The 62092-nt window shown below is 38.2% G+C and overlaps 2 protein-coding genes across 4 annotated transcripts; both read right to left on the bottom strand.

Moving 5' to 3' along the window:
- Positions 1 to 24742: 24742 nt before the first annotated feature.
- Positions 24743 to 39589, bottom strand: LOC110149044 (killer cell lectin-like receptor 2). Of its 3 annotated transcripts, XM_020911377.2 has the most exons (8): positions 39407 to 39589; positions 37800 to 37916; positions 35525 to 35614; positions 33863 to 34096; positions 30985 to 31127; positions 28878 to 28984; positions 25359 to 25506; positions 24743 to 25274 (listed from the first exon to the last, which is right to left on the bottom strand). In XM_020911377.2, exons 2-7 carry the CDS (start codon positions 37912 to 37914, stop codon positions 25368 to 25370), a joined length of 828 nt encoding a protein of 275 aa, XP_020767036.2. In that variant the 5' UTR covers positions 37915 to 37916; positions 39407 to 39589; the 3' UTR covers positions 24743 to 25274; positions 25359 to 25367. The 3 variants fall into 3 exon arrangements, with proteins under 3 accessions (XP_020767036.2, XP_070309727.1, XP_070309726.1); XM_070453626.1 differs by lacking the exon at positions 37800 to 37916; XM_070453625.1 differs by lacking the exon at positions 25359 to 25506.
- Positions 39590 to 48077: 8488 nt separating this feature from the next.
- On the bottom strand, positions 48078 to 58676 carry LOC110149043 (mago homolog B, exon junction complex subunit). The gene is made up of 5 exons (XM_020911375.2): positions 58521 to 58676; positions 52262 to 52320; positions 51496 to 51606; positions 49193 to 49275; positions 48078 to 48435 (listed from the first exon to the last, which is right to left on the bottom strand). The coding sequence occupies exons 1-5, from the start codon at positions 58612 to 58614 to the stop codon at positions 48336 to 48338; spliced, it is 447 nt and encodes a 148-aa protein (XP_020767034.1). The 5' UTR covers positions 58615 to 58676; the 3' UTR covers positions 48078 to 48335.
- Between the last annotated feature and the right edge of the window lie 3416 nt (positions 58677 to 62092).

The following is a 62092-nucleotide window of genomic DNA, read 5'->3' on the forward strand; positions in this document are numbered from 1 at the left end:
TCTGCACTTCTGAGAACTTGTATTTTCTCCATACTGAATCAAACCCAAGGCCACTATCAGGCATATTTAGAACAACATCCACCAGCTGCAGCATTAAGGTCTCAAGGTCCCCCCTGGTAACTATGCCACCATTTCAGGCCTCAACCATTCCTTGCTTAACAAGCCCCCTTACTTCTTGCCAACTCCAATTATAATTGGTGACAAACAGCTTATGTAACTAACTGTAGCCTTGGAGTTTTGCTTTTATAGGCTTCCTGCATTTGGTAGTCCATCAGAACACGATTCCAGTACCTCTTGAATCTGTTTCTCCCAGACTGCAGTTCTAACAAACCCCAAATAAAAGCCTCTTTTATTTCAATCAGGTCTCCATTTCTAAAATGTTGGTGAACAGTGTTAATTAAAGGCACACAGAACTCAATAAATGTCTGTTGCATAAAAAAAGAATATATGAACAAATTAATGTATATATATGAGGGAACATATAAATATAGAAACAGAGTTATAGGGCTATTACTTGGGTTGTTTTCTAGTCCTCCAAGCTTTCCCTCCCTTTCACTCACCCTGAGAAGCACTCTTTCTTGCCCAGCGTGGGACAAAGCTGACACTACTTTGCAAAGTCCCCTAGGACACTGAAGTGGAAGTACTTGTTGAGCTTGGTATTTTCCCCTAAGAACTGTGGAAGGAGAAAGCAGAAAAGCAGAGCACAAAATGAAATGGGAATGCAATTAGTAAGAGATCCTTTCAACATAATGGAACAGAAAGTAAGAAATGACCCAATTTTCCAAGATCATGCATTTCCTACCACCTACCTAATTTCTTTGGGCAACTTACAGTTCTGAACACTTTTAAGCTCTCCTCAAGAGAAGGTGGGAAACTTGGATACCTTGTGTGGGGTTGGAAACACAAAAGGATAGTTCTGACACCTGACCAAGATGGAAGTGAACTGAATTTCTTGTTTACAAGTTCCCTGGTGGCTCAGAGAGTAAAGAATCTGCCTTGCAGAAAATCTGGATTCAATCCCTGGGTTGGGAAGATCCCCTGGAGAAGAGAATGGCTACCCACTCTAATATTCTTGTCTGGAAAATTCCATGGACAAAGGAGCCTGGCCAGCTACAGTCCATGGGTCACAAAGAGTCAGACAGAACTGAGCAACTAACAATAGTTTTAACAATAATTCCCATGTGAACAAGAGAAGAAGGAAAATTCTACTACAGAATAAAAGAATGAACCTTAATAAGAGAAAAGATATAGAAACTTTCATTTTGAGAGCAGATTGTATCAGGGAAATAGCAATCAGAAAACATAGCTTTGAAATGGAAATGCTAGTTGGAACCTTGTCTGAAGAAATATACAGCAAATTCTCTTGTCAAAGAATGCAGTTCCAAGAAAGGAATTCTCAGACTGATGCACTCAAAGGGCATTGGTTAATGTAATCAATGAGTTGCAAATGAGTAGGACAGGATTTAGCAACTAGACAACAACAAAATCATAATACTTACACTGTGAAATAATTAAAAATAAACAAGAGCAGAGGTCCTTAAGCATGGTCCCTGGGACCAGAAGCATTGTATCACCTGAGAACTGTTAAAAATGCAAATTCCATGGCCACACCCCAGAATCACTGAATCAGAAACTCTTGAGATGGAGCTCAACATTCTGTATTTTCACAAATTCTCCAGATGATTCTGATGCAAGCTAAAGTTTGAAATCCACTGATACTAACATTGGAAGCAAATGAGTCACAGCTATTAACAGTCCCTCCCTTTAAGCCCATGTGTAGGAGAAACAAAACAATGAGAAACCAAAAGGCTGAATAACTCAGAAGTTAACCATAGTTCAAAAGTTAGGATGTACATAAAGATAAAAGTCTTTCTTAATCCAGATACAAAATGGGAGAGAATATGTTGAATCATTTATGCCACTTCCCATTATTTTTTTAAAGAATAACAACCAGGCTGAATTGCAACTCTATGTTTTTGCCTTCATCTCAAGTTTTGATACCTGAAAAAGGTAAACTCCAGGTCCAGGCTAATAAAGCATTATTCCTCACTTGATAGCAATACACCAAGATCAAGCATGATGCTAGAGAGATTCAATTCAGCCTAAATAGAGATGAAGCCCTGAATTCACCGTTCAGTCATACATCCTAGTGACTTCTCCTCTTAGTGAATTTACATTTGCAATTTTTCATGCTCACCTAGTTTCCTACCAGCACCTCACCCTTCTTAGCCCACTTTCTGTGGTTATGAATTAGTTAAAGCTCAGGGAATGTCATCGTTGGACATTGCTTTATCAAAGTGTATTTGAACCAATAGTAAAATTCAAATGATAATTAAATAACACATAAGTGAGTTTTAGATCACCTGTCATTTGTCTCAATCTGACCCTCCACCATCACAAGGACAATTAAAAGTACATTCTAAAAGACACAGCAAAATGCTCTATGAAAATGAAACATAAAAATAGACCCAGAGACTTCCTGAGAGGTTGTCAACATATCTAGCCCAGCAGAGAAAGAAAAGTAGCTGGAGGTACCTCACTATCTGAGCTAAAACCACACAGGAAGTCTCAAACTCAAGGAGCTCACAGAACTGCAAGGCTCAGGGTGATGTACATTTCACTGTACAAGGCAGGGTGACCCTGACAAGTACTTCTTCTCTTTCCTCACTTTCATGCAAGGTCTAGAAACAATGAAACAAAAGGTAAAACTTTTAAATATTACTGATTTGAGATCTACCTTTAAATCCCTGGCTCACTTTAAATTTGGCATCTCGAGAATGGATTCCAGTACAGTAACAGTAAGAAACATACACATGAGAATCTGATATTATATTAAAGCATTTGATGATTGCAAATGGAGTGTTTGATCCCAGAAGATGTTGTTTTGTGTGTACGTGCTCAGTCCTGTCTGACTCTTTGTGACCCTATGAACTGTAGACTACTAGGCTCCTCTCTCCATGGAATTCTCCAGGCAAGAATACTGCAGTGGGTTGCCATTTCCTTCTCCAGGGGATCTTCCCAACCCAGGGATCCAACCTGTGCCTCCTGCATCTCCTGCATTGGCAGGTGAATTCTTTAACACTGAGCCACCTGGGAAGCCCCTATTGTATTTTTAGAGTAGTTTTTTCCTTTGTTCAGAGATGAGTAAGTATGGGCCAATTCTTTTTGTTGTCACCTATCGTCTATTGTTTACTAAGTGATGCAAACTAGCATTTAGAAAATCCATGTGTCAAGCATAGTTTGGGGGGGTTGGGGGTATTTTTGTTATTGTTGCTATTCCATTTAAGCCACTTTATCTATTCCTCAACAAATTGGATAATAGATTATTTTCTTCATTTTATTGATGAAGAAACTCAGATGTAGGAGCATTAAGTGACTCACAAATGGGCACACAAATGCATATATGTGACTTTATGTAGAATATTTATATTTACTTTTAAAGAGCTCCCTTGTGGCTCAGATGGTAAAAGAATCTGCCTGCAATGCAATGGACCCAGGTTTCATCCCTGAGTTGGGAAGATCCCCTAGAGAAGGAAATGGCAACCCACTCCAGTATTCCTGTCTGAGAAATCCCATGGACAGGGGAGCCTGGTGGGCTACAGTCCATGGGGTCACAAAGAGTCAGTCATGAGTAAGTGACCTACACTTTCACTTCACTTTTGCTTTTACAGATAAAGAATAATGTGTACATTAAGGTAATGAGAATTATGTGCATTCTCATGCCACTTTTCTATTAACAACAGAAAATGTTTTGTGAACTTCCAAAAACCAAAACAAAAATACTGGACTTTCCACAGAATCATTTTGCTTTTTACATTCAAAAGCTAGCATGCACAAAATTTAATTATGAGAGACAGGAACAAACTGGGCAGACTAGATTTTTGCCTCCAGATGACCAGTATGAGCTCACAATGATATCGGGAAATGAATGAAGAGAGAGGAAGTGGCTAGTTCAGGGGTCTAAAAGTAGGCAGGCGGGGAGTTTCTAGAGAACAATGTGGGGTGAGGAGAGAACCACCAAGCTCGGGCACGGTTTGCAGCCTAAATTAGTCCCGGCTAAAAACTGTCGTTCACCATCTGGTTCTGACAAGGATGAAGTCACTGGCCCCTGCGGTCCTGACCTTGAACAGACTCTGAAAGGGGTCCAAGGTGGAGATCAGGAGTGAGCCCTCTGTGCTCTGAGAAAAATTGGCAGAATAGGCCTTCACATAGTTAGATATTTTTAGAAGAGTTTATGAGCCCAATTTTTTGCATCTTCTGATATCTAGAAGAGCACTAAAATCATTAAAGGAGATATTGCTCCTCATGAATAACAGCAACTTTCTTGTGGCTAGTAGCAAACCTCTGCCAAAACGTGTGCTTAACTACACAAATCCCCCCTTCACTAATATATATATACATATATAGACAGAGAGATAGATATGTATATATACCGATCTTACTCCCCACTTCTTTGGAGTAGTTTCTCAGAACTATCTGCCATGCTGTCTCTTAGGCTGTAGTGCTCATTTGGCCCAAATAAAACTCAACTCACAGCACTCATGTTGTGCATTTTTTTTCATTGACCATAAGGAAAGCTGTGCTTTGCTGAGAGCATTTGCATTCACTATTCTTCCTTCAAAACAATTGTCCAATATCTCCCTTATCAGTAGGGCATCTTAAATGTTTAGCAAGTGAAAGGCCATAAATCAGACCTTCTGTTATTCATAGGGAGAAAGATCCACCCCCCTCCACCCTCACCCCCACCCCCTCCCACCCCACCCCGCAATCTCCCTAACACACTCTCAGGCCCACAGTCCAGCAATACCTTAGTGGCCTGGGGGGCTCAGAACTTCACACCCCAGTGCTACTCCATACTCATTCAGTCACATCCCTCTAGAGAGAAGAAAAGCAACCCAGAATGCAGGGTTTTTGTTAAAGGGTAATGCCTCTCCAAAAAGAGCTGCCCACGTGTTTTCCTTCTTCACTCATACACTCTGTTGTGCTAAACCAGAGAAGAGGGAAAACCTTTTGAAAATCTGTTACTAAAACTCATCTCAGCCTCACAATCGAAATGCTGGTAACCTCAGACAAGCAAGTTTTTCATAGCAGTTGTTCTACATCATCCTCCACCTTAATCACAGCAGCAACAATCCATTTCTCACAGGTAGATAATATCTTTGCCAACAAAATGGTACTCATAACCACTGGATAGATAATGTAAATATTATTTACTTGTGTTTCATGGCTGTTCTTGGAAATTCTTAATGAAAAATATGTGTAAAGTTCAGTAAATCACAGTCACAAATCAAATATTGGAGATCAAAATGGAGAACTGAGGGAATTCCCTGGTCCATGGTTTAGGACTCTGCAGTTTCACTGAGAGGGTCTGGGTTCAATCCATCTTTGGATTGGGAACCAGGATCCTGCAAGCCCCGGGTGATGCAGGAAAAAAAAAAAAACCTGGGAGAATTGAGTCTAATGAAAGAGAAAAAGAAAATGTATCAGACCATTAATAGTCTTATTCATTGCACCTGTCATATTTTATATAGTATCTGTTTATATGTCTCTCTCTCCAAGTTGACTGCATGTTCAGTAAAGACAAAAATTGTGTCTTATTTTCTTTTGTATAACCATCACCCAGTGTGATGTCTGACATATAAAAAACACTAATCACTAGATAAATGAATATTTTTATGGTTTAACATAGAAGAGGACAGAATTTTTAAATTATGATTAGCACAAAAATTTTTATCCCCTTCTTTGTTCTCACACTTGATTTCTGCTTATTAAAAAATACGATGCTATTTCCAGCTACTCATTACTGAAAATTGGAACAACAAGGAAAATATAAAGAAAAAAACCTTAAAATCTCCTTATAAAATTATGCCAATATGTTTCCTTTACATATTTTCTGTGTATATTTTGTGCATTGGAGGAGTTACATGATTTTTCAACTAACATTATATCAGGAGAATTTCTTACATTATTGAATACTTCACAAAAATAATTTTTAAATTTTGTATTTTTCAATTGTAGGGTAATATCATATTTATTTAACTTTTCTCCTATTGTTGGATACAAGATTTTCCTAGTATTTGGCAAGTCAAATAATACTGAGATTTAAAAAAAAAATCTAATTGTATAGCATCTTGTTCATATGTATTATTTTTTGAAGACAGATCTGTTAAGTAGAATCATTAATTCAAAAGTGATAGCATTTTTAATACTACAGATATATTTTGCCAAATCTATTTGCAATACTAGTCTACTAACATTCCGAGTAGCAGCTTGTGAGAATGTATTTATTTCTTTATTCTTATGAGCAAGACATTTTCAAATTGAAGCAGCTTAATTTCAGAACTTGATCTGTGCGACGATGCCATCTGGTGGCCATAATGCAAAATTACAAAAGCAGAAGAGGAAGCGCCCCTTTGGAAACTGCAAAATTATGGTGACAAATATTATCGGTCTACAGGCTTTCAAAAAGTGCTCTTGCTATTTGAATTTCTAATTATCCTCAGCAACCATATAAAATAAAGCTTATAATCTGTTTCAAGTGATACTTATTAATTCATCTTGTTCGACCTGAATTTCTGGAACACTTCACAGTCTATTGCCTGCTGAAGACAGATATGAGTCACAAGGCATGACCTCAAGGTCATAGTTTAACAGGGATACACAAAAGCAAACTGATCACTGCAAACGTGACCAAAGGCTTTTGCAAATGGAAAATAAAATTTACTAATATTTGTGATTTGAATCATCCCTATTTTATAAAATGCATAAATGCATATCTCATAGTACAGGCAATTTCTACAGTGGCCCCCAATCACAATTCCCCACCCCTTAGTATCCATACCATTTTGCAATCCTCTTCCCAAGAGAGCGAATGCATTTCCATCTCTCTCTCTTTCTTCCTGTCTCCAGTCTCTCCCCCACCCCCATAGGAAGCAAACTGCTGTGATGTGAATGGCGGTGGTGATTTAGTCGATCAGTCGTGTCTGACTCTTCCAATCCCGTGGACTGTAACCTGCCAGGATCCTCTGTCCATGGAATTCTCCAGGCAAGAAGGGAGTGGGTTGCCATTTCCTTCTCCAAGGGATCTTTCCAAACCAAGAATCAAACCCGGGTCTCCTGTATTTAGACTCTTTACCAGCTGAGCTATGAGGGAAGCTCCTGTGATCTGAATCACCCTATGAAAAGGGCCACATGACAAAGAATTTGGGTCTCCAGTCAATAGCCAGTGATGACCTGAGACCAGCCATCACCCATGTGAGTGAGGAGTGAGCTTGGAGGTGGGAGCTCCCTAGTCAAGCCTTGGCCTGAGGCCCCACCCCTGACCCGCACCTTAAAGGCAGCTTCCTAAGAAACTGAGTCAGTCACCCAGCTTATCTGTGACTCACTGTTTGTTCACTAATAAAGGCAATTTGAAACCTACTGAAACATTTCAACATTAATTTCTACTTAAGTACTCAGGTCCTATAAAATTTTTAAATTTCAATTAAAGTATCTAACTCTTTTGAACACCTCAAGAAGCAAATACAAGTAAAATTATTACAAAACCTATTGCTATTCTTGTACTTAAATCTATTTTAAAATAAAACAGTAGTTTTTAAACTTCATTTCGTGTGTTATTCCTATAATTTTTATACTTCTCTAAGGTTATAATTGTACTTTCCAATAGTTGCATTATTAGGTCCTTGGATACTTTTCTAGTTTGCAGTAATCCCCATGGACCAAAAAGCAAAATACTTCAGGAAATGGTTTGCCAAACAACTGATTTTTAGATTGAGTTTCTTTGCTTTTCGCACCATCTTCACCTACAGCTGAACTCAAGCTGCAGGCCACTAAGTTGGCTCTTGTTTTAAACTTCATTTATTACAAAAATATAACATTTGGAATTCTCACCTTTCATATAGGTTTTGTATTTCTTAACCTAATATCTCCATTACAAATGATACGTTTTAAGTCTTAGTTTAGCTAACATTTAATTATGCATTATGCTATCCTTTTATTATATTGCTGTTATCTGTTAGCACTATTAAAAATTGTGTATCCATTCTTGTAGCATTTAAATTTTAGGGCCCTTTAGAAAGTCTAAGCCCTAGGAAAAGAGGAATCAAACTCTTGAAGTTAGTCCCTTTTTAAAACATGTGGTTAAATCATCATTGTAAAGCACGAAATTGAACTCTCTTTTCCTCTTTCTGCTTTCTTATTGTGTATGATCATCCTCCCTTGGATTCTGCATTTTCTGGGCTCACATAATTTCCAATATTTTCCAATCTTTACTTACACAGTTAAAACAAATACTTCTCTATACTTCATGAACATATATTATGATAAGCATATACAAAATCATTTAGCTATATTAACATATTTAATGAAATTATTAACTTGTTGAAATACATTTCTGAAACATAATCTGTTAGAGTTCTCATTTCAGATTACAACTCTCTATGCTGACAAACATTTCTTTTGATTATCATTATGAACACATGACCTTGTAAAACAATTTTATTAATTTATATATTTGTCTATTATAATATTACTATCATTAATGCTCAAAGTGTCACCAACTGTCCCCAAACAGTTCCTTCAAGCTGACCTCTATGTACATTATCTTTAAAAGGATTTTTTTAAGACTTTATTCTTTTAGACTTTTTGGATCACAGCAATCTTATTTTATTCTAAAACTTTTTTTAAAACTTAAAATTTATTTTTAATTGGAAGATAATTGCTTTACAATGTTGCATTGGTTTCTGCTATACAATGTGAATCAGCCATAAGTATACATATATCCCCTCCCTCTTAATCTTCCCTCTTGCTCTCCCCCACCTCTAGGTCATCACAGCACCAAGCTGAGCTCCCTGTATTATTCAGTAGGTTCCCACTAGTCATCTATTTTACATATGATAGTGTAGATATGCCAGTCCTACTCTCTCAGTTCTTCCCATCTTTTTGTTGCCTGGCTGTGGATCACAGCAATCTTGAGGGAGGAGTTACAGAGATTTCTCAAGGAATCCCTACCCTGACACATGCATAGATAACCTCCCCTATTATCAGCATCTCCTACCAGAGTTGTACACTTGCTATCACTTGCTATAATCAATTAATCTTCATTGACTCAGTCCATAGTTTACCTAAGAGTTAACTTTTGGTGTTATATTAATACATTCTATAGGTTTGGACAAATGTAAAGTAACATATATCCATCATAATATCATAAAGCGTGTTTTCAGTGCCCTAAAATCTTATGTGTTCTGTCTATTCATCTCTCCACTCCACATCCCTGATCTTTTTACCGTCATCATACTTTTGTCTTTTCCAGAATATTGATGAACTTTGTCTTAAATGCTTCCTTATTCACAGATAACAATTAGATATCCCTTCTCCAAACTTAATTTTTCCCTCTTCAAGCCATGAAATCAGCTAAATCCCAAAGAGCCCAGGTTGTTTCTCTTCTCCATTAAAACTTCTAATACTTCCTTTTGAACTTAGGATGCACATTCAAAATTACCTCATTACCTGATCACTTCCTCATTTTCATTTTCTGTCATTTTCCCCACTACTTGCAGTCTCCTTCCACACTGACCTCCTCTGAGGTTTCAAATGCTCTGCAATAGGTATTTGATCATAATTTCCATTCCTGAGGATTTATTTTAGTCTAGAGGGAGAAGGCTTTGTGATAAACAGCAACAAAAACACAGCATCCCCTTGGTATCGCTGGCACACAGCACAGCACCCAGAATGTGGCCGACCTGCAGTCAGAAGCTGTGATTAAATGAAAGTAAGAGGGAATTGGAACGATTAGCCTGATGAAAGCAATTAATGCATAAGTTAAAGGTGTTATTGCAACAGTGTTCAAACAAATCTAATATTATTATGTATCTAGGTCAAGGCAAGATTACAGAAGCATAAAATTATTGGAGAAAACTTCAGCATAATGGGGCATGCTGCCTGATAAAGATGTTAAAAAAAAAAGATAAATTTAAGAAAATCTTCCCAGATGGGACTGTTCTGGCAGTCCAGTGGTTGGGACTCTGGACTTCTACTCCAGAGGGCACAGGTTCAGTCCTTGGTTGGGGAACTGAGATTCCACACACTGCAATGCTGCCAATAAATAAATAAATATCCATTCTTTAAAAAAAGGAAAAGGAAAAAACCTTCATGGAAGCCTGCCATGCATGTGCTTCTGTCTCTGCATCAAGTTGCTTAATGGGCATATCTGCCCTTAATTTTTTTTCTAATTGGGTAACTGATCTTTCTATTGTTAAAGTGTAAGAGTTCATTATTTATTATGAATCCATATCACTTCAGATATATGACTTGCAAACATTTTCTCCCATTCTATAGGCTGTCTTTTCACTGTTTCAAAAGAAAATTTTGGGGCCATGTGGGATCTTAGTTCTCCAAGCAGGGATCAAACTTATGTTCCCTATATTGGCAGTGCACAGTCTTAACCACTGGACTGCCAGGGAAATCTCTCTTTATTTGTATATATGTAAATATATGTCAAAAAATAATGACTTCCTATAACATCTATGAATAAATGGCTAAAGTGTAGAAATTTAACATTTAATAAAGCATTACAGTAGAATGATAGAATTCATGTTTGTCCTAAGTCCTAAGCCCCCTTTCCTAATGTTACTCACAACAAATTACAGCATATGTTTTTCTTTTATTTATATATATATATATATATATATATATATATATATTTTGCAAGTGCTATAACTACAAGAGCAAAATAACTTAAAATTGCAGATTTTTAAATAAGGAGTTTGATGAAGCTATTTGAAGCCATAAGGACCAAGACATTTTCTTTCAGTTCTTCCACTGGTATGGCCACCTGTGGCAATCAGCCCAGCACAGAGTAGTCACTTGGATTACTGAGAAGGACAGTCAGAAGAGAACCATTAAAAAATGATGATAAGGAGACTTTCCTGGCGGTCCAGAATCCACCTACCAGTGCAGTGGACATTCCTGGTCCAGGAACTAAGATCCCACATGCCGTGGGGCAGCTAAGCCCATGGAGAGCCACAACTGCTGAATGAAGTCTGTGTGCGGCAGCAAACGAAGCCTGCAAGCCTAGAGCCCTGCTCTGCCACAAGAGAAGCCACCACAATGAGAAGTCCTCACAAGGCAACTAGCGAGTAGCCCCACTTGCTGCAACTAGAGAAAGCCTTTGTGCAGCAACGAAGACCCAGTGCAGCCAAAAATTAGTTAGTAAATTTTTTAAAAATAAAATTAAAAAATGATGATAAAGACCCAGTCATTACAGTATAGTGCCTATACACAATTCCATAGCATTAGCATTTATCATCTTTAAAAACAAAAAACTCTTAAACAACAAATATTCCTTGACTCTACACCTATCACTAATAAAACAAGATGATCCTGCCATGCTTTCTGCACTGTAATTAATTCATGGACCCACAGGAAGAAATAATACCCTGTTGCATTGAAATCCTGGACTCAACACAAGAAGTCATCAAGCTTTTATGATAATCACTTCTTCTCCATGAAAAGGCTTCTAAGTAGTGTTTGTGTATTCCAGATTCAAGAAGAAATATTCTGATTCAGAGTAAAGCAAAAATATTCTAGGAGCAGTTACAATTTGTGATTGACTGCTACCCTAGGGGAAGAAAATGAGTTTCATTTCCAAGCAGGTGTTCAAACACAGTTTAAACACTTGGCAGGTAAGTTATAGAGAGACATTTACAAATTTAGTGGATTTTTTAATGTATAAGATCATGTTCAAACCTGTGATGTATGATTCTGTAAATATAGATGCTTACCACCCTCATTTTTCCTGTCAGCAGTTCTGGATTGTATTTTCTTCGTTTGGCCAAGAGATTTCACGTCAGTATAAACATGCTTCTCCGTCATGTCTGAAGGGTAGAGAAACATGGAGATGAGATGTGGTTGAAAGAGAACTTTCTCATACGTTCAAGGAAAAAATTATAGCAATTCACACTTCTCATACAGCATATGAGAAATCATTCTTTATAAAAATTATATTTGAGGGGATCTTCCTCCTCTTTTATGAGAATTCCTTTGAATGCCTAAAATAAGTAAAGTGTGTGTTGGAATTTCACAACATTGGTGGTCTTTTATAGGCTTGAGGGAGGCTGATGTGCCCATGATGAATGGAGAATTGGGGTGGGGGGACAAAAGTATAAGGTGCTCAGACCAAAGTATATATAGGAATCATTTTGGAGAGACTTTCCTACTGTGTTCAGAAACAGATTAAAGCAATAGGTCATAACACATAAAAGCAAAGCTGCCAGAAGAAAGGCTAAGAAGTTGCAGCTTTGGCTGCCTGAGATCCTTTTATTTTTAAACCACAAATCACAAGGGTTTCCTGTTTTGTTTTGTCTCGGTTTGTTTTCACCTTAAGCTATCTTATTCTGTAGCACAGCACATCTTCTATATACTGTAATGCTAGATTATAAGAACATATTTTATAGATATAGTGATAATAAATCCAGAACTATTCTGATTTCTCCATCTGGTTTTTCCTAAGTCCATCCCCACTTGTCAAACAATCTGCTTATATTTTTAATTCAGTGTGAGTTCCTTCTTCTGTGTAATGAGGAACCCATTGAAACTGACAACAACCACGAGTAAGTGGCTCTTAGACATGTATCTGGACATATACAATAAAATATCCAGAAATCAAGACAGGTCAACAACATCATCAATGCCACTGGCTCTCTGAAGCTTTTGAAGCTGCTCTTGGGCGTGTTGACAACCTCATGGCTACAACAGAGTCGTCACAGTTCTAGGTAACTTATTCAGTATTACTCATTCAGTAACTTTTCCAGGTAAATTATTCAGACAAAAAAGAGTAGAGGTAATACAAGCTATTCCAGAGAGCTAGACAACTTTGTCTTAAGTTTTAGTAGCCAAAGGTGGGCTACATAGCCATTCTAGCAACAAGGGGAACTGGGAAAGTAACTAGTGTGAAGAAAAAGAGAAAAGGTGATTCAGAAGGTCTCATGGACGGGTCAACAGTCTTTGGCCCTCTAGGCTAGGACTAACACAAGATTTAACGGACATCAACACATTTTTGAGGTCTAACTATTTATACCCTCAAATTAATGTAAAGGTAATGTCCAGGTGGTTCAGTGGTAAAGAATCCACCTGCATGCAAGAGTCACAAGTTCAATCACTGGGTCAAGAAGATTCCTGGAGAAGGAAATGGTAAACCACTCCAGTGTTCTCGCCTGGGAAATCCCATGGACAGAGGAGCCTGGCGGGAGACAGTCCATGGGGTTGCAAAAGAGTCCAACATGACTTGGTGACTACACAACACAACAATGAATCCAAAAAGGCCTTTTAATTTTCAGAAAAGGAGCTAAGAGCTATACATATCACCGTATAGAATGAATTTAGGAGATCTTTTACTACATTACTTGTCTCTGCTAGTTTACCTACTGCAATTATCAGTATAAAAAATTAACTTAAGGGACTTCCCTGGAAACCCAGTGGTTAAGATTTTACCTTCCAAAGCAGAGGGTGCAAGTTTGACCCCTGGTCAGGAAGCTAAGATCCCATGTGCCTTTCAGCCAGAAAACCAAAACAAAAAACAGAAACAATATTGTAACAAATTCAATTAAGAAGCCTTTTTTAAAATATAAACTTAAAAGCAGAAAACTCTGAATAATTTTTGCCTTTAGGAAAAACAAAAGTTTGAATTAGAGAGATTTCACCTGAAGGATATGTCTGGATTAATGATACCAAGGGATTCCATAGATTACAACAACTTTATATTGAAAAGAAAAGAGGGGTGAGTCCTAGAAGGGACTGGTAATGAAAAAAAGAAGAGAAAAACAGTTTGGGACTGAACAGAAATCTTAGGGTATTTTTTGATCTCTGTATAATATTCATTCTCTTATTGATTCTTTAAAAACTGCTCTTAGGGACTTCCCTGGTGGTCTAGTGGTTACAAATTTGCCTGCCAATGCAGGGGACACAGGTTCAATCCCTGTTCCGGGAAGATTACATGGGCTGCGGGATAACTAAGCCCTGTGCCTTAGCTATGAAGCCCGCGTGCTCCAGAGCCTGTGCTCTCCAACGAGAAGCCATGGTATTGAGAAGCCTGTGCATGGCAGCTAGAGAAAAGCCCACTGACAGCAGGGAAGACCCAGCACAGTTGAAAAAATAAAAGACAAACTGCTCTGTTTGCCAGGTCTGGCTAAATCTGATGCTGATAGCCCCTATTCACAGCTTCTCCAGCAATGCCCAACATCCTATCTTCCAGCAGCACTAAGAGTCTGTGGAAATAATGTATCTGGGCTATAATCACTTTGAATGCATTGTCATGCTCCTTCTCGTCCAACTGGCAAAATACAGTCTTCCTCCAAACTTGACTGAATGCATTTCTTTGAAAAGTCTTCCCTGTGCCTGAGCAAAGTTAACTTCATCCTTCCTGTGAGTTCTCAGATATCCTTAATTAATTACTTCTGTTTTCACATTGCATTTTAATTATTTATAGCTATTTCTGTCCCCTGAAGTTTGAGTTTCAAGGAGAAGGGTCTGTGACTTAAATACCTTTAAATTTTCAGCATCAAGTATAATGTGTGCCTTGCACACAGTAAGTGTTAAGTAAGCATTGGTGAACAGATGGATAAAGGAACAAATGAATACTCTAAGGCAAGAGGCAATTATAAACTAGAAAAACTGAAAAGAAAGAACAATTAATTCTTTGTAAAGGTGTTTATGACACAATAATTTGATCTCCTGGAATGACTTTGTTTCTAAATTTAAATACAAAGTGTTTATCTTCAAAAAATTTTCAACTTATAAGGAAAAAAGATTTCACATAGTCATTTATTTGTATACTATCAGAAAACAAAATATTCCCTATCTAGATTATTATAGTTTATAACTAAGAGTAAAAGCTAACTAAAATAATGATACAAAACGTTCACAAAAAAATATTCTTAAAAAAAATGAAAGGTAAACATACCTTTTCTAAACCTTTTCTTAGTCTTTACAATTCACTTTATTCAGTTTCTTAGCAAGGAAATTTGGAGGGTTCAGCATTATTTCATTATCAGAATAAAAATTCTTTCATTCAATGACCTCCTTTTAATTCAATATAGTTCTACTTTAAATGCTATATTCAGGGGGTTCGCTCTCCTTTCCTAAAGTCTTATTACTCTGAGTTTGCTCTGTGAAAGTTGCTCAGTCATGTTCAACTCTGCAACCCATGGAGTGTAGCCCTCCAGGCTCTTCTGTCTGTGGGATTCTCCAGGCCAGAATACTGGAGTGGGTAGCCATTCCCTTCTCCAGGGGATCTTCCCGACCCAGGGATCAAACCCATGTCTCCTGCATTGCAGGCGGATTCTTTACCATCTCAGACTTTCAAATATCAAGCCCCATCAGATAGGATTATGGATGCTAAAATACTCTCCAGAAACAGTAGCTGATGACACACAGTAGCTTTGATCTTACCTGTAAGTTCCACAGTTTGTTCAGAAATAGAATTGGGAGGGGTTCACTTTCCCTTCTAAAGGCTGAACGGGAGGAAAAGATCTGATGTCCAGAACAACTGAAAATATTCTCAGCAGTAGAATAGGAAATCTTGACATTTGAGACATTCTGAAAGTTTCTGTTCTTGTCAGGATTCTTACATATGTCCACATTTTTTAAAGGACCATTACCTCTCCGTGGTGTGATCACTCACCTAGAGCCAGACATCCTGGAATGTGTCAAGTGGGCCTTAGGAAGCATCATTATGAACAAAGCTAGTGGAGGTGATGGAATTCCAGTTGAACTCGTTCAAATCCTTAAAGATGATGCTGTGAAAGTGCTGCTCTCAATATACCAGCAAATCTGGAAAACTCAGCAGTGGCCACAGGACTGGAAAAGATCAGTTTTCATTCTAATCCCAGAAAAAAGCAATGCCAAAGAATGCTCAAACTACCACACAATGGCACTAATCTCACATGCTAGCAAAGTAATGCTCAAAATTCTCCAAGCCAGGCTTCAACAGTATGTGAACCAAGAACTTGCAGATGTTCAAGCTGAGCTTAGAAAAGGCAGAGGAACCAGAGATCACATTGCCAACATCCATTGAATCATTGAAAAAGCAAGAGAGTTCCAGAAAAACATCTACTTCTGCTTTATTGACTACACCAAAGCCTTTGACTGTGTGGATCACAACAGACTGCAGAAAATTCTTCAAGAGTTGGGAATACCAAACCACCTGATCTGCCTCCTGAGCGGTCTGTATGTAGGTCAAGAAGCAACAGTTGGAACTGGACATGGAACAACAGACTGGTTCCAAATCAGGAAAGGAGTACAACAAGGCTGTGTATTGTCACCCTGCTTATTTAATTTAAATGCAGAGGACATCATGCGAAATGCCAGGCTGGATGAAGCACAAGCTGGAATCAAGATTGCTGGGAGAAATATCAGTTACCTCAGATATGCAGATAACACCCTCCTTATGGCTGAAAGCAAAGACGAACTAAAGAGCCTCTTGATGAAAGTGAAAGAGGAGCGTGAAAAAATTGTCTTAAAACTCAACATTCAGAAAACTAAGGTTGTAGCATCTGGTACCACCACTTCATGGCAAATAGATGGGGAAACAGTGAGAGACTTTATTTTGGGGGGCTCCAAAATCACTGTAGATGGTGACTGCAGCCATGAAATTAAAAGATGTTCCTTGGAAGAAAAGCTGTGACTAACTTAGCATATTAAAAAGTAGAAACATTACTTTGCCAACAAAGGTCCGTCTAGTCAAGGCTATGGTTTTTCCAGTAGTCATGTATGGATATGAGAGTTGGACTATAAAGAAAGCTGAGCACTGAAGAATTGATGCTTTTGAACTGTGGTGCTGGAGAAGACTCTTGAGAGTCCCGTGGACTGCAAGGAGATCCAAGTCCATCCTAAAGGAAATCAATCCTGAATATTCATTGAAAAGAATGATGCTGAAGCTGAAGCTCCAATACTTTGGCCAGTGTGTAAAGAACACACTCATTGGAAGATTGAAGGTGAGAGGAGAATGGGATGACAGAGGATGAGATGGTTGGATGGCATCACCGACTCAATGGACATGAGTTTGAGTAATCTCCAGGAGTTGGTGATGAATAGGGAAGCCTGGTGTGCTACAACCCATGGGTTTACAAAAAGTTGGACACGACTGAGTGACTGAACTGAACTGAACTGACCTCTCTCATCACCACCAAGCAAGCCAAAAAATAGTACCTGTGAAGTAAAGAATTTGATTGAAAAATGTAGGGGGAAAATCATACCATATATGAGTAGACAGTGAAATGAAGGAAGGAAGAGAAGAAAGGAGAGAGGGGAAAATCTTCACCATCCTAAATGCCATTAAGAATATTTGTGATTCACAAGAAGAGGTCGAAGTATCAACATACATGGGTATTTGGAAAAAGTGGTCTCAGCCCTCATGGATGACTTTGAAAGTTTCAAGATTTTAGTGGAAGAAGTAATGGCAGATGTGGTGGAAATAGCAAGAGAAGTGGAGCCTGACAATATGGTTGAATCGCTGCAATCTCTCATGATAAAACTTTAAAGGATGAAGAGTTGCTTCTTAAAAATGAGCAAAGAAAGTGGTTTCCTGAAATGGAATCTAATCCTGGTGAAGATTCAGTGAAAATTATTGACATGACAATAGAGGCTTTAGAATATTACATAAACTTAGTTGATAAAACAGCAGCAGTATTTGAGAGGATTGACTCCAATTTTGAAAAAAGCTCCACTGTGGGTAAAATGCTTTCTGAAAATATGGCATGCTACAGAGAAATTGTTCCTGAAAGGAAGAGTCAATTGATGTGGCAAACTTCACTTCTGCTTCCCTGATGACTCAGTGCTAAAGAATCTGCCTGCAATGCAGGACACGCAGGAGATGTGAATTTGATCCCTGATTTAAGAAGATCCCCTGGAGGAGGAAATGCCAACCCACTCCAATATTCTTGCCTGGAAAATTCCATGAACAGAGGAGCCTGGCAGGCTACAGTCCATGGCATCCCAAAGAGTTGGACATGACTGAGTACACACATGTAACACAAGTCTTATTTTAAGAAATTGCCACAGTCACCCCCAAACTTCAGCAGCCACCACCCTGATCAGTAAGCCATAATCAAATATCAAGGCAAGACCCTCCAGCAGCAAAAAGATTACAGCTCATTGGAGGCTCATATGATAGCTAGCATATTTTAGCAATGAAGCATTTTCTAAATAAGATAGACACATTGATTTTATTTTTTAAAACATTTTTATTAATTTTTTTTCTGATATGCACATTGTGTGGTTTTTTTTTTAAGACATAATACTACTTAATAGACTACAGGATAATGTAAACATAACTTTTATATGCACTGGGAAACAAACAAAAAAACAAATACTGCGTGACTTACTTTATGGCAACATTCACTTTATTGCAATACTGATTTGATTATAGTTGTTGGAGCAAACCTACAACATCTCCAAGGTGTTATTATCTCACAGGATGGTTATAATAAGAAAGTAAGAAAATATATTGTACCAATCAAAGCCCAGCAAGGAAAACAAATCTCTCTGTTTTAAAATAGAGGAAATTTTATTCAAGGTACTGGGCTTCCTCAATAAGGACACTCAAGAGTTAGGCATATCCAGAAGCTTCTACTTCCCCCTAAACTAAGGTTACACCTCCAGTGTTTATTTAGAACCGAGTTCCCCAAGGTCACATGACCTTGTTTGGTCCATTTGTGAAGCAGTGGCCAGCTCGGTTGTGTATCACTTTGTATTTATTTCCCATCCTCCTTCACCTCACTTCCTCTTTCCCTCAGTTTCATTGTCCTATAAAGCATTTTTTTTGAAGGAGGTATACTTCCTTTATAGTGTTGTGTTAGTTTCTGCTGTACAACAAAATGAATTAGCTGTATGTACACCTATGTCCCCTCCCGCTGGAGCCTCCCTCCCATGCCCCCCCGCCCCCCCCCGTCTAGGTCATCACAGGGCCCCAAGCTGAGCCCTATGCGGTACAACAGCATTCATTGTTGTTTTTCAGTTGCTAACTCCAGTCAGACTCTTTGTGACCCCATAGACTGCAGCACACCAGACTTTTCTGTCCTTCACTATCTCCTGGAGTTTGCTCAAACTCATGTCCATTGAGTCAGTGATGCCATCCAACCATCCCCTCTGGCCACTTCCTTCTCCTCCTGCCATCCATCTTTCCCAGCACTGGGGGATCTTTTCCAATGAGTCAGCTCTTTGCACTAGGTAGCCAAAGTATTGGACCTTCAGCATCAGCGCTGATAGCATTTAAGTTTTGTCTCAGGGTTTGTCTGGTTAAAGACACTGGGAAATGAAGCTTGGAGGTGTTCATTTCCCCACAATAAGAAGCTGAGGAGGGAAGAGAAAAGGATAGGTCTGAACACAAATAGGCTCAAAGATGTGTATTCTAACCTTGTTGTTCATTGCGATCTTTATATTCATATTTAAATTTTATGTAACAATGTCATGCTTCCATCTAATAAGAGGTTCCTCATTTCTGTAATAGGTCAGGAGGCACAAGATGGAGAAATTATGCAGAGCTTGAACACTTTTAATAAGGGGATGTTCTTCAGGGCAGTCGAGTCCTAGCCCCCTTCTATGCCTAGTTTGGCAGGATTCCTTCATGGATAGTTGCTACTGTTGTTCAGTTGCCCAGTCATGTCTGACTCTTTGTGACCCCATGGACTGCAGCATGTCAGGCCTCCCAGTCCCTCACCGTCTCCTGGAGTTTGCCCAAGTTCATGTTCATTGTATTGCTGATGCCGTCCAGCCATCTCATCCTCTGATGTCCTCTTCTCCTCCTGCCCTCAATCTTTCAGTTCATCAGGGACTTTTCGAATGGGTTGGCTCTTCACATCAGGTGACCAAAATTCTGGAGCTTCAGTCCTTCCAATGACTATTCAGGGTTGATCTCCCTTAAGATTGATTTGTTTGATCTTCTTGCTGTCATGGGTAGTTACATAAATACAATAGCACAGAGATCCTGAGGTAAAAGAAGACATAATAAAGATAGTCTAATTAGATAAAGCCTATCTGTACAGAAGGACAGAAACAGTTGGAAGGGATCATTACACTAGATAAGGAATCCCAGCTGATAGGGACAGAATAAAGGGACAAAGTAAGTGATCAAATTGTTAATGCCACTAGGGGACTAGAAGTAGAAAAAATATGTGAGACCTCTGTAAGTTAATGATTACTCAAGAAAGCAGGGTTTTGTTATTGTTTAGTCACTAAGTTGTATCCAATTCTTTTGTGATCCCATGAACTGTTAGCCCTCGAGGCTCCTCTGTCCTTGGGATTTCCCAGGATATAATACTAGAGTGGGTTGCCATTTTCTTCTCCAGGGCATCTTCCTGACCCAGGGATTGAATTCTGTCTCCTGCATTGGCAGGTGGATTCTTACTGCTGAGTAACCGGACTGGGAAAATCATGTTTCAGTTCAGTTCGGTTCAGTCAATCAGTTGTGTCCGACTCCTTGCGACCCCATGGACTGCAGCATGCCAGGCTTCCCTGTCCATCACCAACTCCTGGAGTTTACTCAAACTCATGTCCATTGAGTCGGTGATGCCATCAACCTCTGTTGTTCCCTTCTTCTCCTGCCTTCGATCTTTCCCAGCATCAGAGTCTTTTCAAATAAGTCAACTCTTCGCATCAGGTGGTCAAAGTATTGGCATTTCAGCTTCAACATCAGTCCTTCCAATGAATATTCAGGATTGATTTCCTTTAGGATGGACTGGTTGGAGCTCCTTGTAGTCCAAGGAACTCTCAGCAGTCTTCTCCAACACCACAGTTCAAAAGCATTAATTCTTCGGTGCTCAACTTTCTTTATACTCCAACTCTCACATTGACACATGACCACTGGAAAAACCATAACCTTGACTAGATGGACCTTTGTTGGCAAAAAAAAAAAAAAAGTCTCTGCTTTTTAATAAGCTGTCTAGGTTGGTCATAACTTTTCTTCCAAGGAGCAAGCGTCTTTAATTTTCATGGCTGCAGTCACCATCTACAGTGATTTTGGAGCCCCCCAAAATAGTCTCTCATTGTTTCCACTGTTTCCCCATCTATTTGCCATGAAGTGATGGGACCAGGTGTCACAATGTTAGTTTTCTGAATGTTGAGTTTATTTTTTCACTCTCCTCTTTCACTTTCATCAAGAGGCTCTTTAGTTCTTCGTTTTCTGCCATAAGGGTGGTGTCATCTGCATATCTGAGGTTATTGATATTTCTCCTGGCAATCTTGATTCCAGCTTGTGTTTCATCTATACTGGCAGTTCGCATGATGGACTCTGCATTCAAGTTAAATAAACAGGGTGACAATATACAGTCTTGTATATACAGTACACAATATACTCCTTTCCTGATTTGGATCCAGTCTGTTGTTCCATGTCCAGTTCCAACTGTTGCTTCTTGACCTGCATACAGATTGCTCAGGAGGCAGGTCAGGTGGTCTGGTATTCCCATCTCTTGAAGAATTTTCCACAGTTTGTTGTGATCCACACAGTCAAAGGCTTTGGTGTAGTCAATAAAGCAGAAGTAGATGTTTTTCTGGAGCTCTCTTGCTTTTTCAATGATCCAACGGATATTGGCAATGTGATCTCTGGTTCTTCTGCCTTTTCTAAACCCAGCTTGAACATCTGCAAGTTCTTGGTTCACATACTGTTGAAGCCTGGCTTGGAGAATTTTGAGCATTACTTTGCTAGCATGTGAGATTAGTGCCATTGTGTGGTAGTTTGAGCATTCTTTGGCATTGCTTTTCTCTGGTATTAGAATGAAAACTGACCTTTTCCAGTCCTGTGGCCACTGCTGGCTTTTCCAAATGTGCTAGCATATTGAGTGCAGCACTTTCACAGCATCATCTTTCAGGATTTGAAATAGCTCAACTGGAATTCCATCACCTCCACACTTTGTTTGTAGTGATGCTTCCTAAAGTCCACTTGACTTTGCATTCCAGGATGTCTGGCTCTAGGTGAGTTGTCACACCATCGTGGTTATCTGGGTCATGAAGATCTTTTTTGTAAGCAAAATTGTGTTTGTTTAACCACAAAATCAAGCAAGTTTGATTAGCAACAAAGCCATGCAACAAAAGCACAAGACATGACCCCAAACAATAAAACAATGGTGGTATGAGACCCACATCCTGCCCTGTGAGCTCAGAAAGTTAATGATCCCTAGGACGTGTTCTGTGCACACATGAACAACAATAATTTGTGAACCTAGCTTGACCATGTAGGGACAAGAAAACTCCCTTGCCCAACCTGACGGAGGAGCTGATGATGAAAGCAGGAGGACTACTCAAGAAAGACAAGGACGTTCCTCTCCCCATGCCCACTTTCCTTTTATTATTAAACTGTACCCCACTAAGTTCTCTGGGCATAGCATTTCTCGCCCACCCACTTGTAAACATGACAAGAGTCCTAGTCTAATAAATCAATTCTTATCTACCACTTTGCCTCTCACTGAATTCCTCTCTGTGGTGAGACATAAAGGACTGTGATACTGAGACGGTAACAGATGGGAAGGCCAAGGGTCTCCAAATGGAGAAAATAGGCTGCAAGCGTCAGACATTTTTTATCTCTCCCTTAAATGGCTGGAGGAAACAAATTAGTGTTACATTGCTTTCCCCTTCTCTATACACATTTAAAAAGAGGTTTCTCTTAAAAATTCTTTGTTTTCATAATGACACCTGGTTCCACCTGAACTTAATTTTTCTCAGAGCTTGAGCTAACCAATGGATTTTTCTTATGGAAATGTTTGTCTTAAGCTATGTTAATGTGTTATGTATTTACCCCAGACTCTGTCTTCAAGATATAAAGAAAGCTGAGAGCAGAAGAATTGATACTTTTGAACTGTGGTGTTGGAGAAGACTCTTGAGAGTCCCTTGGACTTCAAGGAGTTCCAACCAGTCCATCCTAAAAGAGATCAGTCCTGGGTGTTCATTGGAAGGACTGATGCTGAAGCTGAAACTCCATTATTTTGACCACCTTATGCGAAGAGCTGACTCATTGGAAAAGACCCTGATGCTGGGAAAGATTGAGGGCAGGAGGAGAAGGGGACGACTGAGGATGAGATGGTTGGATGGCATCACTGACTCAATGGACATGGGTTTGTGTTGACTCCGGAAGTTGGCGATGAACAGGGAGGCCTGGCATGGGGTCGCAAAGAGTCGGACACGACAGAGCGACTGAACTAAACTGTATTCAAGTCGGTTCCGCCTAAAGGGTCAGAACCAACTTGACAAACTAGTATGCTATATTTGTACTATTGTAGCCATGCATTCAGGGAAACAAACTCACTCTGAAGGACACTGAAGATAGTGGAGTGCAATTTATTACACTGGCGGGCCCAAGGCAGAGTCTCCTCTTAGCCAAGGACCCCAACCAGTTTTTGTGAAAACCTTATATACCCTAAGTATACATGCCCAAACCCACTTCCCCAAATTCCCTGAAACTAGTCTGAACAAAGGAAAAGAAAGATACACTCAAAGTTAACCTGTGATTCATGGTGCCTTAAGCCTAGGTAGTTAACAGCGGACAATTATCAATAGGCCTGTGGTCATACCCCAATAAGCATAATAGAATGTATGATTCTATTCGGTTACACAGATAGTTAGGGTATTCTTTTAGGTGATGGAGAGCGCTGGGGCTCTTCTTTCCAGGGGCCTGGTTTTCCTATTGGTATATCGTTTCCATAAATACTGGGCATATAGCTCAAAGTCCACAGCCTGGCCCAAGATGGAGTCCTGCTTTCAAGATGGAGCCTGTACTGTTTCCTCCTTCAATATATTGTTCTCCTAATCTATGCTAATGAAACTATGTATTTGTATCAAAATCTTCCTTTCTTCAAGATTAATGTCAATTGTTTTATGGCCCAGGATGACTCACCTGGTGCCAATGTTATCTCAATAATCCATGTTGTGGGTGAGGGGCCTGGTGCCATTCTCTGAGTTTTGAGACATTTCCTTTCTTTAATTAGCAGACTGCTAGTAGCTATATAACATCCAGCTAAAGACTAGCGGGGGGGGGGGGGCACACTTTCTGCCCCCTTCTGATGTCTATGTCAGAAGATTTCTCTCTTTTATACTTTAATAAAACTTTATTACACAAAAGCTCTGAGTGACCAAGCCTCATCTCTGGACCCAGATTGAATTTTTCTCCCCCAGAGGCCAAGAATCCCAGCATCTTTCGTGGTTCAGCAACAGCCTTTCAGTACCAGAGCTCTTCTGAGCCACCATCACAACACCAATGAGCTGCACAACTAGTTGAGGCATCAGCTTCATGAGAAAAATGAGTGGTAGGAATAGAAAGTGATAAATTCAACTACGGCTTCATAACCTATTACACAGACAAGGGGATTGGTAGCTATTTTTTACAGCTCTTTTTATAGCTATATTTTTTATAGTTATATGATAAGAAATTATGTCTTTTTTCTTCTTCTGTTTCCACTACCACTTTGTATAAGAAGTGATGGTGGAATTCATCATTGTAACACTGTGTTTCAAATTATGAAGGGCCACATCTAGAGCTGATGGGGAGGACTGTGTATCAATTGGAAGTCTGCTATTGGTTATTCAGTCACTCAGTCATGTCCAACTCTTTGCTACCCCATGGACTGCAGCACACCAGGCTTCCCTCATAGTACTGTACCAGTGCTAAATTTTCTGATTTTGACAATTGTTCTATGGTTATAGAGGACAAAATCCTTGTTCTTGTGAAACATTTAGACAAAGGGACAAAAAAAAAAAAAAGAAAAAGGGGCATAATGTCCTAAATTTATTATCAAATGAATCAGCAAGGAAAGAGACAGAAAGAAAGAAACTATAAAATGCATATACGGTAAAATTTAAACAAATGGTAACCATGGGTAAAGGTTACAAGATAGTTCCTTGTACTACTGTTTCAACTATTCAGTAAGTTTGAAATTATAGCAAAATTATTCTTCATGAGAGTTAAGTATCTAGATGGGGCGGGAGGAAGGATAACTACTTTTTAGTTATTAATTATGATCTCTCAAAGCCAGAGTTTATTGAAATGATTTATCCTAATGATAAGGAAAAAACTCAAGCCATTTATCAAAGTTGTCTAATTGATTATGTGGGTGTTTCAGGAAAACACAAAGCAATTCCTCAAGGCCATCAAAAGAGAGGTGTAACTGCTCTCCAAAGACAAAATGATTCTCTCTTCCCCAAGAAGACACACGGCATCTGATGTCTTCCATCACATTCCAAAAGAGCGTTTTCTCTTCCTCTTCCATCTCATCTCTGTTTCTACAGTAAACTAAGTCCTGCAGTCAAAACATTAATTTATAATTAACCACAAATTACTATAGAAAACCAACAACAAAAAAATTTACAAAATTCCATTTCACCTTTTCTTCTTAGCGTTTACTGAAGCAATCAATTCTCTTCTTGCAGATACAATTATAGGTTCTATAGCAATTAATTGTTTCTATTCTTGTTGAGGTTAAAAATGCACATTCACTTTTCCAAAAATGATAACCCATTATTGTCAAATTACTGTAGGAAAGAAAACATACATGGTCAACTGTTTAATTCTGCAGCTTACAATAACATAAATCATATTTTTAACTCTGTTTTCTAAATATCTGGCCTATGGAAATACTAATGATAAGTTCATCACTAAAAGATTTTTGGGACTTCCATACTGGTCCGGTGACTAAGACTCCATGCTCCCAATGCAAGGGGCCTGGGTTTGATCCTTGGTCAGGAAGCTAGATTCCACACACCAACAAGCCACAACTAAGAGTTCACCTGCAACAACAAAAGATCCTGTATATTTGAAACTAAGAGTTGGCTCAGCCAAATAAATAAATAAACTAGAAGATCTCCTATTGCTCTTAGCCCATTAAATAGAATAACATCTTCTTGATCACATCTATAACCTCACATTTTGTTTCACCCTGGGAATTTTTGACCATAGAGCAATATTGCTAGTTGAGATCATGACATGGTAACCTGCTTTCTTGTGTTAATTATTTAAATTAAAATGAGATTTTTAAAGGAGAGGAACTGAATTTCTATGATACAGGTAACTGGGTAGCATGTGAATATAATTTAAGAAGAAAAAGTAGAATTGGAATATAGGCAGAGATGAAGTTGTTGAATGGATGTTTCATATCTTTTCTTTCCCTCTCTCCCAGTTAGCTATGGGGCTGTTACCCCCATAGCTAATAGTTATTAACTAAAACATTAAAATTTCACTGAAAAAGTATCTAAAACAGGATCTCTATTTCAGCAAAGTGGTTGATTAGGGGAGAACTATCTTCCTGTTGAAGATAGTGTAAAATGCTGAAAAAAAATTTTAAAACCTCTTGAGTAAGTTCATGGACTGGAAAGAGGCAGATTTGTGCTCAGGCTGTGAGGGTTAAGCAAAAATGGAAACCCAGAATGGTAAGTGAAACACTGAAACCAATCTTTCCCTTAGAAGTAGCAAGCTAGAGAATGAATTCTGCCCAAGATGAAAATTCTATTGGGTTGGTCAAAAAAGTTCATGACACCTTACAGGAAAACCCGAACCAACTTTTTGGCCAACCCAGTGCATAGAAAGCAAGCTACCAAAAGGGTTGAGACAAAAGTGATATATTTCCAATATAAACCACCTTAGGACTGTCTTGAACCTTGAATTTAAGCAGAAGAGAAAAGGAATAATCCCACCTAACAATCCAAAATCACAAACCACCCCTCATGCAATTTGCATTTGCTGTATTACCTAGGAATACTTGAACATGCTATAGGTAAAAAGAGAAACAATTAAGGAAGAGAAATGAAACTAAATAGCTTGTGAGGCACAAGCAGAAAGTACCAGATGTGTTAAGTAAGTTAGTAACCTATGTGATTTGTTAGATGTAGTAAGCAGAGGGCTTCACTTGGCAGTAAAGAATCCACCTGCCAATGGAGATGTCGGTTCAATCCCTGGGTTGGGAAGATCCCCTGGAGAAGGAAATGGCAACTCACCCCAGTATTCTGACCTGGAAAATTCCATGGACAGAGGAACCTGGTGGGCTACAGGCCAAGGTTGGACACAACTGAGCAACTGGGCACAAAGACAAAGAGGAAGTAGAACCCATGTGTGCTGAACATAGGAAAGGAAGAAAGAATCAAGCAGACATAAAACATCATACATAAAACATACATGATGAACATAGACACTCTACATTCAACCTTAAGTTTGTCACCCATGGGGGACACTCATTCTGGCCCCCTGCCTGAAGAACTCCAGTAGAATCCATAGCTGCCCCTCAGGTTAATTGCAAAGCTGCAGCTCTAACCAGGCATGCTTGCTCCTGTATCCACGCAGTAGAGAAAAGGTATGCGCTGGCCACAGGAACCTTCTGTCTGTTGGCCCCCTTATACAAAATCTCAAGTCTGGCCCTTCCACCATCCTCAGGGAAATGTGATACCACATAGCCAGGTCAGATGAAGAGTGTGTAACTTAGGATCCAGGGCATCTTTTCACACACTTGCCCCTTCTCCTAACTGTGACAAGCTATCCCATCCCATCCAAGTGTGATGGGCTATCCCATTTCTTTCCCCCTGCATAGCGCTATGTGTTTAATGTGGATTTGATTAATTATGCAATGTGAGCATCTTATTTTGGCCCTGAAAGTGTTCGCCTGGGACTGTACTCACAGACTATGACTACATTAAGGTTGCCTCTTGGATGACATCTCTTGTAGATTTGCAGCCCAGAATCACACTACTTGCAGAGCCCAAATTTAGAATTAAAAACTGCTCAGATTCACAATGTCCCAAGACAGCCAACAAAGGCAAATATTTTCCTTGAGGAAGCCACCTTCATCTCAATCCTCAAATAATTTCCAGAGGCTCAAAAAAAAAAAAAAAAAAAACCACTAAACACTACAAAGGAAATGACATCATGAACAAAAGATGTGATAGGTTGGACCCACAAAACTTCAAATATTAAAATGATCAGGTACCAAATATAAATTGAGGATGATCTTTTAAGAAATAAATAAGTTCAAATAAATTCAAGACAGTTTGAATACATGAGTAACTAGCAAGCAGATTTGAAAATGTAAGAGAACTCTTAGAAATAAAAAATGTAACAGTTCAGATTTTTTAAAAAATCATTGAATAGCAGATTATAACTAAATGTAAACTCGAGAGTTCACAAAGTACTGCACTTAATAGAAGGACTATAGGGAGGATGAGGGTATATGTATGTGTATACACATGCATGTGTGTATGTTTATATTTACATTTATGTTTATTTATAATTAATATAAACTACTAATACAAAGGCTTCCCAATGACTCAATGGTAAAGAATCTGCATGCAAAGCAGGGGATGCAGGAGACACAGGTTCCATCCCTGGGTTGGGAACAACCCCTGGAGAAAGGAATGGCAACCCACTCCAGTATTCTTGCTTGGGAAGTCCCATGGACAGAGGAGCCAGGTAGACTACAGTCCATGGGGCCGCAAAAGTCAGACAGAACTTAGTGACCAAACCATCGCCACCACCACGAATACAAAGGAGTTTCAAGTGAATTTTGATACTCAAAATTTTGATACTCAAAATACTTATTTGTGGTTGTGGAAGGGATCACTATGGCTAACTCAGACTGGTCCAATCACATCACATCACCTTACTTTATGATTCTGTTTTAGTCCGCAGGCCTCATAACACATACTTCTGAACATCTGTTTAGTGTCATAATTTTATATTAACTCTGTATGATGCTTCTCTTTCTTTTTAACTACACTTCCTGAAATACTTTTTGAATCATTCTCCTTCTTACTAATGACTTCTACCTGAAAATGAGTTGAGCTCCATGAAGATTATTTTTAGAAATAATCATTCCAACCCAACACCAATATTAGAGTTTGAATGCATCCCGGAAACTTACAGTCCAGAAGGTATGCCATTGTCAATCCATTTCCACCTATTTTCCATTTGGTTAAATGATAATCCAATCCAGTAGGAATTTTGACAAGCCTGGGGTTGAAGGAGGTTCTAAAAAGGAAACAAAACATATCATGGGACTAAATTCACATCTATTAAATGAATAAAAATAAGGTCAGGTAAAAGATCCAGTTGTTTCTACTACCAGTGGTCTGCTAATTTCTACTTGATCCTTCATCCCTCCTTCCTAAAAGACTCTCTCTTCCTTCAACCACTGTATTTTCATTTTCCAAAGTAATTTTCATCTAATAGTTTATTTCTGTTACAAATGGCTGCCAGTCTAATAGGTTATTTAAAATGTGGAAAAGTTTAAATTTAAATATCTAACAATAGAAGAATTGTTAAATAATACATGACATTTTATGAAACCATTCAAAGTCATGCTCCAAAGAAAACTTAAGGGTTAAGAAAAATAATCATTACATATTTCAAGTGAAAGAAGAAATCTTCTAAACAAATTATTAAAATAACAAATGTTCGTGGGGATGTGTGCATTAGAGCCTTCAACTTCATTAAAAAGATAAAAAAAAGACGTGCTGTAGTTCAATAATTGGAAGGGGTGGAGGGAAACAGGGCCATATTTGGAAATATTTACTATGCCCCCAAATGTAATATATCAAAATGACATAGTACATAAAGTCTGATTAAATGACTGAATATATTTCTAAATATAATTTTAATTATTTTAGTGCAACAAACATAAAAAGTTACTTTATGACTTGACATCATAATTCTTTCATGTTATGATTTAAAATATCTGTTAGATTTGCATAGAAATTTTGTTTTGTTTATCTAGATAATAAGTAGAGATTTCAGACTGATAGTTGCAACCGTTTCTCTGTAAAAACACATTTTGTGTGTGTGGATAGTTTTTATTTGCCATAAGTTTAAAAGATAAATGCAATATTATTGTCACTGTATTTTCTCTTTTTACAATTCTTTTTGAGAGATATACATATTGATATAATATATACAAATACTGACCAAGTAAATGCTACCTACATGCGTGCATGCTCAGTCACTCAGTTGTGTCCAACTTTTGAGACCCCAGACTGTAGCCTGCCAGACTCCTCTGTCCATGGGATTATCCTGGCAAGAATACTGGAGTGGGTTGCCACTACCTACTCCAGAATGTTGCCTACAGATGCAATGAAAATGACCATAAAGCTAATTTGTAAAACTACCACCACTTTTATATTTCTCATTATTATCTACATTTTCCAGGTGGGAAAACTGAGGCCCAGAGTGGTTAAGTAATTTGCCTAGGGTCACCCAGCTAGTAAGTGGCAGAACTGAATTCGGTACCAGGCAGTCTGGCTCCTGGATTCCTAATAGTAACTACTAAACTACACTGCCTTTGGGTTTTCAGTTACCTCCTTATAGGAAAAAAATAACTGCTGGCTCCAGACTGCCATTTACTGAAGTGTTAAGTACTTCATCAAAGGAAAGGCATGCTTTTTCTTCAGAGCCCTAAATAAGGGAGATGATTGCAAAGACCCAAATTGCATCTTCAAGGGGGTTTCCATTTTGGAAATAATCATGCCCATCATGATAGGTAATATGTATTGAATGCTTATAAAATAGCAAGATCACATTCCTATTAGCAGGCAAGTTCTTCTGCTCTTTAATTTTTTATCTTTTTTGTGGAAACAAGAAGGTATTTGAGAATAGCATTCACCAAGAGGGAAATATTTATTAGGGATTCTGATGAATGCCACACTCAGCCCATCAATTTCGATCTCTAAGAAGCAACTGCCACTCCTACCCTCAAGGAGGCTCTCTGTGTTACAGTCTTCATGTTCTTCAGTTCTTACTTTTAAGTAATTAGCTTAACAGAAGGAAAGACCAAAGATATTTCACTAGAAAAATCTGTTTTGTTTGATTTTTTTTTGAGACTCTTAACTATACAATTTTTGTTCACTTGACAGTCATGACACAAGGAATAACTGAAGGTTCCTTTTTCTAAACTTCCCCATTTTCTCAGTATCTTGGGCCCAAAGGTGAGAGACAGAGGCCTAGAGGATAAAAGTACATATAACAATCCATGATACCAGTTCTTCTGCATCGTCTATCTTCAAAAGACATGAATTGTGACTTTGGCAAATCTGTTTACATCCCATCCAGGTATTAGTTTCAGCAGTAAAGTAGTAACAGTTTACTCCCCAACACCACCAGGAGACTTCCTTGAGTTTGCCTATAATACATAAGGTGAAGCATTAAAAGTCTGTTCATCTGGTGTTTTGTTAAGCAGAGGAAGATATTTATCAGCCCTCCATAATTTGAAAAATCTTAATAGCTATCAGTAATGATAATATGAATTTCATCAGAAGTCAGGAATGCTGAGGGAACTCTGCATTCCCATAGTCTTTGCAGCACTATTCACAATAGTCAAGAAATGGAAACAATCCAAATGCCCATTGATGGTTGAAGAAAACGTGATCTATTTTAAAGGGAATATTTATTTTCCAGCACTGGACTTCTGAGGTTATGAAAACAGAGATAGAGAACAATTGAGAAGCACATTCTTGATTAACCAAAGGTGACTACTTTTACAGAATCAACATTGTTTTTATTGCCCTGTATCAAGAAACACAACAATTAACAATGTCATGGTTACTTTTTAGTCTATTGCCAAAACTAAATATAGAGTTCATAAATATAAAAAAATAAAGGGAATATTACTCAGCCGTTAGAATGAAATCTTGCCATCAGTAACTGCATGGATGAAACTTGAGGATAAGTAGGCTAAGTGAAATAAGTCAATGACAAAGGGCAAATATTGCATGATTCCACTTGTAAGAGATGTAAAAAGTAGTCAAACAGAAAGTAGAAAAGGGGTAACTGGGGGAAGGGAAAGGGCTGTTGTTTCATGGGTACACAGTTTCAGTTACTCAAGGTGAATAAATTCCAGAGATCTGAAGTACAACATGGTGCCTGAAGCTAATAATGAATCAAACACTTAAAAACTTGTTAAAAGGGCAGATCTCATGCTAAGTGTTCTTACCACAGAGCAGAAAGGGACATAGGAAAACTTTTAAAGGTGATAGATATGCCTATTACTCTAATTGTGGATGGTTTTACCCATATATACATATGTCCCAACTCATCAAGTTGCATACATTAATTATATGCAGCTTTTTGCATATTAATAATACCTCAGAAAAGCAGTTTTTATAATAATAAAATTAACTTTATAACTGCTTAGAGATTCTGAAACACCTTCTAAATAAAATTAAAATTATTCTTTAGAAATTTTTCTTGTCCTCATCTTTTATAATATACGAAATCAAAATACTATTAATCCCTCAAAGTATGTTTATGATTATTTATAGAAGACAAAAATTGAAAACAGTCTAACAGTCTAATAAAGAAAACATTTAAATTGTCACAAATACAATGCAATAACATGCAACACTAACAGATATGTTTGTGAGGAGTATTTACTATGGAAGAGGTTTTTTGGTGACTCAGTGGTAAAGAATTTGCCTGCCAATGCAGGAGACCCAGGTTCAACCCCTAATCTGGGAAGATCCCACATTCCATGGAGCAACTAAGCCCATGTGCCATGACCATCAAGCCTGTGCTCTAGAACCTGGGAGCCACAACTATTGAGCCCTTGTGCCATGACTACTGAAGCCAGTGCGCCCTAAAGCACATGTTCCACAACAAGAGAAGGCGCCACAATGAGAAGTCTATGCACTGCAACTAGAGAGTAGCCCCAACTCATCACCACTAGTGAAAAGCCCGTGCAGCAACAAAAACACAGCCCAGCCAAAAGTAAATAATTAAAAAAAAAAAAAAAAAAAAAGACTATGGAAAAATGGCCACAGAAGAGAAAAAAACAAGATGTGAACCTTTCTACAGCATGAAATCTAAATTTTTTATAGGTAGTAAAAAAAGAAACAAAAAATAAAATATTATTAATTCTTCAGTACTCGAAAAAGTACATTTCTACTAACTACCATACCTAAATGATATCAAATATGCAAAATCTCTTTGTATAATGAACACTAAACAAAATATTGAGATGTTGATTAATCAGGCCAATTCATTCCATCATTATGCATAACAAAGTTCATTATTGTATGAGATTTAATATTCTTATTTCTTAGATGTTTTGAATAGTATCATCACACAATGTCACACAAACATCAACATCCTGGCACGTCTTGTAAATGTATTAGAAGGAATATGCATGTGCGTGCTCAGTCACTTCAGTCTTGTCTGACTCTTTTCGATCCTATGAACTGCAGACTGCCTGGATCCTCAGTCCATGGGATTCTCTAGGCAAGAATACTGGAGTGGGTTGTCATGCCCTCCTCCAGAGGATCTTCCTCACCCAGGGATTGAACCCACATCTCCTGCGTCTCTTGCATTGCAGGCAGGTTCTTTACCGCTGAGCCACGGGGGAAGCCCACTGGAGGAAGTACATATTGATCATAAATAGATAAAATATCTGAAGTCAGTGCAGAGTGGAAACACAAACACAGAGTTATCTACAACAGCATACACATGAAAGGACTTGCACTTATTTTAGCCTAAATGTATTTTTACTGATCGTCACCATATTTCATGTCAGCAGCAAAGTTGAAGTGTCTAATTTGCCTGCAAGTCCAAAGCAATCCAAATTTTCAGGGACCCTGACATAATATTATTTCACCTTCTGGGAGCATAAGAAGGCAAGAACTGCAATTGGGTTTGGGAAGTACAAGACTATTCATCCAAACATGATTCCTGGGGTCTCAATCCTATATTTGAAATAAGCAAACTCAAATAACCATGATACATCTAAGAGGCACAAATTAAAAGTTGTCTAGCAGACGTGGATCCCTGACACATAACATAAGCCTGGATCAAGCCTCAAAACTTTTGGAGTAGGAATAATTAATGGAAAATTGTGTGATCTTTAATTCAAGATTTCCTCCATACCTGTATTTGGCAAAGACTCTGAAGACTTCTTTTCTTGATTGCATTCCTTTTCTGTAACAAGTAAGTCTGACCTTTTTATTTGCCGAACAGTTTCATTTAGTCTATCGCATTCTGAAGTCTTCTCTGTCAAAAGTTGCTTCTTTAAGTAGTTGTCACTTCGTAAAACATCATACTTCTGACTGAGGTTCCGTAGAATTTCCTCCTGTTGATGTTTTTCTTGAATATACTGGAAAACTAAAATTAACAGCATAGGTATAATTTTAAAGTACTTATAAAACTTCACTGTTATTAGGACAGGAGAAAAGAAATCTCACTTTGACAACCAATCTATTTCATTCCTTTAATTAGTAATTTTACATTTAGAAAGTAACACCTCTACAACGTGACCATATAAATTGAAACATCAGATTTCTCACTATGGGCCACCTAAGTATAGAATAAATAAATCATGATTTCTAAATAAAATTATGATGGTAACATCTAAGTATTCAGTTCAATTTCTTTTTAAGTTAGCGTGTCATCTACAAATAGGCACCAAAGGAGAAACTGACCAACACTTAGCAACACATCTTCTGAGTATGAAAATCTACACTAAACAGCATGAAGAAATAGCACCAATATCATTGGAATAGACAGAATATCCATAAGAAAAAAGAGAGGAAGACCCAAATACATAGTTTTATCTGAGTGTAACATATTAGTACTTTCCCCCAAAGATGTCAAGGAACTCAAATGAAAGCTAAAGGTCACATTCAAGATCATCTAACATCCATGCATAGACTCACTCATTTTACTAAATCATTTCCTTATTATGGATTTTTTTAAAAATTAAGAGAAAGTCATGATTCACTTTCAAACAGTTGTTTCTCAAAGAATTTGTATCTCAGATTCCAAGTAATGTAAATTTAAAAGGTGGAATATTACAATAGTTCCCCTTTAACCTTGGTTTTGCTTTCTGCAATTTGAGTTACCCTGTCAACCACAACCTGAAAATATTAAATGGAAAATTCCAGAAATAAGTAATTCATAAGTTTTAAATTGCATGCAGTTCTGCATAGTGTGATGGAAACTCACGCCATCCCTCTTGTGTTCCCCAGGAAGGGGAATCATTCCTTTGTCAAGTGTATCCCACTCTCATCAGTCACTTGGTAAACTTCATCAGATGACTGTCGGGATATGCAGTGCTTGTATTCAACCCTTACTTCACTTAATAATGGTCTGAAATCACAAGAGTAGTGATGCTGGCAATTCAGATATTCGCTTACTGTGCTTAAATTATAAATTTTATTGTAGGTGTGTATGAATAGGAAAAACCCATAGTATGTACAGGGTTCAGTGCTTTCTGTGATTTCAGGCACCACTGGGGGTCTGAGATGGTGTCCCTCATGGAAAAGGGGGTTTTCTGTGCTAAGTCCTATATCATAAAAAATGTTAACATGCCTTATACAGAACGGACAGCTCATTACAGCTTCAGAGATACAGGAATAGATAAACAAAATGAAAATCACACTGTGATTATATCTAGGGAAAACATCACTAAGAAAGAACTCCCTGGAACATTCTCTGATTATAGCCATGGAACAATTGATAGAGCATGCTTGGGACCTACACAATGAGTGGTTGTTTCTATTACTCAGACTTGGATGTATTTCAGTTACTTACTCTTTATACCCAGCACGGTGATTGTCATCAAAAGAAGTAAACAGAGGATCCCAAGAGTCACTGCAATGCCATGCCAGGGCACTGAAGACTCTAAATAAAGAAGGAAGAAAGTGGTCAGTGGGGACAGAGGTCGGCCCACTACTCATCTTAAGCTGGACAACATTTGAAACATAGAAACAATCTTCTCTAAAAATTTTCAGGAACTATCCTGGTGGTCCAGTGGTTTAGAATCTGCCTTGCAATGCAGGCAGTACCAGTTCAATCCCTGGTCCAGGAAGATTCCACATGCTGCCAAGCAACTAAGCCCATGTACCACAACCATGGAGCCTGTGTGCTAAAACTACTGAAGCCCTCATGCCCTAGAACCTGTGTGTGTGTGTGTGTGTGTGTGTGTGTGTGTGTGTGTGTGTGCATGCGCACACACATGCAAGTGTGCATGTGTCAGTAGTCTGAATCTTTGCAACCCCATGGGCTGTAGCCCACCAGGCTCCTCTGTCGATAGGATTTCTCAGGCAAGAGTTCTGGAATGTGTTGCCATTTCCTGGTCCAGGGGATTTTCCCAACCCAGGGATCGAACCCCAGTCTCCTGCATTGGCAGGAGGATTCTTTACCACTGTGCCACCTGGGAAGCCCTTGTGCTCTTCAACAAAAGAAGTTTCCACAATGAAAAGCCAGTTCACAGCAACAAAGAGTAGCCCCCGCTCACTGCAACTAGAGAAAGCCCAAAAGCAGCAACCCAAGACCCAGCACAGGCAAAAATAGATACATAAAATTTTTAAAAACGTTTTACAGAAATACATCATACAAAGTGTTTTTAATTTGCCATCTGGTAACTATAGTTTTAAAACAAGTAAAGTTTTAAAGAAGTTTTTTACTTACATTCACCCATTGCAGAAATCCAACACCACAAGAAGAGTATTGGAGGAGTTTTAAAATGCATCCCTTATAAATGCACACACACGTGTGTGTGTGTGTGTGCATCCCTTAGAAAAGCACAGACAGGTGTTTGTGTGTTGGGGGCGAGGGTTGTTCAATCATGTATGACTCTTTGCAACCCTATGGACTGTAGCCTGCCAGGCTCCTCTGTCCACAAAAGTACAGATGGCAATAAACACAATACTCATTTGTGAGGATCCACAGTGACAGGCATATTTGTGTGATCACAGCTAATCATGAAGAAGAAGGAAAAAGCAGGCAATATTCATGAGAAATTTGTAGCCAAGAGTGAGTATTCTGAAGCTGCAAATGTTACTGGGCTCCATCTCTTAAAGAACTTTCTAGAAATCAATTTTTCTCCATTTATCTTAAAAACTTTTTTCTTTAGCAGTGCTCTATTTATTTTCCTACTTTCAAGATCCTCTCTCTCTCTATATATATATATACATGTGTATATATATTTATATATATATCCGAAATTTGTTATCTCTGATGGGCATTACATTAAATCAGTAAAAATCATTTTCAGTTTAGAGCTTGTGACACTGTTTGAAGGTACAGAGAGAGAATGGAAAAGTTTGAATGCCCTTTTGATTTGAATATTTTTGTTTTTTCATTGCCATTAAAGTTTGGTAAACATTTAAGACACCAAAAATACCTTTCTCTGAGTAAGAACACTGCTTCTAATGCATATTTCTCATGTCTTCACATTCTGTAAGATATTTCTTTAGGAACTGCAATGTTTTCTTGAGACTCTAGTCTGTCTTTTACTTTGGAAGCCCTCACAAGGGACTTTCCTGGCTGTCCAGTGGTGAGGACTCTGTACTTCCAATGCAGGGGGTGCAGATTCAATTAGTTGGGGAACTTAGAAAGAGTCCTTGTGAATTTGTCTTGACCAAATTTGAATAAAATCGCTCTATTACCTTCTCAAGTTTAAAAGAATATATCAATTTCTCCATTCTAACAATTTTTTTAAGAAGATCATTAAAGATCATTATGGTTTCTTATTATCAACTGAACACCTAGAATATGGATAGAACTTTTTATTTCTAACATCAAAATTTGACAGTCCATAAGAAGGCTTCCCCCAGTGGCTCAGCGGTAAAAAATTTCGCCGAAAGTGCAGGAGCCATAGGAGATACAGGTTCAATCCCTGGGTTGGGAAGATCCCCTGGAGGAGAAAATGGCAACCCATTTTCTGGTATTCTTCCCTGGGAAATGCCATGGACAGAGGAGCCTGGTGGGCTACAATCCATGGGGTCACAGAGAGTTGGACACGACTGAAGTGACTTAGCAAGCACATAAGAGTCAGGTGAATCTAGATGTTTCAAATGTGTACCTTTTTCCTCAGTCTTGTCAAGTCTTTGAGTGCCACCAGGTCTTAATCTGTTTTGTGACTCTGAAGGTGACTGAAGAAATCTCAGGGTGGAATAAGTCACTTCTTGATCACTCATCTCTAGAGTAAACAAATATACGTTTTGCATCAAAACTTTCAACTGAATGATTTCATTCCAAAGAAAAATTAAAACATCATTTTCTAAAAATATACTAGGATTAAGAAGATTATGCATGTGTGTGCACGCACGTGGATGTGTGCTCAGTAATTCCTTCAAGGGCCTGAAGTACGTAGATTGAGCCTGACTTATATAAGAAATGAGAAACTTTCAATATTTTTGCTAAAGTCATTTATACTCCTCCTAGTAACTATAGCCATGATTATTAGAAAATATGGGAAGAATTTTTTTTTAATTTACTGATAGATTAAATAGGCTAGGTCCTATTCCATTTAGCTCAAAATCTTCAACATGCATATACAAGTGTTAGGCAAAGTGATACCATCACAAATTACTGAGATACTTTTAAAACTATTAATTCAAAAAACAAAAATTATATCTTTTTGAGATTTTGAAAAACAAATAATCTTGGCTTAAAATGTATATGTATATGTATATACATATACTTATATATTATGTATTCAGATCTACATTACTGATAGTAAAAGGTTCTTAGAAGGATTGGAATATCAGTTTGTGATAATTATTTCTTGACCTGAGTAGATAAATATACTGTGTTGTTCTTTTCAACTATAACATGATGCTACCAAAGTATATGCCATATACCATCTGCAAAATAAATTATTGAGGGTTAACACTGCACATTGGTTAACATATCAGATTCCAGTGCCTCGTGGGAGATGTGCCAAATAAAAATCTCTTACATTAGACCCCAGACACTTGAATTTTTAATCCCAAATGATTCTGTGCATATTAAACTTAAAGAAATAATCTTCTAGTTGCCAGAGAAGCCTATGTGAAAATAAAATTTGTTAACAGGCAGTCTTTAGTTAATACCCATAAAGGATTCTATCTATCAATTGATATCAATATAAAAAGAAACTTTAAACTGTAGATATTTATGATGTACCTTGTTTGTATATTAGTGTGAAAAGATGCTAATAAACAGTAAATATGGAAAACAAATAGCACATGTAACTATATTCTTTAATTCTTTTCTTTAGTATCTAAATTTTATTACTCACATTTTCCCAATTTCTTAAGGAGAAAGGGTTATTTCTACTACAGAACTCTTCAAGATTGATTAAGGCAATATGCAAATCATTAGACCTAAATAAAAAGTTGTTGACTCCCCAAATCCCTCTTTATTTTGATAATACAAAGCAAAAAATCATAACCAATTTTTTAAAAAGAAAATAATTTTCCATAAATGCTGAACTACAGTTTTCATCTCTTTAGAGTGAATGCAGTTCTAACTGAATCAATTTAAAAAAATAAAAAGCTTTCCTATCCCTCCTATATTCATGCCAAGTCATTTATAATAAACTATCATATTCTGAGAATCTTTTTTCTCTAGAATCTTTTTTTAAAATCAGTAGGACTAATAGATACTCAGCTACAAATATCTGAGACAATAAAAAGCGAACGTTACCTGTGTCGGTGCTGTCCAGTGATGCAGATGGAGAAAACTGACCAGAAAAAGGTGAGAGAAGTTAGCTTTTACAATCCCCTATTCTTTGGGTGTGTGAGAGGCTGTAAGATGGAGGCAGACACGAATTGACTTTGAATCATGCTCTAACTCAAAATTTTCTGCCCCTCCTCTTGACCAAAGTGATGAAAGGAAATTGTATGATAAAAGCTGATGTTGACGAGAAAGGAAAATGGTCATGAATATATCTTCACCCATTTCAACTAACCAACCACTTTGGTCCTATGTAAAATAACATTCAAAATCTGTATTGAAGGACAGAAAAAACAAACTAATATGGCTTTGGCGGAAATAAAAAGTAACCCTTTTAACAAAAACTTGCATCCTTAGAAACTACTAGCAAAAAAAACTGATTAAAATGTATGTGCATAAATATAGATACATGTACACAAGAAATATTATGACTAAATAAATAACTTGTCTCTTAGAAACTTTCTCTTAGAGATTGCTATTTGAAAATAAAAGATTTCAGCATTGAAACATACACACAACTACATGCAAAGTAGATAGCCAGTGGGAGTTTGATGTATAACTCAGGGAACCCAAAGCTGGTACTCTGACAACCTGGGGGGGATGGGTTAGTGAGGGATTCGGGAGAGGAATTCAGGAGAGAGGGGGTACATGTAGGCCTATGTCTGATTCATGTTGATGGATGGCAGAGGCCATACATCACAGTATTGTAATTATCCTCCAATTAAAATAAATAATTTTTTTTAAAAAACACACAAAAATAAAAGATTTCTTTTTCCATTTATGTTTATTGCAGGTAAACGTATTTTAGAAAGTATTTTAAAACGTAATTCCACTATAAAATTTTGGTGTATATGATTCTAGTTTTTTATCTGTATGTCTTTTTTTGCTATCAGAGTTGGTGTCCAGAGAAGGCAATGGCACCCCACTCCAGTTCTCTTGCCTGGAAAATCCCATGGACGGAGGAGCCTGGTGGGCTGCAGTCCATGGGGTCACTAAGAGTCGGACATGACTGAGCGACTTCACTTTCACTTTTCACTTTCATGAATTGGAGAAGGTAGTGGCAATCCACTCCAGAGTTCTCGCCTGGAGAATCCCAGGGACGGGGGAGCCTGGTGGGCTGCCGTCTCTGGGGTCGCACAGAGTCGGACACGACTGAAGCGACTTAGCAGCAGCAGCAGCTTCAGAGCTGATGTCATTCCACACACAATACTTTTGATCTCTTGTTTTCTACTAAGTGTTTCCTCATTTAAAACTATTCATCTATAGAGGGAAATCAAGAAAGGAAAAAAAAAAAACAATTCATCTAAAATGTGACCTTAAAAACAATTGTATAATTATTATCCATATAGATTATACCACAATTTATTCAGGAAATCCTGTATTGCTGGACATTTAGGTTGTTTTCAACTTTTTGTGAATATAAAAAATGTTTAGCCTGTACTTTTGAATATTTTCTTAGGAAAACATTTTAAACAAAATATGAGGTCAAGGGGTATGTACATTAAAGAGCCTTGATATGTATTACCAAATGTCCCCAGAAAAGTTATTCTGTTTATACAACACTAGTTGTATGAAAATGATAACATTTGATATTTTTAAAAGATACTGATGAACTATTCTCCTATTTGAGTTTCACCTATGAATCTTACCTCATGAAGGCATATGATCTTTCAGCAAAAGGAAATTTATTTCTGTAAGTCTGTTTCTATGAGTCAGATCTTCCCAGAATACCCCCAAGTCTCTCAGTGAAGTTCACTTTCATTTGATGCACATGCTGTCAGTCTTCAGGTGTGCATTTCTATGAAATCAATTTACATTGCTCTCCAAATCAGGTGATAATGGTGAATATAGAGTGTGGGGAAAGAGGAGTGAGGTAGAAAACGTAAGGTGAAATTGATTATGCAGAGACACACCCAGCCCTACTTCACCAGGCTCTAACCACATTCCCTGCTTACCCTTCTCTTTCAGCCACAACCAAACCATCACCCTTTCTTTAGAAGGCATCCCTATTCTTCACCTCCCAGGTCTTCCCAGACTACTTGATAAACACAGTCAGCTGAACGTTCTGACCACTAACACCCCCTAGGTTATACTGCTTGTTGTCTGGTCCTCAGCAGGTCCTCTCCTGTTCTCCCATGCAACCCTTAATCTTGGAATCACCACTGAGTCTGCCACTTATCATTGTGGGCAAGCAGTCAACAGAATTACCTCCCAGAGACTAATTTAATCCAATCACACAAGCAAAGTTTCATGGGTGGAGTCTAGACACTTCAGGAATACTTACTGCTAGGCATTTTCTTCTCTTTACCCTCACCCTGCCCTGGCTTTGTCAATCTCAAAACAGAAAGATCCTGAGCCCTCGATCCCAATGCCAGAAATGAATGAAGTGTGATGAGAGAACATAGGGAGTAGGCTGGGAGAAATAGTCATGTTGTCAAAATGTGGCAGTTCAGTTCAGTTCAGTCCCTCAGTTGTATCCAACTCTTTGCGACCCCATGGACTGCAGCACACCAGGCCTCCCTGTCCACCACCAACTCCCTCAGTCTACTCAAACTCATGTCCATTGAGTTGGTGATGCCATCAAACCATCTCATCCTCTGTTGTCCTCTTCTCCTCCCACCCTCAATCTTTCCCAGCATCAGGGTTTTTTCAAATGAGTCAGTTCTTTGCATCAGGTGGCCAAAGTATTGGAGTTTCAGCTTCAGCATCAGTCCTTCCAATGAATATTCAGGACTGATTTCCTTTAGGAAATCATGGTTTAGGAAATGGACTAAATGGAAGTTTCCTTTAGGAAATGGACTGGTTGGATCTCCTTGCAGTCCAAGGGACTCTCAAGAGTCTTCTCCTCCAACACCATAGTTCAAAAGCATCAATTCTTCAGTGCTCAGCTATCTTTACTATAAAACTCTCACATCCATACATGACCACTGGAAAAACCATACCCTTGACTAGACAGACCTTTGTTGGCAAAGTAACGTCTCTGTTTTTTAATATGCTGTCTAGGTTGGTCATAATTTGTCTTCCAAGGAATAAGCATCTTTTAATTTCATGGCTGCAGAAACCATCTGCAGTGATTTTGGAGCCCAAGAAAATAAAGTCCGTCACTGTTCCCACTGTTTCCCCATCTATTTGCCATGCTAATTCTTGACCAATGTTTAAAATCAGGCCTGACTGAATACAGAGCACAGATGGACTTTGAATTCAGAAGGGCCTGGATTTTCAACAAATCTCTTGCTGCTGGAACTGAGTAGATGTGGCTTGAAGTATCAGCCCCTCTCTTCCATGGGTGACTTGAGGCAAATCACTTCACTTCTTTAAACCTCAGACTCACCAAAAGTAAAGTAGTGATATTTGCCTCCCAAGACTGTAGGGTATATAAAGTGCTAGCCAGATCTAATGGTAATGAACATTAAATATTAAATATTATCATTTGAACTCCAAGATTCAAATTCTTTCTAGCTGTAAAAATTTGAACATGACACTCTTCCAAGCCTGGTTCCTCACAGATTCAATATGAATGTCACTTACTTCATAGACCCGAAAAAATTCAGTTAGATTAGCTCTACAGGTAGGATTTCTTACGCTTCAAAAATAAGTGAATGTTCTTTTTTTTCTCTCTGTTCAAGGAGTCTATAAATAGTCAGAGAGCCGGGACTGCAATCCAGAAATGCTGACGCACTGAACCAGGTTCTCTTTCTCAACATGTCAAGTTTGGAATGCAGATGCTTAGAAGAAAGTATGTGGATCAGGGGGCAAGTGCATTTTAACACAGTGGAGGAGCTGGGAAACATGGCAGCATTCCACTGCCTCTAGGAAATAAGCATTGTGACTTAAGATCTGGTTATTTTGTATCTTACCACCCCATGGAGATATTGGTGATGTTGAGCCTTTTTGTTTTCTTTTGTTTTACATGCTTATAGCCAGTAAGAGAGGGGAAAACTCTCATGGAGACTAGACGAGGGTAGAACATTATTTTACTTACATACCCATACTTAATTTCCTCTATATAAACTCCATACCTTGAGCATCACATTGGTCCCATTTGTTATTGTAACTGTAGCACATGGAAGACATATGATGCCTACATGTGCCATTGATGCACAAGATGGTTAAAGAGGAACTGACTACAAAATCTGGATGTTTCATAGTTTTGTAGAGACAGAATGAGGTTAATAACTAGAAAGACAAATTGTGTAGCTGTTCCCTCTAAGCTCCAGTTTATTTTTATTACTATGCTCTGATTTCTGAGAAAGGCAAATTTCTTCCTAAATAAGAAGAGAACCAGCATCACAAAATAACAGCAATGATTTCACGTGGGACTCACTGAAACTCCTAGCATTGTCCTTCGATCAAAGCACAAGATGGAAGCACTAAACTTCATTACACCCACTCCTTAAGAAAACAAAATGATAAAAAAAAAAAAAAAAACAAAGAAAGAACATTTTGAATGTTCGTGTACACTGTCTTCTGAATTTGCTTTTGTGCAAAACACACATAACACATATACAGCATGAATACATAAAGCATTCATTTATTTACTTCCTGGCTGCTTAAAGGTGTTATTTAGGAAACCACACGTTTTACCCATCCCTTCCTGACAATATTAATTTCGTCAGCTAGAGGCTTAGCACACAGCTGCTAGTCACACCTTCAAACCTCAGTGGCTTATCTTTTCACAGCAGCAGGCTGTTCTTCCTGTCCCAGCCTGAAGTGAAGGTTTCAGGAATAACCACCAGCTCCCAGGGAAAGATGTTCTGCATCACTCTGTTGGGAGGAGTAACTTCACCTGGCCATGTTCCCTCTTCCATGGTTATTCCTCCTAATGCCTAAACTTTATGACACTGAGCCATATGAAATTTCCTGGCTCTTACAGTAAAAACTCAAAAGAACATCTTGTTTGAAGTTTCCTGTTTCCCTAACTAGCTACTTTAATTTGTCCTTCTTATCTATACAGTAAAAGCTATTCTGAGTTAAAATCTTCTATTGTCCCAACTAGGCCCCAGCCATGAACGAAACAGAAATTTTCCTTTCTCCAGCTGCTAACAAAATGAGAGGAACACCTCACGAAATTAAGTAAGCATGAAAAAATCATGGCCAAAAAAAAAGTATTTTGGATAGCTATTCAGATTCTGAGCCACTAAGAGATAGAGTCTATTCACAAGTTGAAAGGGAAAATAGTTCTGTGAAGCAGTGCCATAATGAACTTCAATTCTTCAGTGTTCTTGCTACTGCATTACACAGTTTGGACTGTAGGCTCACCCTCAAGTCATTCATTTATAATTTTTTTAAATTTTTTTTCCATTTATTTTTATTAGTTGGAGGCTAATTACTTTACATCATTGCAGTAGTTTTTGTCATACATTGGAATGAATCAGCCATGGATTTACATGTATTCCCCATCCCGGACCCCCTCCCACCTCCCTCTCCACCCGATCCCTCTGGGTCTTCCCAGTGCACCAGGCCCGAGCACTTGTCTCATGCACCCAACCTGGGCTGGTGATCTGTTTCACCCTAGATAATATACATGTTTTCGATGCTGTTCTCTTGAAACATCCCACCCTCGCCTTCTCCCAGAGTCCACAAGTCTGTTCTATACATCTGAGTCTCTTTTTCTGTTTTGCATATAGGGTTATCATTACCATCTTTCTAAATTCCATATATATGTGTTAGTATACTGTAATGGTCTTTATCTTTCTGGCTTACTTCGCTCTGTATAATGGGCTCCAGTTTCATCCATCTCATTAGAACTGATTCAAATGACTTCTTTTTAATGGCTGAGTAATATTCCATGGTATATATGTACCACAGCTTCCTCATCCATTCGTCTGCTGATGGGCATCTAGGTTGCTTCCATGTCCTGGCTATTATAAACAGTGCTGCGATGAACATTGGGGTGCACGTGTCTCTTTCAGATCTGGTTTCCTTGGTGTGCATGCCCAGAAGTGGCATTGTTGGGTCATATGGCAGTTCTATTTCCAGCTTTTTAAGAAATCTCCACACTGTTCTCCATAGTGGCTATACTAATTTGCATTCCCACCAACAGTGTAAGAGGGTTCCCTTTTCTCCACACCCTCTCCAGCATTTATTGCTTGTAGACTTTTGGATAGCAGCCATCCTGACTGGCGTATACTGGTACCTCATTGTGGTTTTGATTTGCATTTCTCTGATAATGAGTGATGTTGAGCATCTTTTCATGTGTTTGTTAGCCATCTGTATGTCTTCCTTGGAGAAATGTCTGTTTAGTTCTTTGGCCCATTTTTGGATTGGGTCATTTATTTTTCTGGAGTTGAGCTGGAGGAGTTGCTTGTATATTTTTGAGATTAATCCTTTGTCTGTTGCTTCATTTGCTATGATTTTCTCCCAATCTGAGGGCTGTCTTTTCACCTTGCTTATAGTTTCCTTTGTTGTGCAAAAGCTTTTAAGTTTCATTAGGTCCCATTTATTTTTGCTTTTATTTCTAAAATTCTGGGATGTGGGTCATAGAGGATCCTGCTGTGATTTATGTTGGAGAGTGTTTTGCCTATGTTCTCCTCTAGGAGTTTGATAGTTTCTGGTCTTACATTTAGATCTTTAATCCATTTTGAGTTTATTTTTGTGTATGGTGTTAGAGAGTGTTCTAGTTTCATTCTTTTACAGGTGGATGACCAGTTTTCCCAGCACCACTTGTTAAAGAGGTTGTCTTTTTTCCATTGTATATCCTTGCCTCCTTTGTCGAAGATAAGGTGACCATAGGTTCGTGGATTTATCTCTGGGCTTTCTATTCTGTTCCATTGATCTATATTTCTGTCTTTGTGCCAGTACCATACTGTCTTGATGACTGTGTAGTATAGTCTGAAGTCAGGCAGGTTAATTCCTCCAGTTCCATTCTTCTTTCTCAGGATTACTTTGGCTATTTGAGGTTGTCACATAATGCTGCATGTGTGGTAAGGCACCTCAGTCATGTCTGATTCTTTTTGATCCTATGGCTAGTAGCCTGCCAGGCTCCTCTGTTCATGGGAATTTCTGGGCAAGAATACTGGAGTGGGTTGCCATTTCTTTCTCCAGGGGATCTTCCCAACCTAGGGGTCAAACCTGCACCTCCTGCATTGGCAGCTGGATTCTTTACCACTGAGCAAGCAGGGAAGCCTGGGGGAAGTTATGAATGAGGACAGTTAAGACATTAAAGACTTTCTCATCCAAGGACTCTTTCTCCCCCATCTTGCTCAGTCCTGAGTGGATTACCTTATTCAACAGGACCCACAGAATGATTATTTTGAGGAGCAACCAAAAATTGTGGGCCCACAGGAATTTTCTCCTTTTCTCTTTGAGGTTGACATCCAGTATAACACGGTTTTATACTGCACATTCATCAGGATCTACAGCTTGAACAGAAATGCTTGTTTTCATATAAGCAACCTGAAGGGAATGACAGCATAGTCTTTCACAGCAGTGATTTGGAGGTCAGGTGACTTTCCATGGCAAACCAGAAAAGAATATGCATTTTAATGCACTCCACAGTAAACAAGCTACCAAGCCATGCTCCAGAGATACACTATCCAAAGGGTAGCCACAAGCCTCATTTGGCTATCTCAATCTATTAAATAACACTAAAAAAAAAGGTCTATTGGCACCAATTATGCCTGTTATTTCATCTGTAAGTGAAATATCCAACAAGAGGACATGACTTAGACTTATTACAGTATAGGAAAAATGTTATAGATTCTAAATTGTCATATATGGGTTTTCTATGTTTGAAATTTTTCATAATAAAATGTTGGAAAATATTACTTTTAATTAAAATGACTCTAAATTCAGTTATGTTAGCCACATCTCAACTACTCAGTAGCCACGTGCAGTATCCAGTGGCTATCCTACTGGACTGTTCACAGAGAGAGCACCTCTATTATTGCACAGAGGTTTACCAGAGCTGCTCTAGTCTAGCTGCACCAGAGCCCTGGCGAGCCGTCAGACCCCAGTCCTTCCACCCTAAGGTCCTTAGAGGGGACCTGACTGACCTTTGGGCAAAGTGGATGATGACTGCCAGGGCTGCATACTTTCAGAGTGAAGGTGCAGATGAAAAAGTAACAGAATACCAGGGTATGGGTTACTAACAGGCAAAGTAAGCAAGTCTATCAGAAAGGTTGAAGGGAAATATGACTGGGACTTGTGTTCATTAGGAGTTAGGATATAAATACAGACACACACAAACACACACACATGGAAGTCTAAATTTTAAATAATTTTTAGAGCTGAGAACTCATTTATTTCCCACAGATATACAAAATATGTGTATTGTGAAATATGGCAATAGGCGCATAATAAAAGATGTGTCTAACTTTGGATACTGACTTTACCTTTGTAACCTTGAGGAAATCACTGCTCACACAAAAACATTTAAATGTGAATAACCCCTAAGGAGTTTGTGACAAACATAAAAAATCTAAAAGCTTCTATAAACAACTTCTATGAGCACCAAAAAATTAAATTCCATCAGGTGTGGCAGAAACAAGGGGAGATCTACAATTGCTTTTAAACAGATGGGAATCTGGCTATATGTTTCTACATAAAAGAGCCTCTGTCACAGGATACACCTTCTAGAACAATTTTCATCTTTAAAATGAATCAGAGATCTGGCCTCCTGAAAGACCAAAAGCACTCTCCATCCAGGCATTGATGTTTTATTGGAGCAAAATTTCAACAAAAGGTGGCTTTTATTTACAGAGTTTAATGTGTGCGGTAACTGCCCAATCCACTTGGGACTCAAGTGAAGATAACCATTACGCCTGCTTAGATACTGTCTTTTCAATTTGCATACAAAAGTTTGCTTCACATTCATAAAACCCCCAATATTATAAATGAACAAATCCTCCCTCACCCACCCCTTAATTAAATATAAACCCAGTTTCAAAAAACATATAGTTTAGATTGGTTTAATCTTGAAATGTAATCCAATAAGACTAAACACTAAACACTTCAGGTCCTGCACCAAATAGTAAAATACTCGAAGGCCTTCAGGATCCCTAAAATTTAAAAGATAAAAGTTAGTTTTTTATTCCAAAAATGAAACAACATAATAATATAAGTTAATTCTTAAAACAAAACAGAGACCAAAACCCAAAAACAATTAAAGGAACTGAGGAGAAAGGATTTTCTGATAACTGTTAATATAACTAATGTACAGGACAATTTCTATCTCTATCTTTTCTCTGAACTTTTCTCTGAAATTCCTCTCTCTCTTTTACACTGAAACCAGTTAAGCAAACAAATAAGTTATTACAAGTTATGCTGGTAGGAAAATAACACTAGAAGAACATTTTGAGGGGAAAGAGTGGAAAGAAATAGGAGGCAGAGAGATTTTCAGATGATGCTAAGAAGTATCCATCACACACAGAGCTTGGGAAGGCAGATACGGCTACAGCCATACTTAAGCTCTACCGGGGTTTTCTCCATTTCTTTCATGTATTAAACCCAAGGAGGCAAATGATGTCATATGGAACTAATAAGGCTGAGAAATCCAAGAAGGATTTCTTTTAAATTCTGTGGGGCTGCATCCAGACTAATATTTTTTGGCAATCAGTAAAATACACTGTTAACTTCTCTGATAACAAGTCTTTACTAATATAAAAATGAGGATTACATATACATAATAAATTGCTACAGGATACAATTAAAGTAATCTCATCAAACTGGCTATGGTTCTAAAATGAGCCTCTCTAATAAATCATGTCAATTTAGTCATGACATGACTAAACTTTTATTAATGCTTTTAATACTCACTTTGACTGATTGACATCGATAAGAGAACCTATTTTTGATGTGGTAAAAGAAATGTGTTCATCTGCAATTACAATTTCAAGCTCCTGAAAAAAAATAAAACAGAGAAGTGTCGTTAATGTAAAAATTCACCTCTTAAAACCAAGAGGTCCCGATTTTAGCTGCAAGTTTTCTAGCCATAATAGAGGAGGGGGTAAAAATAAAAAAGAAACAATTTGTTAATTACAAGCTATGACTGTAAAGTAAAAATCTCATCAACTTCTCAGAGGTCCCCAGTATTAGGATGAATCAAGAATTGCTTTCCAGAGATCTCATAAAGAAGATGCTATCAAATGAATGACAGACTTCAGAGTCACACAGAAATGTTTCTTACGATGTCAATAAAAACTAATAATATGGGTTTAAGCCTATTTTTAATATAATAAATACAAATACATTTATTCTTTCTACCATGCTCTACAAATAAACTGCATAATGATAATAATAGCACTATTTAGCACCTACTGTGTATCAGGCCTGCTGATAGGGACTTTGAAAACATATTCTCTGTAATCCCCAAAACTGGGCTAATAAAGCCTGTCTTTCTCAGGTCAGCTTTATTGCCTGATTTTACAAATGTGAAGCCCAAGACTCAAAAGCAGACAAAGAAAAAAAAAACTGTTTGTATTTACAACCACTAATATGTGATGGTACTAATATTTAAATCTTGGATAAGACTGAAAGATTCATACTTTTCTGACTTCACAAAACAATTACAATTAAGAATTAGTAAAACAAAACAGCATAAAACAGATTTATGCTTCCAGTGTACAAAATTAAGCATAAATTTTTCTCCATATTTTGTCTGCAAATCTAAAATGAAAAATTAAGAGGCTCTGTCTGTATTGAGTTTTCAGTTTAAATTAACGGACGCCATTAAAGACACTCCCAGTTCTGTATTTGATCAGAAAAGATCTAATTATGCCCCTTTATGGCACACACACAGAATGGATAATTAACTAAGACTCTCAAGCAATGAAAATCTTTGACTTAAAGATACAACAGACAACTTCAAGGGCATAAGTGATCCTCCCCATTATCTAAAACACATGAACACATGATCAAGTGGGTAGATGAAAACACTGCTCTCTCTTTGAGTCTAAGAGATAATAAAAAAGGCTTGCTGCTGTTGTTTCTGATTTTTAATGCCAATATATATATGTCTAAAACGAATGGGGATTTAAATTTACTTCTTAAAAGTGTTCACAGTGAATATAGTAAATACTGTTAACTATTACCTTTGCTTTCCTAAATAACGCTTCTTTAAACAGAAGCGTTAAGTTACTGCTACAGAGCACCAGCATCTATTCTCCACATTTTCTTCTAGTCAAAGAAGTGGTTACACAGTATAATCCTCAGGAACACACAAAAGCGAAATTAAGTGTTTCTTCCTCCTGCAGTCATATCTCATTCTTCCAGCAGTTGAAAAGACCCAATTCAGAAATCAAACTGTCTTTCTACAGAGTGAAATCAGGCCTTCAGAGCTCTTCAGCAGCCCTTTGAGAAATATCAATTTTTCTGAAGGGAATATGACAGGCAAAGGCAATGGTCAGTTTGAACAAAGAAACCAATCAAATCTCTCTCTGGGGTATAAAGAGACAAATAAGAATTTTCAAAGTTATATATCTGGAGAAAGGGAATTTTACACAGTGAGAATCCTAATTCTCAAATTTAACAAACATTTGCGCTTTTTTTACCTATTTTTATTATTTATTAAGAACTCATTGGGCTTCCCAGGTGGTGCCAGCGGTAAAGAATCCGCCTGCCAGTGCAGCAGATTCAAGGGACACGGCTTTGGCTTTGATCCCTGGGTTGGGAAGATTCCCTGGAGGAGAAAATGGCAACCCACTCCAGTATTCTTGCCTGGAAAATCCCATGGACAGAGGAGCCTGGTGGGCTACAGTCCATGGGATCGAAAAGAGTCAGACAGGGCTGAGCACACATGCAGGCAAAAACTCATTATTCCTAATAAAAGTACTTAACCTATAATGGAAATTAATCCTAACACTGTGAAAATACCCTAAGTTTAGCTGCGGCGGCTGCGGAGAAGACTGTTCAGAAAGATGTCTAAACCGACTCCTTTATTACTAGGAGGTAGCTCACAAATTGATGCAAAGTGAAATACAATTATAAGCCATTTATCAGGTGCCTACTAGATGAAAAAAATACAAGATTCAATGAGGATCTATTCTAGATAAATAAGGAGAAACACAATTCTATTAATAATTTTTATAATTTATGCACTTAAAGAATTATTAAATACAAACCTGTCGGCCAACCCTGTCAGGGGGAGGCCACAAAGCATCGTCTTCTTTTGTAATTTCACTGTCATCAATAATTCTCTTCAGTTCTTCCATTACACTCTTGTGTACATAAGCCTGAAAACAAGTATTAAAAATGTCAGGGTCTGCATCTTGACACAACTTAGACAGAAATAATAAAACAAAGTTACAAACCCTGAGTATTCAAATAGAATAATAAAAATTTAATTCTGATTCTAAAAGGAGAGAATCATTCATCCTTCTTACTGATTTTTCTTCACTCTCTTACCCTTTCCTTTAAAACATACTTTTCCCTCTTCATATCATTATTCTCTCCTTAAACCCTTGTATCAAATACCTCTGAGTGGTTAACACAAAATTTATGAGGTGAACAGTGACAAATGCAAATACATATCACAGTGTGGTGAACATTTTCTTATACCTAACATTTGAGACTTTCATTTAAAATGCATACTGTGTTTAAAACATGATTGTCAATTAATTTTAAATAATGAGCAGAGTAAAAAGACCAAGTTAACTATAAAATGAATTAACTGATATGCTCAAATGGGGGACTACAACTTAATATACTCAGATTGATTCTTTTGCTGTTATGGATGCTAAAGATGTTATAGATGTTAAAGAATCCTTTTTCAATCTATAAATCAGCCTCTTCTCTATAGCCTTACATGTACTTTAAGTATTTAAGTAAAAACACAAACAAGAGAGAACAGGATTAACACAAAAAATTAGACATCTGAAAAGAACGTACCTCCTTTCTGATCATGACATCATTTTTATAATTGCTGTTGTTGGCATATCTAAGTTTTCCTGTAAGAAGTAGAGAAAAATTCAATTTATAACAGCAAAAACTGCTAAAAAATAATAATAATGACATCATAAGCAATTTTGAAGGTAAAAGCTATATTATACTACTACATTTATTAATATTTCCTCCCTCCTGGCATAAGATCAATGCTGGATATGCACTTGCTGTTAAGCTGGCTGAAGCTGAAGCAAATCAACTGTTTATACTCCATGCCTTCAATACAATTTCATACAATAATAGGAGGGTCATTTTCAAAACCCATTTTCTTAAGCAACATCATGATTTAAACAGGGAATCTGAAAAAAGAACTAATGTATCTTCTAAAGTTTATCTTACTTTATTGTCTTATTGTCTTATTTATGTCTTATTGATGCTGAGTTACCCAGAGTATTTAATCTAATCTGTAAAACAATCCTAAAAATTTTCTCACCTATTCACAGTTAAGAAAAACAGAGAGTTAAGAAACTTGCTCAGAGTCACACAAGATTCAACTTAAATCTACTTCGTTCCAATATACATGCCTTCCTCATGACTCCAAAATGTTCTCATTTATTTTCCTTCAATTCAATGTACTATGATGATGCTACTATTTTAGAACTGTAATTAAGAAGCAATACAAACTACATGCTGCTTCTGAATAAAAACTGGCTAGTTTGTTATCTGCTTTACATTGAATGTTTATATATTCCTTGATGTATGCTTCTCCTCATGGCTGGTCAGTTGCCTAGGTACAGCTGTAACATGATCCAGATCCTCTAAAATGACATATTATCTTAATAAGGTGCATCTCTTAGGAACTGCTGTCTTTGGGTCTCATTATTACTGATAGAAAGGTTGTGGAACAGAAGTGGCAGATGAGAACTACTGTTCTGAAATGAAACTTCCCTGAAAATACTCAATCGAAGATTAAGAAGCCTCTATCCTTATCCATCAGAGGGCAGATAAAATGAAAACCACAATCACATAAAACTAATCAAACTAATCACATGGACCACAGCCTTATCTAACTCAATGAAACTATGAACCATGCTGGGTAGGGCCACCCAAGACAGACAGGTCATGGTGGAGAGTTCTGACAAAATGTGGTCCACTGGGGAAGGGAATGGCAAACCACTTGAGTATTCTTGTCTCGAGAACCCCATGAGCAGTATGAAAAGGCAAAAAGATATGACACTGAAAGATGAATTCCCCACCGACCGGTAGGTGCCCAATATGCTACTGGAGAAGAGTGGAGAAATAACTCCAGAAAGAATGAAGATACAGAGCCAAAGTGAAAACAATGCCCAGGATGTGACTGTTGATGGAAGTAAAGTCCAATGCTGTAAAGAACAGTAGTGCATAGGAACCTGGAATGTTAGGTCCACGAATCATGGTAAATTGAAAGTGATCAAACAGGAGATGGCAAGAATGAACATCGACATTTTAGAAATCAGTGAACTAAAATGGACTGGAATGGATGGATTTAATTCAGATGACCAGTGTATGTACTACTGTAGGCAAGAATTGCTCAGAAAAAATGGAGTAGCCCTCATAGTCAACAAAACAGTCCAAAATGAAGTACTTGGGTACAATTTCAAAAATGACAGAATGATTTCTGTTCATTTCCAGGCAAACCATTCAATATCACAGCAATCCAATTCTATGCCCCAACCACTAATGCTAATTCAGATGACCAGTGTATGTACTACTGTAGGCAAGAATCGCTCAGAAGAAATGGAGTAGCCCTCATAGTCAACAAAACAGTCCAAAATGAAGTACTTGGGTACAATTTCAAAAATGACAGAATGATTTCTGTTCGTTTCCAGGCAAACCATTCAATATCACAGCAATCCAATTCTATGCCCCAACCACTAATGCTGAAGAACCTGACGTTGAATGGTTCTATGAAGACCTACAAGACCTTCTAGAACTAACACCCAAGCAAGATGTCCCTTTCATCATAGGGGACTGGAATGCAAAAGTAGGAAGTCAAGAGACAACTGGAGTAACAGGCAAGTTTGGCCTTGGAGTACTAAATGAAGCAGGGCAAAGGCTAACAGAGTTCTGCCAAGAGAACTTGGTCATAGCAAATTTGGTCATAGCAAAGAGAACTTTGGTCATAGCAAACACCCTCTTCCAACAACACAAGAGAAGACTCCATACATGGACATCACCAGATGGTCAACACCAAAATCAGACTGATTATATTCTTTGCAGCCAAACAAGAGAAGCTCTATAGAGTCAGCAAAAACAAGACAGGGAGCTGACTTCAATTGAAGAAAGTAGGGAAAACTACTAGACCATTCAGGTATGACCTAAATCAAATCCCTTATGATTATACAGTGGAAGTGAGAAATAGATTCCAGGGATTAGATCTGATAGACAGAGTGCCTGAAGAACTATGGACAGAGGTTTGTGACATTGTACAGGAGGCAGTGGTCAAGATTATTTTCAACAAAAAGAAATGCAAAAAGGCAAAATGGTTGTCTGAGGAGGCCTTACAAATAGCTGAGAAAAGAAGAGAAACTAAAGGCAGAGGAGAAGAGGAAAGATATGCCCATTTGAATGCAGAGTTCCAAAGAATAGCAAGGAGAGATAAGAAAGTCTGACTCAGTGATCACTGCAAAGGAATACAGGAAAATAGAATAGGAAAGACTAGAGATCTCTTCAAGAAAATCAGAGATACCAAGGAAACATTTCATGCAAAGATGGGCACAATAGAGGACAGATACGGTATGGACCTAGCAGAAGATATTAAGAAGAGATGGCAAGAATACACAGAAGAACTACATTAAAAAGCTCTTCATGACCCAGATGACCACAATGGTGTGATCACTCACCTAGAGCCAGACATCCTGGAATGCAAAGTCAAGTGGGCCTTATGAAGCATCACAATGAACAAAACTAGTGGAGGTGATGGAATTCCAGCTGAGCTACTTCAAATCCTAAAAGATGATGCTGTGAAAGTGCTGCACTCAATATGTCAGCAAATTTGGAAAACAACAGTGGCCACAGGACTGGAAAAGGTCAGCTTTCATTCCAATCCCAAAGAAAGGCAATGCCAAAGAATGTCCAAACTACTGCACAATTGCATTCATCTCACAAGTTAGCAAAGTAATGCTCAAACTTCTCTAAGCCAGGCTTCAACAGTACGTGAACATCTACTTCTGCTTTATTGACTACACCAAAGCCTTTGACAGTGTGGATCACAACAATTGTGGAAAATTCCTCAAAACACAGGAATACCAGACCACCTTACCTGCCTTCTGAGAAATCTGTATGCAGGTCAAGGAGCAATAGTTAGAACCAGACAAGGAACAACAGACTGGTTCCAAACTGGGAAAGGAGTAAGTCAAGATTGTACATCGTCACCCTGCTTATTTAACTTCTATGTAGAGTACATCATGGGAAATGCCCGGCTGGAAAGCCCAACCTGGGATCAAGATTGCAGGAAGAAATATCAATAACCTTAGATATGCAGATGACACCACCCTTAGGGCAGAAAAGCAAAGAACTAAAGAGCCTTTTGATGAAAGTGAAAGGAGAGTGAAAAAGTTGACTTAAAAATCAACACTCAAAAACTAAGATCATGGCACCTGGTCCCATCACTTTGAGAGGGTAACAGGCAGGAAGGCCAGGGGTCTCCAAATGGAGGAAATAGGCTGCAAGTGCCAGACATTTTTCTCTCTTAAGCGGCAGGAGGAAACAAACTGGCGATATTTTTTTTTCCTTCTCTATACAAATTTAAAAGGAGGTTTCTCTTAAAATGCTGTGTTGCCATGACACCTAGTTTCACCTGAAGCTAACTATTCTCAAACCTTGAGTTAACCAATACATTTTTTCTTATGGAAATGTTTGTCTTAAGCTATGTTAATGTATCCTAGACTCTGTCTTCAAGTTCTGCCAAATGGTTCAGAACCTACTTGACAAACCTGTATGTTATACTCAGATATTGTTCCCCTAATCTATGTAAACAAAACTATCTGTGTGGTAATCTGCCCTTCTACAAGATTCAAGTCAATCGTTTTATGGCCTGGAATGAATTATCTGGTGCCATTCTGAGTTTTAAGACATTCCTTTCTTTTCATTAACAGACTGCAAGTGACTATGTAACATTCAGCTGAAGACTAGCAGGGGAGCACTCTTTCTGCCCCCTTCTGATGCCTATGTCAGAAGCTTTCTCCATCTCCTTTATACTTTAATAAAACTTCATTACACAAAAGTTCTGAGCGATCCATCCTGTCTCTGGCCTCAGATTGAATACGTCTCCTCCGGAGGCCAAGAATCCTGGCGTCTTATGTTCAGCAACAACCTTTCAACTTCATGGCAAAGAGATGGGGAAACAATGGAAACAGTGAGAGACTTTCTTTTCTTGGGCTCCAAAATCACTGCAGATGGTGACTGCAGTGATGAAATTAAAAGACGCTTGCTCCTTGGAAGAAAATTTATGACCAACCTAGACAGCACATTATAAAGCAGAGACATTACTTTGGTGACAAAGGTTCCTCTAGTCAAAGCTTTGGTTTTTCCAGTAGTTATGTATGGATGTGAGAGTTGCACTATAAAGTAAGTTGTCTGTGGAAGAATCGATGCTTTTGAATTGTGGTGTTGGGAGAAGACTCTTGAGAGTCCCTTGGACTTCAAGGAGATCCAACCAGTCCATCCTAAAGGAAATCAGTCCTGAATATTCACTGGAAGAGACCCTGATGCTGGGAAAGATTGAAGGCAGGAGAAGGGGCCAACAGAGGATGAGATGGTTGGGTGGCATCACTGTCTCAATGGACATGAGTTTGAACTTTGCTTCCAGGAGTTGGTGATGGACAGGGAAGCCTGGTCTGCTGCAGTCCATGGGGTCGCCAAAGTTGGACAGACTGAACTGAACTGAAGATTAAGAAAAGACTGCTTAATCCATGTGACTGGCTAAAATTGACAATGGACCAGCTAAAAGCTGTTCACAAGCCAAGACCCTGAAGACAGTATCATATAAAGAAAGATAAAGAGAATTCAAGTAAATTTGGCTCCTGAGCTAAATTTAGAAATGACCTGAGGGGAACCAGGAATATTAGATTTAGATTAAGATTTCTAAATAATTGCAGAATGTAGTCACCCTGACTTCTACCTCACATGTTTGATATTCTTCCCTTTTCCTAGTATGTCATCCTCCCCTAATTTTTCTTTCATGCCCTCCCAGAACTTCGTCCAAAGCATGAACACAGCACATAATATGCATACCACTTTATGCTTAGTTTTATGTTTTATGTCATCCACCAAGATATAACTCCTTGAAGGGAATGAAAAAGTCATGCACTACTGTACCCTCAATTTTTGTTTTTACGTGTTGCCCAGCACATAATATGCAATCAAAAAAAAACAGTCTATGCAGTTGGACTACTGTTGTTACAATAACAGTTCAATATACAGTACAACTATCTAAAGAGAATCAGAGCTGTCAAAATGTAGAATTTGCTGCACATTCCTTGGGCAACTGGCAGTTTCACCTCACTCCCCCACCCCGGTCACAGGGGCGCTCAGGAGTCTGACTCCTTTTTTCCCAGAGACCAAGAAAAAAAGCCCGCTCATTCCAATACTCATCTCAATTGTCGCCTTCTCGAAAAAGATTTCCGTCTCTTTCAAGCAGAACTAACCACGCCCCCTTTCTATAGTCTTAATGCATCCTGCATTCAATAGCGAACAACTGTATTTAAGCACCCGAAAGACATCATTACACTCGTTTTCCTACATGTTGGGCTTCCCGCCTTCAGAGCAGGACTCATTTGCTTTTCTCGACTTGTTGCCTTCCATACAGTGCCTAAATGAGTAAAGCGGACGAATGGGCTGTCTGAAATTTACTATTTACAGGAAGATTTTAAGCGTCCATGGGTCCACCGCGTGATGGGGATATTCTCAAAAAATGTCCAAGTTTAGGTTGATTAACTAGAAGGCCTTTAAAGGTCCCTTCCGGTGAACTGATCCTGGGATTCTGATTACTATAGCTTGAATTAGGATCTGGAAGCATAAGCTTTTCTGAAATAACTGACACCGATTCTCTTTTATCCCCCCAAACCAATGCACGCTTCCTACATTTTTAAGTCCTGGACCCAACTGTACACTCTCTAGCCCGGGAAGGCTCACCCATCCACCCTGCCTCCCCCGCCTCCTCTCGCCTCGCTTCCCCCTGCTCAGCATCTCTCCCAGTTGCCGCAGCCGCCGCTACTCCGCTCACCGTCCGGCCGAAACTCAAACTCCAGAAACTCGTGTCCAAACTTGCCCTTGTGCCCTACGTAATAACGCAGGTAGAAATCGCTGGCCATAGACATCTTTGTCCCCGAAAAGCCCGCCGAAGGACCGGCCGACGTGCCTCCCGGCGCCTGGCAGTGACGTCATCGTCCAGGATCACACGTCACAGCGGGCGCGCCCCTTCAGCCTGCGTGGGCCGGAGAGAAAAGCGGGTTGGGCACCCGGGGTGTGGTGGGGCAGGGTTGCCACGATCTGAACTTTGCTTTACTAGGGTCATATTATTTTCAAAATTAGTTAGATCATATTATATTGGGAAAGCACAAGTGATAAAATAGGAAAGTGTGTGTTATCTCTGCCTGCTACTGCTGCTAAGTCACTTCAGTCGTGTCCGACTCTGTGCGACCCCATCCCTGGGATTCTCCAGGCAAGAACACCGGAGTGGGTTGCCATTTCCTTCTCCAATGCATAAAAGTGAAAAGTGAAAGTGAAGTCGCTTAGTCATGGCCGACTCTTCGCGACCCCATGGACTACAGCCTACCAGGCTCCTCTGTCCATGGGATTTTCCAGGCGAGAGTACTGGAGTGGAGTTGCTCTAAGTTCTAATTAAAAGTCGCTCTGACTTTTGGGGTCTCACGGAATCCCGTGAAGTGGGTGTGGCCTTATTCCCCAGGTTAGTGGGTTGAGTCAAGATAAAAGCTCAGAATCAGAATGCAAATCTGCAGTACAGTCATTTCTTTTAGATTTCTAACACGGGCCTCTCCCCTTTGGACATTGATGGCTCGTTTTCTGGCATATAGAAGCCAGAAGGAGACAAAGTAGAAAGAATCCATCAGTCAGGCGGTCTGAAAGTTTGAAGAGCACATTGAAGCAAAATCTCTTGACAGTCATGATACGAAAGAAATTTCTTTCAATAATATAACTTTTTCGGTTACTGGAGTTTTGGCAGTTTGATCACGGATGAAGTGGTTTAGCCCACATTTCTCAAGCTATAGAATTACACTGGGGAAATGAAATAGAGCTCTTCTGGGGTGGGTTTTGAAGGATGGGGAAAGACAAGCTGAGCTTTACACAAAGCCTGTTTTTTTGTTTTTTCTTTTCGGATATGTTGATTACCTTTCTTTTTTCAACACACAGAATAATCCTGCTTATTGAATACCCTTTAACCTTCAGTGGGATTTGATAAAGAGAGTGGCAGTCAGACGACTGGGATTTATACCCATTACTTATCTCTGCCTAACTTCGTTTAGGACCCTATCTTTAAGATTTTTTATTAGTCAACCAAATGAATAGACTACTATCAACTTTGTCTGGTTCAAAGAATTGTTGAAAGGACCAGATGAGATAATGTATGTGAAATAAGATTTAAAATTTATGAAACAACATATGGTGAGTTAAAAGGGGCATTTTCTATGTGCCAGAAATGGTTGGGCACTGGTAGTAAAAATAGTCCTTTGTGCTTGTGGTCTAGAAAATGAGCATGTAGACACATATTAGTCCATGGAAGCAAATGCTATAAAAAAGGTTTTTTTGTTTGTTTGTTTAATGCTGGTAATATTGCAGAGGACTCGAGTCACTTTATTAGGGAAGAGGGGAAGTGGAAGAAAGGGGAAATATCAGGGAAGATTTGTGACAAGATGCTATTTGAATTGGACCTTGTTGGATAAATTCAGTATATGTTCAGAGGGTTGGAAAAGCAAACAGCCTGAGCAAAAGCACAGTGGTGTTAAAATGCATGACTTGGGAAAGCCAAGAAATTCAGTGTCATTAGAACACAAAGTTCATGGAAGTGGAATAACCAGAAAAACAGACTGAGCAAGTTATGTTAAGTATTAGCAGTTGTATAACTGTCAGTATGAAAACCCATATTAACCACTGTATAAATGTTAATATAGAAAAATTATTTGATTCCAATATAGGCTGCTGTTATAGAAAATATACAAGAAACAGCACCATCCCTCACCTCTTGGGTGGGTGACCTCTTCAGTTTTGTCCAGACCAAGGAGTTTCTTCGGATGTGAGACTTTCAGTCTTAAAACATGGAACTTCCCAGGCAAACTCAGATGAGTCAGTCACTGTGCTTATCACAGAAATGATCTACAGAAATTTGACCACAATATTCTATAGTGTCTCTGGAAATATAGGCAGTAATCTATTTGGTTTGTTTTTTGTAGGAAGCCCCAGGCAATCTTTGGATTCCCTAATGCTTTTCCTTCCAGTTGTTGGCACACGTGGCAGAGTTCATGCTTACCTAGAGACAGCTACAGACACCAGATCTGTGACTCTGTCAATAGAGCTTATGGAATGCACAGTGTTAAGATTTTTATCTGTAACCCTTGACTGACTTTATCCCCTAAACAGAAATCTGAGCTCAAGACTAATCCTCTCTAACTCTGTTATTAAGATGAAATGTGAAAATATAGTTAATTAAATCATTCTTATAATTATCTACAACCACCACAAAAACAGTCAAATTGTGTATCTCTTGTATCATGATAAAAATTGGAACGTGATAAAGCATTTGTGTATTGTGGTCTTGGATGTTATACTTCAGAGCTATGAAAATGTTCTGAATGGCTATTGAGCACTTGAAATGTGGCTAGTGAGACTGAGGAACTGAATTTTTTATTTTTAAATCTTATTTAAGTTGTGTGAACTTATTAAATAGCCAGACATGTCTAGTGGCTACCTTGGACAATATATAAGAGCCAGTTCATAGGCTTCTGCACAGGCTGGAAATAGTGAAAATATTTTTGGAACACAGAAATTTCCATTTCAGTGGCTGTAGGCTTCAAACTAGAGCATACTTACTAGCAATAGCACAGTTTATTTATGAAAATAAATGTTTGGGCTCCTGAAATTAAGTCAAATAAAGAACTATTTCTGCCTTTGCTAATGTAATCTATCTGTGATCAGCTTCAAAAACCTATGTGAAGTAATTAAGAAATAAACATTTTATTTTCCAACTCCAGTTGAAATTAAGGCTTAATGATTTAGTCAAATACACAATATATATTTCTAAAATAATTATTTCCCACTAGAGTTTTTATGTTTTTTGTTTTCAGCTTCATGGTGACAAGTCAAGTCAGAGGGCTGTGGTTAGAAATGATCATTTCTTATAAGTGTTAATTTAGTCTTTTAAAATGTTCCACTTATTCCAGTGTCTAAAATTCTCTCTTCCTTTGATCTCTTAGGTCTGCTCTGTCCTCATACCTTTTTTGCCTTTTGCCCCACTATTTAAAATTATTAAATCATTCCTACTTACAATCTCCAGAGATATGTTCTGACTTTCCTGTGATAAATACAGGAAAGGGTAGTTTTTTGTCCTCATTCCTTTATCAGTAGCTTTTGAATAGTTTTGGTTTTGTATTTACAAAAATAAATAAATAAAGCTTTTAAGGCTAACTCATCCCATTAAAAGAATCAAAGTAGTAAATCCAGAATATTATATGGTCTAAAACAGTATTCTAAGGTGATTGAAATGTTTTTAAATGTAAGAATGACTAGGGTCTATTTCAGTCTTTGTTCCATCCACCACCTTTCTCTCTTCTCTTCTGTAGT

The sequence above is a fragment of the Odocoileus virginianus genome, chromosome 23 (assembly GCF_023699985.2).
Source record: "Odocoileus virginianus isolate 20LAN1187 ecotype Illinois chromosome 23, Ovbor_1.2, whole genome shotgun sequence".
Taxonomy (NCBI): domain Eukaryota; kingdom Metazoa; phylum Chordata; class Mammalia; order Artiodactyla; family Cervidae; genus Odocoileus; species Odocoileus virginianus.

What these genes read in the sequence shown, in the direction of transcription:
- LOC110149043 (XM_020911375.2), bottom strand. Translation starts at nt 58,614, where the DNA reads ATGTCTATGGCCAGCGATTTCTACCTGCGTTATTACGTAGGGCACAAG. An exon ending in CTGACAGGGTTGGCCGACAG is followed by an intron (nt 49,276 to 51,495) that starts GTTTGTATTTAA and finishes ATTTTTTTTCAG; the next exon opens with GAGCTTGAAATTGTAATTGC. An exon ending in ATCGATGTCAATCAGTCAAA is followed by an intron (nt 48,436 to 49,192) that starts GTGAGTATTAAA and finishes TTTAAATTTTAG; the next exon opens with GGATCCTGAAGGCCTTCGAG.
- LOC110149044 (XM_020911377.2), bottom strand. Translation starts at nt 37,914, where the DNA reads ATGAGTGATCAAGAAGTGACTTATTCCACCCTGAGATTTCTTCAGTCA. An exon ending in TGACAAGACTGAGGAAAAAG is followed by an intron (nt 35,615 to 37,799) that starts GTACACATTTGA and finishes TTCTTTATTTAG; the next exon opens with AGTCTTCAGTGCCCTGGCAT. An exon ending in AATGGCATACCTTCTGGACT is followed by an intron (nt 25,507 to 28,877) that starts GTAAGTTTCCGG and finishes TCTTTCCTACAG; the next exon opens with TAATTTGACAATAATGGGTT.